The sequence below is a fragment of the Oryctolagus cuniculus genome, chromosome 2 (assembly GCF_964237555.1).
Source record: "Oryctolagus cuniculus chromosome 2, mOryCun1.1, whole genome shotgun sequence".
Taxonomy (NCBI): Eukaryota; Metazoa; Chordata; class Mammalia; order Lagomorpha; family Leporidae; genus Oryctolagus; species Oryctolagus cuniculus.
In genome coordinates, this window is record NC_091433.1 from 27,757,130 (window position 1) to 27,829,218 (window position 72,089).

Here is a 72,089-nt window from a genome sequence, read left to right on the forward strand (position 1 = left end):
GATGATAGCTCTCTGTCTCTTCCTCTGTTTCTGTCTCATATTTTCTTTTATAAAAGAAAGGCATTTATTAATGTTTTCTTTTTATTAAATATTTATTTACTTAATTGAAGGCAGAGAGAGAGAGAGAGAGAGAGAGAGAGAGAGAGAGAAAGGTCTTCAATCCACTGGTTCATTCCACAGATGGCCACAAGGGCTGGAACTACACAGATCTGAAGCCAGGGGCCAGGAGCTCCTTCTAGATCTTCATGTGGGTGCAGGGGCCCAAGGACTACCTGCTACACCACGGCACCAGCCACAATATTTTCTTTAGTTTAAAGTTTACATGGACAGTTCATTTTTTTTTTTTCATACGAATAAGGTAGTTCTGTAGGAGTAAGGAGAGAATAAGGGATAGAGGTGTGTCTTGAGACCCATAGTGTTTGTAGATCCTCCCTTGGTATTTTTGAATAATCTTATATTCTTTATGCAGCAGTACCATGTATTCTACTAAAAACCTTGTGAAAAACAAAGCAGCATTATATTAAACTATAAAATATATTACTTTGATTCATTTGTCATGATCTCACTATTTTCTATTATCTGACTAGGATTTATAAAGCATTCTTTTAGTTTGGAAAGATCTCTACTTTTTATGTGAAAGAATTTCAAGGAGTTTAACGTGTGTGTGTGTGTGAGAGAGAGAGACTTACAATGCACAATTTAAAAGCAGAACATTTTAACTTCAATATGTTATAATTTAGTATAATTTGTGATGCCCCCAAAGCATTGCAAAAACTTAATAAAGAATAAGTCTTTGACTCACTTCAATTGAATGTGTCTAAGCAGGCAAAAATGAGAGATCATTATATGCACTGGCAGAAGCATATTTTTAAGCTGCAGTTTTGCTGAATTCTTGTCACCTTCCTCATGACAGCTATAACAAATAAAGAAACTGAGGATGAATTCATAGGGATAATTAAGCAGTGTTGATCTTAGGACAGTTGTCTTTTCAATGAAACGCTGATTGCATTGTTCCCAACAAAACTATCTCTGCGTGACAGAACTAATTAGTGACCATCTGAACTTACTTAGCCAAACGAAAAAGGCAATTAAAAACACCATCTTCACTGGATCTGCCATTGAACAGCTGGTTTTATTGATAAGCAATCCAGCAAGTTAAAGCTACTTTAAAACACAACGGAACATAATCTGCTTCCTGAGTAGTAATTAGAGAATAATAAGAGAATATGGGATTACTGTTGAGAAACTGTAATTGTGATGCAAACAACTTTTAAATTACATTTTTCCTCCTGAATTCACATGAAAATAACGAGTGAAAGGATTTCATATTTTCTGAAACATTTTATCCTTTTATGGGATACACATATCATATTGCAGAATTTATCAAATATTAGCAATCTTTCTGGAAAAGGATAAATTTGTGTGATTTTGCAGTTGATTTGGGAGAGCAGAGATGATGTCTTATAGGAAACATTGTGATATCGTTGTAAACACGTGGGGGCAGTAGTAAGGGCACCTATTGTAGAATGGAAGAGATAGAAGCTCTGGTGTAGTGTGTGCATGAGGTCTTTGGTTGCTGCTTCTAATTATATGTTGTTAAATGTACATAAATAAGGGAAGATTTTTGTTTGTTCTTCTTTAGTTAAGTGAGAAATAAGACCACTTTCTTGTCAATCATATGAGAGTACTTTAATGGCAAAAATTAGAAGATAAGTTTTTTTGGTTCATAAATCTCTTAAATCAATGATTTTTTTTTTATTAAAAGACAAATCCATGAATTTTTGAAGACCTCCCCATATAAGTGATCTCAAAATGTTTTTGAACCAAATAAACTTATCTTTTAATTCCAATTCCACAACTTTTATGAAGTATGCTCATATTTGGTGCATACCATATATAAAAATTCAATTGAAAAGTTAATCTCAGAGCCAACATTGTAGCATAGCAGGGAAAGCTGTCGCCTGTGGTGCTGGCATTCCATATGGGCGCCAGTTCAAGTCCCGGTTGTTCCACTTCTGATCCAGCTCTCTGCTATGGCCTGGGAAAACAGTAGAAAATGGCCCAAGTCTTTGGGCCCCTGTACCCACATGGGAGACCTGGAAGGAGCTCCTGGCTCCTGGCTTCAGATCAACACAGCTCAGACCCTTGTGGCCAACAGGAGAGTGAACCAGCAGATGGAAGACTTCTTGCTCTCTCTCTCTGCCTCTCCTCTCTCTGTGTAACTTTGACTTTCAAATAAATAAATAAATCCTTAAAAAAAAGTTAATATCTCAGTCTCAACTAATCTATTTGCCACTGACTATTGCATGTTTGGAACTAAACTTGTCATACTCAAGTTGTTTGAGCCTTTATGTTTTAAGTCACATAACTAGAACACACTTTCACTCAGAGAAGAGATGTTAATACAATATTTAAGCATAAGATAATTAATTTAAGTTTCAAATCTTAGGTTATATATCTGAAGAATGGGTAAAATGAGAGATTAACAACTTTGGATGATTGCTGACATAAATTATATGAAGAGACATGGATAAATAATGGTCACTCAAAGCTAAAAATTTGTCAGGTATTTATCTTTGAAAACTATAAAAGTGTTAATTTATAAGAAAAATTTCATTGACAATGTCATATTTTTTTGACAGGCAAAGTTAGACAGTGAGAGAGAGTCAGAGAGAAAGGTCTTCCTTTTTCCATTTATTCACCCCGCAAGTGGCCACTATGGCCAGTGTGTTGCGGCTGGCGCACTGCGCCAATACGAAGCTAGGAGCCAGGTACTTCCTCCTGGTCTCCCATGGGGTGCAGGGCCCAATGACCTGGGCCATCCTACACTGCCTTCCCGGGCCACAGCAGAGAGCTGGACTGGAAGAGGAGCAACAGAGACAGAATTCGGCTCCCCAACAGGGACTAGAACCCTGGGTGCCAGCGCTGCAGGTGGAGGATTAGCCTAGTGAGCCACGGCGCTGGCCCATTGACAATGTTATTAAGGAGTCTTTCTCAAACATTTTGGTTTTATTTTGTCTGCTTTGTGTGATTTTTTACTTACTTCATTGTAAATACGTTTAAAATCCAAGATATATTTGAAAACCACTGCAAAGAAAAATGAGTGGTAGAACAAAAATTCTTAAACTACAAACAGTACCTTTATGGCATCTATAATCAAGGATATAATATTAGTTCTTCACCACTGACTTACCACAAGCAATTAAGTTCCTTTCTAAGGTAGATACATTTATTGAGCACTATTTTTGCAGAGCTACCAATCTAAGCATTTCATGCATTGATTTATTTAACTCAGATTAAATATGGCAGATTATTCTGATAGTGCCATGTTACAGACAAGGTAATGGAAGTTAAAAAAAAGTGAAATAACTTGTTCAAGGTCATAGAGGAGTAAGTGAAACAGCTAAGATTCTAATAGCACCTCTCTTGCAGATTAATGCAGAAGAATTGCCTATTTATTCCTTCAACAAAAACACATTGAGCAAATTTTAGGTATATTGTAGTTAATGGGAATATAGTAGTCAATACTATTGACAAATACTAGCCCTCATAAAGTTTATTTTTATTTGTTTAAACCAGGGATTGGAAACCTTATGTAGAAAAATATTTCAGTTTCGCAGAAATATTTTACGCTTTGCAGGCCGTGTAGCCCCTGTCACAGCTACTCATCCTGGCCATTAGAAAGAAAAAGAAGACAAGACAATTTACAAATGAATGTATATGCTGTTTTCCAGTAAAAAATGTACAAAAACAGATGGAGGGCCAGATTGGGTCTGTAGGACGCAGATTTCCCACCCCTGGCACTGAAGACTCCTACACCAGATAAATGAGTGCAGGTAAAATATAAGTCATTTTAGAGCATGTGTTATGGCGAAAAACAGAGGCAAAAAATGAGAGTACATGAGTGAGTTTGTAACATTAATATAGGGTGGTCAAGGAAGATTTCTCTGTGAAAGCTGAAGCTCAGTCAAGATCTGAACAAGTAGAGGAAACAGATACATGGGTGTCTGGAGCTGGTGCAGGGGAGAACATTTGCAAAATTCTGAGGTGGGAGTATGTGGGTTTGAGAGTGGAAGAGGGAGGTGGGTTCGTCTGGGAGCCTGTGGTGCAGAGGGAGGTCAGAGATAACAGGACAGCAGATCCATAAGGCCATAGGAAGTGCCAGGCTGTAAGTCAGGTGGGAAGTACTGGAGTACTGGAGAGTGTGTAGCAGGGCAGTGATGATTTGGCCTCTTGTAGATTCTAGTATGGTCACTCAATCTGTTGGGTCAAGAAATGAGGGCCAATATGGACAGATAGGAAGACCAGTAAGATCTCTTGAAATTTCTTGAAGAAGTTAAATTTTAATGAATCATTTTAACAAAGATCTTCTCATTCATTGCCCAAAAAAGTAAGCACATTTCACCATATACAGCACTTCTATATGCCAGAAATCACACTAAGTACTGTTGTTACCGTAAAAAAGATAGTATTTCTCCCTCCATATCGGTTGTTGACTAAGCACAGATGCTCCTTGACTTCTGATAGGGTACATTCTGAGAAACCCTGAAACTCTTGTAAGTAAAAAATGCTTTTAATTCACCTAAACTATTGAAGGTCTTGGCATAGTATAGCCTACATTAAATATGCTCAGAACAATTCCTTTAGCCTGCAGGTGGGCAAAATCATCCCACACAAAGACCCTTTTTTAATGAACAAAGTGCTGAATATCCCATGTAATTTAAGGAATATTGTGATGAAAGTGAGAAACAAAATGATTGAATGGATATACCTCCAAACAGTTGTAAAGTGGAAACAGCCTAAGTGTCACCATTGTAAGCCAGGGACTCTCTACATTTGATCATCTACCTCTCATAGTAAAAGTAGATCCTCTTTTTTATTTAACAAAAACAATTTCAAGGATTTGTCATTTCAGGAAAAAAAAGGATTATTATTCATCAACGAGACACTAGGACTACAGGAGTGCATCCGGGAGCATCGTATCCTCCTCTGACTTCGCTCATGCCACAAACTATACATCTACGGTGATCTAGTGGTTGTCATTCACAGGGGAAAAATAAAGGAGTAAAGAAGATGGTATTCTGTGGGTGGAGTGCCAGAGCTTCATAGTGATTTATTCTTGGCAGACTTCACAGTCTCTGCATCCGGGTGGATTTACGGTTGCAGCTTGACGGCAGGCCCTTACTCATGAAGGCCCATCTTGTGGTCAGCATGAGAAAAAAGCTTCTTCAGTCGTTAGTAAGCAGAAGGGGTTAGTGAGATCAGCTTTTGTCTGAACTTCAAAAAGATCATCATCATCACTGACTGGCGTCCTCAGCTGATAAAAGAAGCAAGGTTTTGTGTTGCCAACCAATGGAACATTTAGGAGAGAAATGATGATAACACTTTTATCTGTTTCTGAAGATGTTTTTCTATCATTCTGAATTAAAAACCAGCGGCCTGTGCTGTGGCATAGCAGGGAAGACGGCCACCTGCAGTGCCGACATGCTATATGGGCGCCTGTTAAAGTCCTGGCTGCCCTCTTCCAATCCAGCTCCCTGCTATGGCCTGGGAAAGCAGTGGAAGATGGCCCAAGTCCTTGGGCTCCTGCACCCACATGGGAGACCCAGAAGAAGCTCCTGACTCCTGGCTTCGGATCAGCACAGCTCTAGCAGTTGTGGCCTTCTGAGGAGTGAACCAGTGGATGGAAGACCTCTTTGACTGTTCCTCTGCCTCTCTGTAACTCTACTTTTCAAATAAATAAATACATCTTTAAAAAAATAGAAATAGAAAAAACCAAGGACATTACCCTTATAAATTGGGACTGATTATATCATGCAGGGAAATCTCCTGGAAACACTGAGGTTTCATAGGGCTTGAAATGGCCCCTTGGGGCCAGTGCTGTGGTGTGTAGATTAAGTCTTCACCTGCTGTGCAGGCATCCCAGATGGGTGCCAGTTCAGGACTGGCTCCTCCTCTTCAATCCAACTCTCTGCTTATGGCCTAGGAAAGCAGAAGAAGATGCAAGGGCTTGGGTCCCAGCACCCACATGGGAGACCTGGAAGAAGCTCTTGGCTTCTGGGTTCGAATGGGCACACTCTAACCTTGGAGGCCATTTGGGGAGTGAACCAGCAATGGAAGACCTCTCTCTGTCTCTTCTTCTCTCTCTCTGTGACTCTTCCTCTCAAATAAATAAATAAATCTTTAAAACAAAAAATAAATTGATCTTTTAATGACTTTTCTATGCATACATTTATTGTCTAATAATAATATTGCTCTTCTGTTGTCTGTACTAAAAAGTCAAATATGAAGGAACATTGAAAAGGTCAGAGAAAATAGAACTAAGTGGCAGCCTTAACATAAAACTCATAAAAATTATGAAACAGTAGGTTATATATTTTAAAATACATACAAAACACATAAAAATTTGAAATAGAATTTATAGAATAAATTATAAATAAAAAATAATAAAATGAGACTTTTCAATTATACCATAATTAAAATTTCTGAAGGAATTTTAGCTCATAAATGCATATTTTACATGCATATATACAGCTCTGTGTTCTCTATTAGTTCTTGAGAGTCTTATGTATTTTATAAAGACCCTGATTATTATGCATCACTACCACAATATAGAGTGTTATATTTAAATCTTAGGAATCAAAAAGGTTTGTGTCACAACATCACACCACCAAGTATAATATAGTATAATAGTATATTATTCTTAATTCTAAAATAAAACTTTCTTTTCCTATAATAATTTGGTAAATACAATGATTTGGATTTTTTGTTTGCTTTTTTATCTAATTGAATATTTTTAACTTGCCAGATTTGTAGAATTTAATCAGCATTATTTTACTACTTGACATTCAGATCATAATTTTCCTCATTAAAATGTTTGTGTGCATGTATGTATAACCAATGTACATTTATGAATATTAATGCTCTGCTCTTTTGATTTTATTACATTCTACTCCTAGTGAGTAAGTTACCTTTCTATTTTGCCTTCACGGTTTCAAACTTTATCAACTTACTGATTTCTATTTTTTGTTTTTCTCTTTTGTTTCTTCCCTGAATCCTCACCTACATACAGACATGTCAGAAACTTTGAGCTATCCCTAGGCTTCAAGACAGGCATATTGTGATCTAACAAATAAAGCAAAATAATAATAATAATAATAATAGGAAAGTTGTAGGTTACCTAAAATTTCATCTACAATTTTAAGGGAAAATGTTTTAGATTTCCTTTTACTAGTCCAGCATGTGAAAACTTGAAAGTTATCACTTCTATCCACATAAAAGGAAAAAGATGAACAAACATGAAATCAGCAACTATTATGAGATCCATCAGAGAACTGAGGTCACAGGGTAAAGTGCTGTTCCTACAATTAGAGGGGTGGATACAGAGAATAGAGCAACCATGTACAGAACCCCAGGAGCAGAATTCTGCCAGAACCCACACCAAAGAAAAATTGACAAACTGACACCACTGACAAATTGGTGGAGGCTCAGTGTGGACAAAATGACCATTTAAACAAAACTCCAGTGGGGCCAATTTGGAGGTTGGGGGGGGGGTCCCAAAATTTTGTGAGTTTTGTTTCCAAAGGCTCTACCAGGGCAGACAATGCAGATGGGACAAAAACCCTGTGTTCCAGCAGGTAGTGGGGAATAGTAGCTATTTTGAAATAAGCTCAAAGCATTCTGTTCTCCCTAACAAGGTCTACCTTAAAGATAAACTATTTCATCAATGTTTAAAGAAACAGGGTTTTCAAACAACAGCTTATCAAGTTGAGGGAAAGGAAATACTCAGCTCCAGGCTCTTCTAGACTTTCTGTCTTGCCTAAGATCAGAAAAAGAAAAGATAAAAGCAAAGTTGAGAAGCATTTGTGAAGTCCAGGTTCACCAGATCACCGAACGATTAAAAACTGATAATGGGACAGTGGAACTCTTTGTCTCACAATACACTCACTAATAAGACAACTGTATACCAAGGAATACAACTGACAGAGCTGCATGCTTTGGACATTTTTTTGTATTTATTTGACAGGTAGAGTTACGGACAGTGAGAGAAAGAGACAGAGAGAAGACCTTTCATCAGGTGCCTCACCCCCGAAATGGCCACAATGGCCGGAGCTACGCCAATCTGAAGCCAGGAGCCAGGTGCCTCTTCCTGGTCTCCCATGCGGATGCAGGGCCCAAGCAATTGGGCCATCCTCCATTGTACTCCTGGGCCACAGCAGAGAGCTGGACTGGAAGAGGAGCAACTGGAACTAGAACCTGGTGCCCATATAGGACGCCGGTGCCGCAGGTGGAGGATTGACCAAGTGAGCCACGGCGCCAGCCCCTGTTTTGGACATTATTTAAACAGAAATCTCTGGGGTAACTCAATGATAAGAGGGACAAAAATAAGGACACCGGAGGAAATGTTTGCCTGTGACATCTACAGCTACATCCAACAGTAAACACAGATTCTCTTCAGAAACCCAGTAAGCACAGAGTGAAGTGAAATATTTAACATACTGAAACAAAAATCAACTCAGAATTCTATATTGAGTGAAATGATCCTTCAAACGTGAAGAAGAAATAGGACTTTCTCAGTCAAACAATAATTGAGGCAATTTTTCTCTTGCAAAAAGAAATTATTTTGGAAAGGAAAATGATATGGTCTAAAACTGAGATGTACATGAAAGAGAACAGTGTTAGAGAAAGAATACAGAAAAAATAAAATATTTTATTTTTGCTTATTCCTAATTGGTCAACAGAGAAAATAATTTACTCAAAAAATGGTAATAATTTTTTGATTGTAGTTTATGGACAAGTGACATGAACAATTACAATGTTAGAAGGGACAGGAGTGAACAGCTGGGAGTACTCTGTTGTAAGGTAGCTGCACTACCAATGAAGGGACATAGCTTTATTTGAAAGAGGACTTGCATTAGTCACTACTATGCTTTTGACTGCAAATTTTTTTCACTGAAAAATTTCTAAGAAAGGAAAAAAAGTGGAATCATAAAAAAGGCCAGCTAAAGGCAGTGAAAACAACAACAACAAAAAAGATTGGAACATAAAAAAGACACTAAGAACAAGGGATAAACATACAAAATAGTAATAAATAAGACACAAATTATTGAGATAATATCAATAACTATTTTTAAAATGTTTTATTTATTTTCATTTTATCTGAAAGGCAAGGAAAATAGAGAGACACATGGAGACTGAGAGAGGGAAAGAGAGAGAGAGAAAGAGATCACCCTTCTGTTGGTTAACTCCCACATGCTACAACAATCCAAAATCAGGATCCTGGATCTCAGTCGGGATTTCCTGTGTGGGTGACGGGGACCCAAGTGCTTGAGCCATCTGCTGCCTCACAGGATATACTTTAGCAGAAAGCCATGAAGACAGAGCTGGGGCTGTAACCCAGGTGCTCAAGTAATATGGGATGTGGGCATCTGGACCACTGTGCCAGATTCCCAACTCCAACAGTTAAGTGGTATAAATATACCATTTAAATTTCAGAGATTGAGTAGGAAAGAAAATGATTACTGAACTATGCAATATCCTTGAAAAAGCAAAAATACAGACAGTAGGAAAAAAAATCACTAGTTTCTAGGGGGTGACCGTGAGGAAAGATTGAATGGATAGAATAATGGGCATTTTAAGGAATTATAAACTGGTCTGTATGATAGTTTAAAGTTAAATATATATTCTATATTTGTCAAAACACATAGGTTGTATAACTCTAAGAGTGAGTCCTAATGTAAACTGTTAAGCTTTAGTTAATAATAACCAATCAGTACTTGCTCATCAATTGTAATAAACATAACACATTAATTCATGATAATAAGAAAGAAAATAGGAGGCCCTGATAAAGTATATCTGAGAACTCTCTGTACTTCCCACTCATGATTTGGTCAGCCAAATATTGCTTTTAAAGTCTTGTGATTAAAAAGATTACTGAAGTCTGTTTTGTTTTTAGCACTTGAAGAACCTCTAAAGAGTTCAAAATTTGCTTTTTCTTCCTATCCCCACAGTCCTGCCATCTGAGTTTCCTTAATTCAAAGAGTTGGTTACAATAGCTGTAGGGAAGTGCACACTTATTCCACTGCATAGAGAAATATAAGTTCAAGACAACGGAATTCAGATCTTTGCACTGAAGAGATAGAGTTGTTCCAGTACAGAAAAGGAAATGTTCATTAAGGGAAGAGAAAAAAAATTATAGAATTACATGGCTTGGAGCATACTTATTCCAATTTGTCACAAAGGCCGGAGCAGTACCAATCCAAAGCCAGGAGACAGGAGCTTCTTCCGGGTCTCCCACTTGGGTGTAGGGGCCCAAGGACTTGGGCCATCTTCTCCTGCTTTTCCCAGGCCATAGCAGAGAGCTGGATCAGAAGTGGAGCAGCCGGGACTTGAACTGGTGCCCATATGGGATGCCAGCACTGCAGGTGGTGGTTTACCTGCTACGCCATAGAGTTGACCCGTTTTTTTTTTTTTTTAATGATTAAATTAAATTATTATACCTGAATATAAATTAAAGATTGATTATGTAGTTCAAATTCTGATCCTCCAAACAAATTTTCTGATTAACACCTGTCATACCAATGTCTTCCCTTTCTCCCAGTAGTGATTAAAGTCTGTCTTGTATATATTGGCATTTGTCTGATTCTGGTTTGGGACTCATTATTTTTATCTTCCTTGACACAATATTTATATATATTTATGAGGTATAATGCGTTTTGATGTATGTACAAATTGAACATTAACAAGATAGTTAACATATCATCACCTTAAATTTTTATCATTTTGTTATGATGAATGTAATCGAAACCCTCTCCTAAATATTTTGAGGTGGATAACACACTATTTTTAATTCTATTCAACTCCTATGTCACAGAAAACCAAATGTATTCATCCTATCCAATTGTAACATCATAGCATTTGACTAATCTGTCCCCGTTTCCCTACTCTTTTCAGTCTATCATAACCACTGTTTTATCAACTTCCATGAGACTGCATATATAAAATTTCATTTGTAAGTGAGGTCACATCATTTGTGTAATGTGTACTTCTGATCATATTTTTCACTGAATTTTAAATCCAAATTTTATGTCTCATTACTCTCTATGTGGAAGTTCTTTTCATTTCCATTGTACTTAACAATGTTGATAAGGCACTTGATTTTGAAAAAAAAATATTAACTTTAGACCTTGTCTTGCCAAACTTTTAACACCAGAAATTCAATATTCTATCACATACAAATACTCCAAGTTTTAGTTGTGTGACCTTGAGGAATTTATTTGTTTACTTATTTGTTTATTCACCATGGTATTTTCACATTTACCAAATGACATGGACACCCAATTCGATTGTTTTTGTGAGAAGTAAATGTGATAAAATATGCAAAAATGTCATTTTCTTTTAGGATAAATCTAATATTTACCATTTTAATAAATGTTTTATTTTGTGTGTTGACATGTAATATTATCAGGACAGCATAAATATTATATAGGATAAGGTGATTTATCTTGTTAATTTTGTTTTTTTATTAGCACATAAAATAGAAATTATAAAATGATTTCAAGGTTATCTACTTCAAACATTTTACCTAGTGCAAACTTCTCTAAGCTTTTGAGAAATCTGTACCAGAAAGCTCTGCATGGTTATTGTTGTGACTTGAAACTCCTGACTTATCAATGCATCCCATCCCATTGTTTGTCAGTCCAAATTATGAGATGTTTCTTAGTTTGACCTAACAGAAGTGTTTTCTCCCCATTTCCTTTTAACAGTAACTTTTTATGCTCCTTCCTTAGGACACATTAAACTTATCTGTGTACAATTCCAAATGGCAGACTGATGTGAAAATACAAGAGAACATTATGTCAGGTTGTTCAACTAGGAAAGAATACATCTAATTGCTCTCATCAACCCATTTTCTTCAAATATTTCAAATCTGATATCTTAAAATGAAGGTTGATAGATTAAGATTGGAGATTTTATCTAATTAGGGCTTCTGGTAAACGGGGCTGGTTTGAGGTCTTTATGTCTCTAGGAAATTACTCTTGGAGGGCAGTCTTCATGAGAGGTTTGATTACTTTTTGAGTTCATGTTCACCTTAGGTTTTCTGCTTCCTTGTTTCCTGTCTCATCATTTGATCTCACCTCCACATTTACCATGAATAGCCTCCACAGATGTCAGAGTTTTGAGCTACCTGATCCTGAACTCTAACCTCCAATCTATGAGCTAAAATAAGCATGTTCTTGCCCAAGAAGCTCCTCTCCAGTATTTTAGTTAAACTAACAAAAAGAGGACTAATGCAATCTTTCAGCTAACAAAAAAATTACAAATTAAAATGAGTTTAGTTTGACTCATTTATTTTTTGAAAATACAAGTTGGATTCTCATATTATTTTCACATTCAGTATTGTTACTACTTCCTATATCAAAGAACATTGACAATTCTGAGATCACTTTGTAAAATTGTAGCAATACAAAAGGTGGGTAATTCAATTTAACCAAGCCAAGATAACTACTTTACCCATCTTGAGCTATCATTTATCTTCTTTAATATTCCTTTATCTGTTTTCAGCTCAGTTTTAATTTTCAGTTCCAGTTGGAATACTGATACTTATGTCTGAATACTTACAACTTATTTTTTTTGTAATTTATACTGGAATTATGAGACTATTGACTCACACTTCTTTAATGGGAACAATCACAATGGCTGCAGGAAAGAACAGGTCATCAAAGAAGGAGGTACCTTTCTCTGAAGGGAGGAGAGAACCTCCACTTTGACTATGACCTTGTCTAAAGAAGATAAGAGTCGGAGAACTCAAGGGGCTTCCATAGCCTTGGAAACCCATGACTGGTGCATAGGGAGATTACTGATGCCATAACCAGGAGTGTCAATTTGTAAAGTCAACAACAGGAGTCACTGTGCACTTACTCCTCATGTAGGATCTCTGTCCTTAATGTGCTGTACATTGAGACTTAATGCTATAATGAGTACTCAAACAGTATATTTCGCTTTGTGTTTCTATGGGGGTACAAACTGTTGAAATCTTTACTTAATGTATACTAAACTGATCTTCTGTTAAAAAAAAAAAAAAGAAGGAATTATCAATTCCCAACTTGACTCTCACTGGGATTAAATATGACAATAGGTCTGATCTGATTTCATCATCATTTAAAAAATCATCTATTATTTTTCACTTTATGTTTGTGTGGGAGCAAACTGTTGAAATCTTAACATATGCTAAACTGATCTTCTGTATATAAAGAGAATCGAAAATGAATCTTGATGTGAATGGAAGGGGAGAGGGAGTGGGAAAGGGGAGGGATGCGGGTGGGAGAGACGATATGGGGGGGAAGCCATTGTAATCCATAAGCCGTACTTTGGAAATTTATAATCATTAAATAAAAGTTAAAAAAATGTAAAAAAAATCTGTTTTCCTTTGTGTATGATTTTATATTAAGGTAAGGGAGTAATTTATATGTATGACCAAAATTTTTGAGCCATATCCTTTATTTTTCCACTTCAGGTACAGAGTCAGAAATTTATCCTAAAATATCTGTTTTCTTGTTCTAGTTCAAATAAAACTCAAGTGATGTATTATAGAACATATGGCTTAAAATTAAAATGTTTCTAAAACAAATTTTTATTCTATCTCTCAATTACCAATAAACTTGTATAATTTCACATTTGTAATCAGACTTCTTATATCTGCTAAAACATAGATATAGTTCACATTGCTGATGCTTATGACATGGTATTTGCACTGAAATGATACTTGATGTAGCATGTTCAATAAATATTTCAGGCACTGCAAAGCTTGATTGAGCTTATTGTAACATACTTCATCAATAAAATAAAAAATCAGGTAAATTTACTCCATTAAAACATTTCCTCTGTTTCTGCGACTGTGGTAGGCATTATTGGCTATATTTCACACTTCAAGATATGATTTGTTCCTTTTTTCTCAAGCACTTACTATGAACTGTAAAACTACATTAGACAAACTTTTCTTGTTGGTCTACTACCCTGGCAATTAGATATCATACATAAACAAGAACATGCAGTACGATTTTGAATGATGGTTCCTTGGCCATTGTACTTTCTTACATGTTTATATTTCTTTCTAAAATATTGCCCAAACCTATTATAGCTGCCTGAAACCCTATATTCATGTCATTTCTTCAAGTAAATCCTTCATCCCCAATAACTAATGTTAATGTCTCTTGTTATACATGTTCATAATACTCTGCACTCAATGTGATTTCCACAATTTAGGTACCTGTACCTTATTATATAATATCTGTCTTGTCTTCTACTGTATATGCTACCAGAACACAAGGTCCATTCTTGTCTAATACACTTCCATATTCTTCATTGTTTAGTAGAATGTCTGACTCCATAATAGATGATTGAACAAATGTAGAATTGGGTAAGACACATAGCATACTATTTTTGTGAACACTTTTTTTGAGATAATTGGAAGTTAAGAGTTGTAGTGTATCCTATTCTGATTCACTAATTACTGATATTTTCTCACATTTGTCTTTTTTATCTTTCCCTCTCCTTCTCTGTTGTATAAGTAATTCTAGCATATATCTCCAAGGAAAAAGGGGATACGTATCCTCCCAGTAAACCATAATATAATGATCTCTTCAAAACAGCATTACCTTTCTATAATTCATATTTGAATTTTCTACATGTGTTCTTGTAATCCTCCTGTTTTTCTGACTCCAGGATCTACACCAGTATCATAGAGGCTTAGTCAAACTATATTTACTATAGTTATTATTACATAAATAACTAATATTTTATTTTACTCTTGAAATAATACTGACTTAGAGCTTACTTTTCCTCTGAAAAATATAGCTTACTCAAAACTTTTGAACTATTTTGGGTTCTCTAATACATAAATTACCAAATAAATGAGCAACCTGAGGGCAAAATTTACATATGTCTTTATTTATCGTGCTGGAGTAGGAATATTTTAAACCCAGGCTTTCAAAAAGTCATCACTAATGGTACAGCACACTGATATTAAAATATGATTTCTCAAAACAAGACTTTCAAAGCTGACTGAACATTCACATAGTCCTAAGGAACAGATTAGAAAATTTTCACATCTATAATTTTCTCCTTGAATTACCTTCTTGAATCTAAGTTTACCCTCAGGGCCTTATGGAAAGTTAAAAAAAATGACAAAAAATCATGCAATGTAAAAAAAAGTATCACTTTTTATTTCCATTTTTGATACTGTAGAGCTTTCTCAGAGACATCAATGTCAAGAAGAGATATAACAGGAACTGTCCAAAGAACTTGCGCTGTTTTAACTCAGCACCAGCTTTTTAAAAACTGCAAGAATAAATATTGTTGCATTGAAGAAGCATTTGTAAGAAGTGAGAATAGATGTTTCAATCTGGCCCATTTCACATTCACTGTGAACAGTTGGATATTATTGAACAGGCTTTGCCCTTTACTAGTAAATCCTGCAGCTAATCTTATTAAGAACCAGTGGAAACGGAAGTTATATAGAAATCAGAAGTCAGCTCCACAGTGGAAGGTTATAAGTGGTTTTCTTTTTTGTTAAATGCTTTCTCTGTGCTTGATTATGGAATTTATCTTGTTGAATTAATTATATTTCAAAAATTGAAAAATGTAATCACATGGGTTACACACTACAGATCCAGCTAACAGAGAACCAGTTTGTCAAACACAGACCAATTTGCCTGAAACGTGCTTTACATAATATTGTGGCACATTGAAGATTCTTTTATGTGCACAAAGCATTTTCCTTTTAACATTTTTATGTATATATTATTTACTTGAGAGACAGAAGCAAAAGGTAGAAAGTGGTCCAATCCAGTGGTGTATTCCCCAAAGGGCTACAATAGCTGGGGCTGGTCAGGGGATGAAACCCAGGAATAAAAATCCCCATTTGGATCTCCCAAATGGGCCGCAGGAAATCAATTTCTTTAGGTATCACCCTGCATTCCTGAGTGTGCATTAGCAGGAAACTGGATTCAGAAACCAAAGTTGGGCATTAAACTCATGTACTGTGAAGTATGACACAGGCATCTGAACCCTCTATGGCAAACACCTACCCCAATAGATTCTCTTAATATGCCCAGGCTTGTTTAGAGGTTAGGGGTAGACAAGAATGATTCAGTAAATTCTAAGGTGCAGGCAAGTCACTCTTTTGTTCATGACCCTTCGAAGTCTCACATTTCACAGAAAATGAAATAAAATGCTCCTAAAACAGTTCTCAGAGTCCTCTGTTATCTGTCCCTATTTATTTGTTTAAGTTCACCTGCATCTAATGCCCACTTCTTGCTACTCTTGGTTTTAGCTTTGTATTCTTCTTAGCTTACTCAAATATCCCCTGCTCCCTGAAGCTAACCAATGCCAGTAGCCATGTTTAAAATTAAGTCTCTGTCATTTGCTGTATCTTTTACCCCATAGCATTCATTGTGATTATGACACATGACAAAGAGTAAGTTAGGCTGAAAGTGAGCAATGTATCTTGTTAATTAGGTTAATGAACATTTTAATACCTGATTTTTAGAGCATCACACCTAATCAAGACAATAAGGAAATTAATCATTTGATCATCAAAGGGATAACAAATTTATAAAAGGACTGCCACCTGATAAAAAGGCAGCTTATCTAACTGAGTATGGTGCAGAAAAACATAATTTTCAATAAATGCAGCCTAATTAGGGTTTAACATTAGAATGGTAGGTGAGTTATGAACTGTGCTTCAAAAACACATATGCATGTCACTAAAATTCTACTGAAATTAACATGGAACAAAATTTTATCAGCAAATTGTATGTGATTAAACATAAAGCTGCCTTTGTGTTTAGCATTGGATGAAGTGCTTTCCTTATTAAAAAAAAGTAGTTATTCAAACCTGAAGATCCTAATAATTCCTTCATCATACTAACTTATGAAATAAATGGACTCACAGGTAAATGTTTTTCAAAGATTTAATTATTTATATGAAAGGAAGAGTTACAGAGAGATAGAGAGAGACAGAGAGACAGAGAGCTTAAGATCTTCCATTTGCTGGTTCATTCCCCCAACAGGCTGTGACTGCCCGAGCTGGGTCAGCCTAAGACAGGAACCAGGAACTTCTGGGTCTCCCAAGAGGGCACAGGGGCCCAAGGACTTGGGCCGTCTTTAGCTGCTTTTCTAGTAGTGTTAGCCAGGAACTAGGTCTGACTTAGAGCAGCTGCAAAACTCAGCTTTACCTGCTATACCACAGCACAGGCTCCTCACAGATGAATTTCTTAGTGAAGTTATAAAAATGAAGATGGACAATCAGAGAAAGGATTTCCTTAGTATTATAGAATAGTCCCTGTGGATGGCAGGGTTGAAAGAAGAATAATTAGTGTAATGATAAACACAATCATTGAAAACATGAAAATTAAAGGGAAACATATGGTCTAAATTTCTTCCAAATATGATTTATTTGTCACTGTAAAGTGAGCTAAAATTTTTAAAAGATATATTCAACATTTTTTTAAAATATGGAAGGTGGAAGTCTTTACTCTGATACTTTTTTTGAAAAAATGAAATATGATGAATCTATAAAACCCAGAATGCTCTTGGCTTTAGAGGTAGGAGTAAAGAATTAATAATTTAAATTTATATAAGGAGTTCAAGAAACTCAAAAACAACAAAACACTCAAGTTAAGAAATGTACAAAGGACATAAACAGGCATTTTTTTGAAGGATAGAATACAAATGGCCAAAAAAATGTTCAGGATCACTGGTCATCAAGGAGATGCAACTAAAAACAGCACTGAGGTTTTACCACGCCTCGTTTAGAATGGCCATCATTCAAAAATTAAAAAATAACAAATGCTGGTGAGGAGATGTAGAAAAAGGTACCCTAATATACCGTTAGTGGAAATGTAAACAAGTACAAACATTATGAAAGACAGTATGGAGGATCCTCAGAAATCTGAATATCGATCCACAATATGATCCTGCCATCCCATTCCTGGGAATTTATATAAAGGAAATGAAATCAGTATATGATTACAAAAATAATGTAATATATATGAATGAAATTGATATCTTGAAAATTGATTATTTTTAATCTTCTTTGTCTATCCTCCTGCTGAATGGTGGTCTTTCTACTTTACACTTGCTGAATTCTTTATTTAGTAGAGGATATGTCTTCGATTATAAATTGAAATATGCAGGGACAGAAGTGAGTAATATCATGTGCTTAAACTATATAGACTATATTTAAAATATATTCTCTTTATATTAATTAAACTACATTTATTGGCTAAATTCAAAAACATTGAAAAAACTTGCACAGCCTCTACGTTTAGATAGGGACAAAATATGAAATGTAATTTCATTCATTATTAATTTCTACCATATTTGTGAATGGAAGGTCCATAAATCTCAATTGAAACGAAGAAATAAGGGATTGTTTTTGAGTGTATGTGTGTGTAAATTTGAAATGAAGAGAGGATGCAACAATATGGCAAGATTGACATTTGCTGTGGCACAGCTGGTAAGGCTGCCACCTGTAGTGCCAGCATCCCATATGGGTGCCAATTCAAATCCTGACTGCTCCACTTCCAGTCCAACTCTCTGCTATGCCTGGGAAAGCAGTAGAAGATGGCCCAAGTCCTTGGGCCCCTGCAGCCACGTGGGAGACCCGGAAGAAGCTCCTGTCTCCTGGCTTCTGATTGGCACGTCTCTGGCTGTTACGGCCATTTAGGGAGTGAACCAGTGGCTGGAAGACCTCTCTCTCTCTCTACCTCTCCTTCTTTCTCTGTGTAACTCTGACTTTCAAGTAAATAAATAAATCTTTAAAAAAAAAAGATTGACATTTGCTAACCAAAAGATACGTACATTATGCTATAAACACAAGTAAAGTCAAATATACAATAAAAGTGAAGTCTAAGCATGTACATTGAAAAAACAAAAAGAAACTATTAATACTTGTTATATGTCTATTCATAAAATATTGTTATTTTAGATAAAAATTATAATGTTTTTTGTTAAACTTTATGTCCGAATAATAATAATGCATTTTTTTCTGCCCTTATATGCCTACTCAGGAGCTTAGCTACAACACAGAGATACCTCTGCCAACACACACACAGACACACAGTCATTCACACAATCAACACTCACTGGCCACAGTTTCTGAGATTTTTCTTAAAGGGCCTCAGGTGATTAGTATTGCTTATTTTCTGTCACAATTTCCTACCAAAATGTATCATCAAACTGCCATAATGTCATGATCCTGAGCCTTGAATAACAAAGAACCACCTCCAGGTTTTCACAAGACTTCACAGAAGTTAAAGATACTAAAGGCAAGAGTATTTGTACACCTCTTCATACAAAGGGTATGTATTCAAGTCTTGCCTCAGCAAAGTTTTACTTGCCTTATCAAACTTTGCATTAATATTCAATCCCTCTCCCACATCAAAAGTGTTCTGAGATGGGGCAGGCATTTGGCACATCAGTTAAGATGTCATTTGGGACAGATGAGTCTACTGTCAGAATAGCAGGGTTTGACTCCAGTTCAGCTTCTAATTCCAGCGTTCTGAGACCATGCACTCTGGTAGGCTGCAGATGATGATGGCTCAAGTGCTTGGGTCCCCAGCACCCACACTGCAGACAGGAATTGACTTCCAGGCTCCCAGCATCCATGTTGCCCAGCCACAGCTGTTGTGGGGATTTGGAACATGAACCAGTGAGTGGAAGAGCTCCATCTTTCTGCTTTTGAAGAAAAAAAAAAAAAAAAGAAAGAAATGGGAAGCGAGATACTCAGCAGACTCATAGAATGGCAGATGTCCTAAACAGCACTCTGGCCTCAGAATCAGCCCTAAAGGCATTCGGATCTGGCTGAAAAGCCCATGAGAGTATTTCAGGCATGGAAAGCCAAGACACTCTGGCAAAAAAAAAAAAAAAAAAAAAAAAACAACAAAAAAAAAACAAACAACAACAACAACAACTAAATGAAAGATCTCTGTGAGTGAGATCCCAGTGGAAAGAACAGGTCTTCAAAGAAGGAGGTACCTTTCTCTAAAGGGAGGAGAGTACCTCCACTTTGACTATGACCTTGTCTAAACAAGATAAGAGTCGGAGAACTCAAGGGGCTTCCATAGCCTTGGAAACTCATGACTGGTGCATAGGGAGATTACTGATGCCATAAACAGGAGTGTCAATTTGTAAAGTCAACAACAGGAGTCACTGTGCACTTACTCCTCATGTAGGATCTCTGTCCTTAATGTGCTGTACATTGAGACTTAATGCTATAATGAGTACTCAAACAGTATATTTCGCTTTGTGTTTCTATGGGGGTACAAACTGTTGAAATCTTTACTTAATGTATACTAAACTGATCTTCTGTTAAAAAAAAAAAAAAGAAGGAATTATCAATTCCCAACTTGACTCTCACTGGGATTAAATATGACAATAGGTCTGATCTGATTTCATCATCATTTAAAAAATCATCTATTATTTTTCACTTTATGTTTCTGTGTGGGAGCAAACTGTTGAAATCTTTACTTAATGTATGCTAAATTGATCTTCTGTATATAAAGAGAATCGAAAATGAATCCTCATGTGAATGGAAGGGGAGAGGGAATGGATAGGGGGAGGGATGCAGGTGGAAGGGACGTTATGGGAGGGAAGGCATTGTAATCCATAAGCTGTACTTTGGAAATTTATATTCATTAAATAAAAGTTAAAAAAAAAGTTTGCAAAAAAAAAAAATGCTCTGAGCACATCTATTCGTGTGTGCTCAGCTTTGACTGTCCTTGAAAAACAAGAGAATATTTCCCCCACTGGCCTCATTTTAAGTAATTATCTTCATCCTCATTTTCTTCCTCAAAATAAGACTCTTTGAAGATATTCAACTGCTTAAATAGCAAATCCCTTCATGGAATATTGAATCCCTATGACAAGGTTCAATATTATCTCAGGTTAGGTCAATTATATCACAACATGCTCTCAACAGAGTTCTTAAATGCTGTTTCTTCTAGGCCAGTGAGTGGCCAGTTCATATGGATATGTGCTGTATATAAGCTTCACTGGAGGTTAAGATGTAACCTAAAATGCCTGTGGTATCTGCAGCTTCATCACTCAATCTCTATTTTAATTCACCTCCTGTGAGCAGCAATTTAAATAAGAAAACATGGACACTGACAAGAATACACCATATTTACAGCTTAGAAAATATTGGAAGCACAGCCAGGAAATAGTTTCTTTGCTTTTTTACTTTGTTGTTATAAAAAGATTCAACTGCACCTCTTTTGCAAGAAAACTGAATTAATTATGTGATCAAACTATAGCTTAGCTTCTCCACCAAAACCATCTCTTGATTACTTATTAATTTCAGTCTTGAAAAAAATGGTGTTTATATTTGTGGAAATAGTCTTTATTTGGAATTTTTGAATAAAATATAATGTCTCCAAAGAAAAAGACAATCTTGTAAAAACTGAAAACAAAGTTTCTGATGCAATATTTACATTTTCAAAAATCTTGTGTATAGGTGTATGTATCATATTTCTTTAGCCATGCACTCGTTGATAAACACTTAAATTGATTCTGTGTCTTGCCTATTGTGAGTACTGCTTCAATAAACATAAAAGTGCAGAAATCTAAAAAAAAAAAAAAATGTTAGGATGCATTTGTTGATTCTTATACTGATTATGTTACTGTTGACTTGAAAAAAAATCTCTTATATTTTCTAGTCCTTCATATTGTTAATTTATCTTTTTTTTTTTTTTTGACAGGCAGAGTGGACAGTGAGAGAGAGAGACAGAGAGAAAGGTCTTCCTTTGCCGTTGGTTCACCCTCCAATGGCCACTGCGGCCGGCGCACCGCGTTGATCCGATGGCAGGAGCCAGGTACTTATCCTAGTCTCCCATGGGGTGCAGGGCCCAAGCACTTGGGCCATCCTCCACCGCACTCCCCGGCCACAGCGGAGAGCTGGCCTGGAAGAGGGGCATCCGGGACAGAATCTGGCGCCCCGACCGGGACTAGAACTCGGTGTGCCGCCGCCGCCGCAAGGCGGAGGATTAGCCTAGTGAGCCGTGGTGCCGGCCTGTTACTTTATCTTATATTCAATTATTGTACAAGAATAATTAACTCTGGTTAAACATATGTGCCTGTATGAATCAATGAAGAAGAATTTGTGTATGTATATGAAAGAATGTGAGAACTCAAATTCTCATCAATAAGACATAAGATTAACATTTTAATGATTTCATCTCTAATTCTTTTTATCATAATATGTACATTTGCTTTTATATGAATAACTATAACAATAGACATAAATTGAAAATTTTATAATCTGTTTTTTTACTTGGATACTGAGATTTGTTAATATTAGATGATAAACAATACTCACATATGTCCTTTATATTTCATTTGAAATATTTATAATATTTTGTAGCTTTTATTTTATTCACTATGAAATTTTTAAACTTTATTTAATTAATTGAAAGAGCAACAGAAAAGAGAGAGAAAGAGAGAGAGAGAGAAGATTTATCTGCTGGCTCACTTCCCAAATGGCCACATAGCTGGGATTCCATCTTGGAAGACAGTGTCTCAAGTATGTCAGCCGCCATCTGCTGCCTCCAAGGTATGTATTATCAGGAAGCTGGACTGAAAGGAGAGGTGAGATTCAATCCCACTTCTCTATTTGGGATGTGGTCATCCCAAGTAATGGGTTAACCTGCTCTGCCATAATACCCAGCTCAGGTTCCTCTTAGGTATTTTATTTATGCATAAAGCTTTATGTAAATTATCTTAATTTCCTTTAGTTAAGTTCCTTGTCAAGAATTAGCTGAATTAAAGGATACAAATAAAATTAACATTTTAGCTCCTTTAACTGTGTGTGCAATTAACTAAGAGTGTAAGAATTTGATAAGATTGGGGCACTGAATCAGGGGCAGAAACTTGAATTAATTCACTCACTGTAGGTTGTTTTTTTGAAGATAGTCCAAGAAAACTTGCCTTGTAACATAGTATTTACAGGGGGGTAGGACCACCAAGGACAAGGAAAACTTCAGAAGAGTCTGAGTTGTGTTGTGAAGGAAGAAAAACATCTGTTGTTTGAATACAGACTCCCCTTTTTTCCCCTTTTCTCTATTCCTGACCTTCCCCTAACCATCATTATAAAAGTTCTGGAAACTGTTTTTTGGGGTGGTAGTTTCAATAGGGATCAACACTTTCCACTGTCTTTTTTACTTGTCACCAATAAATAAAGCTTTCCTTTGAGCAGCTCCCGGTTAAGATTGATTATTTAGCAACACCCCAAGAGAAGAGAACCTTGTGCCTGCTAGCAGTTCCATTGGCAGAACATAACAATATGTGTTTCCCAATTTTTAATATTTATGTGCTGAATTGACTGGTTATATTTGTATTATAACATAAGACCATAATTTTAAAAAATACAAGGTTTTTTATTAATGTACTAAACCTTACACTAGTTCTATGTGAAAATCCACTCATAAAGGAAGCAGTCTTCCCCTCTCTCTTCTCCTATTTATTGGTCTTCTCCAGACAATGAAAGCATATGTACACATGCACACATTGATGTGAACTAAATAGATTCCACTCTAGTAAACAACCGAAAATTGAGAAACCTGGAAAACTCCCTGATATTCTAACTAGGAAGAATTACACATTCTTCATTTTTGTTTTTTCTGTCTGTTAAAAAATATTATCATAAAAGGTTTCTATTAAGCCTGTATATAATAGAAAGTGATAATTTACTATTTATTCTTTACTGCACTTGAAGTCTTGATTATTTATTTAATTGAAAGACAGAGAGACAGAGATGGTCAAACTGCACATTTAAATTTGGCTATAGAGATAACATTCCATTAGCTATAAATTTAAGGCAATTAACAGTTTTCAAACAATCATATACAAAAATATTTTAATCCTCTAAATAAAATACTCTGCCTGAAATATTTTCAAGTATGCTTTCTGTTTTTAATACTTCTCCTTGGATACCCAATGAGCAGGATTCTATTACTAGCAAAGAAGGGATTCAGGAAAACTTTGTATGAATCTCATTCTCCAAGACTTTCTCCATATTTTCCTTCTGTGTGGTTCTGTTTCTATACCTGAACACACTATGGAGACTTTCTTTCTCTCACCTCTTTGTTTGATACCAAATAAGCAACAGCCAAATGATATTAGAAATCAAGATTCCTGATTTCCACAATCAAGAAGGGATTTTTTGGAAGATTTATTCATCAAATCTATGAAGGTACTTCAGAAAATTCATGGAAGACATGGATTAGAAAAAAAACTATGCATGCATGTCAAAATTTGCAACAAAATAAACATTCTTTTTAATTCCATTTTCCATGAATTTTTTGGAATACTTTGTACTTTATAGGAAACATACTAATGGTTTTTGATGGAACAAGGACATAAATATCAGAGCCATTTGAGTTCCTTCTTGAAAGCAGGTGCAATCTCCCGAGGTCTCCCTAGTCCCTGCACTCTTTCTCAACCAGCTCAATCCCATGCCCTCTATTCTCCACCTTGCCCTCTGCACTTTTTTTCAGCTAACTGACCTACAGAGAGGAAGCTAGCCATGCTATCCTCCTTCATGACCCTTATCCGGTTTATACTGTATAATCTCAGCCTGTAACTAAATTTGTGCCCTCTGTACATTAGCCATTTCTTTTATTTCCCTTGAAGAAATTAATTTTGGTTGTGTTTGTATCCTATCTCCTCTCTGTTCTGTCTTATTTCCTTCCAGTTTTAAGTGATTGATATTTCATTTCCCTCTTATCAGTTGGAGAACAAGTCCTTCGATGGTGTTGTTGAATTAGCCAGTGTTTGAAGAACAGCTGTTGAGTCCTTCAATCCAAAGATATAGTTAGTCTTTCCATTTTGTTCAAGTTTCTTTTTGAGTTAGTAGCTTTTCAAATTATTGTTATTGTACCTTTATATTTAAAAATGTATATTTTGGAGTGCCTGGAGTAGCAGTTCAAACGAAGTTAGACATGCCACATCCCCTTTTCAAATGCCTGAGTCTGATTCCTGTTTCCTTTCCAGATTCTAGCGTCCAGCTAGTGTGCTTACTAGGAGGCAGCAGGTCATGGTTGAGAGTTGGGTCCCTGAAACCCCATATGGGAGACCTGAATTGAGTTTTATATTCTTTAGTTCACTATTTTTATATCAATTGCGAAGTCTAAAAATTACATTTAACTTCATACTTAGGAGAACATAGCTGTGGGAGAGTAGCCTCAAATTAGACTACCTGGAATATCAATAAATACACCATCTGACACAGAATAAACCCCATTCCATAAAAGTAGATATTTCTATCTTGAAAGACTGGATGCCTATTTAATACTGTGTTAAATTGTAACTAAAGACATTAACTTCTCTCAGTACATGGTGATCAAATATTCTCATAGTTCATTACCAATTGTAAGATCCTGGAGACCAGTATAAATTGCAACTTAGATCTATTGGCTGTTTGTTGATAAGCTTTAATTTAGTTGAATTTCTTTTCATTTAGTGAATTTTGCTTCCTACTACAGACTTTAAGTTTCTGTAAAGATGTCACAATGAATTTATCACACAGCACCAACTTCTACTAAAAAATAAATTTGAGGAGCAGATGGAGTCTGTAGCACACCTGCTCTTTGCGCATGGATGAGAGTTCAGGCTGAAAGAGAAAACAAAGTATGGGTGACCATGAATTCCTGCTGTAATTTTGACTTCTTGTTATCTGTGGTAAGTCCACTAACCTCATGAGGAGCCTGAAGTATCGACATCAAGATGCAATGTTATGGGTTTTCTCTCTCTTGGAGGCAAGGGTTGAAATAATAATTGAGGGTTTCAAATGGAAACAGGAAGGGGTTGTTTCTTTATAAATAAATAAAGCACATGTTAGTGAATCTGGAATATTAATCAAGCCTATAGGAATTAAAGCCTTCTGTTTCTTTTCAAAGCATGTACAGCTCTCTCTTGTTGCAATTAAGAAAAAAGTATAAATTGCCTATATAAGAATAAAAACTTCAGCTTTTGTTTTAAAGTTAAAAATAGAGGAAACTTCAGAGTCTCGTTTTCTAATCTTTTTTTGTTCAATAACCCCATTTCTAATGCACAATTTCCATTGGAAATTAACATTTAATTATACAAAATAAGAGTTGCTTTATTTTTTGGGAACATGGGTAAAGCCACTGTTCACTTTATCTTTTGATCTCTGACTATGTAGAGGCACAAAAAAGCTTTTGGAAAATTGGAGTTAAATTATAAAATTTTAAAAATATAAGCTTTGTGTCTCAACATAATTTCCAACAAGTCCAAGGCATTTTTGTAAGTGATGATACAAATTACTTAATTCATTTCTAAAGAAGGAAAGGTTCTGGGAATCTCGCTGTATCAATGGAATCTTTTCTTGATTATTAACTGACGAGAAATGGGTAACATTTAAACATTTTTAAGCTTAGGAAAGAGTAAAAGATCAGAATCAGCCCAAGCAATATTTTTAGGTGGATTTCTAATGATTTTCTATTGACACACATACATTATTGCCCCGGTTTTTTGAGAGAAATGGACAGGAACATTGGCATGGTAGAGAAAAACTCTCTTGATGAAGATTTCCTGTATATATTTAAGTTGAAGTTCTGGCTTTCTCAAAATAGTCTCATAATAAGCAGGTGTTCCTCTTTTTGGGCTTCCAGAAAGTCAATAAGCCAAATACGTTGAACGTCCCCCAAAACTTTCCATGACCTGTGCTCTTAAGTGAATCACTGATGTTACTTGATAGATGTTGCTTTGATTGTGCTTTATCTTTAGGATCACACTGGTAAAAATATTTTTCATCTCCTTTTACAATTTTATTTTTTTTTAGGAAATGGTCTAGGATCTTGATTCTCCTTGTTAAAAATTTCCCTTGAAATATTTGCTCTTGTCTGCAACTGATCTGGACTCCATAGTTCTGTCACATAAGAACAGAAAATTTCTTTCATTTTATCTTTTTTAGTCAACACTATGAAAGCCATGAGATGTCTGTGGTGTTGGCTGTTGTTTCTGCTCCTTTTTGTATGTCCTTTTCAATTAGGGCACAAAGAAGATTAGTTGTTTCTTGGAAAAATGGTGTGGATTAATTCCATATTGAACGTCATCTGAGCCCTTCTCAAAATGAGAGCCTTACAACAAGGATGTGAGTGATTGGGGCATTTCAATCCTTACACCAGAGGGAGAGGAAGCAAGAGAGGAGAGAGATGGGGTGATATTCGATACCTTTCAAATATGGTCTTCGTGGCTCACTGACTATTGTGCTTTTAAATGTGATCTAGAGCATTTTTGAATAGCAGTTTTCCTTTTACTCACAAGTGGCCCTTTTGCAAGTTAAAGAACAAAAATGGAAAAGCCATGTAATAAAAACCCTTAGGACAAATCCAAGATAATCTTAAAAGTAATGCTGCCAACTCAAAAGCAAAATATTTTTTCCAGTAAATCAAATGGTATGAGGATTTTGGATCAAACATAATCCTGTCTGTAACTCCTAAATATACCAATTATCATAACATTTGTAATCTATTAATCAATAAGACAATAAAAATAAGGAGGCATAGGCAAATCAAAATTTAGGAATCTCAAACATGAGGAGACTGTAGCTTAATAATCTCCATATTATGAAACTGAAAGAAACCATCTTGTCAAAATTCATTTTATGCAATTCATGCCACACAATCAGATTATGTGGAATAATACATGAGGATATTTTAGAGTTCATGTGAAAATGGAGTTAAAAGTTAGTGTATTTTAGTGCAAAAAAAGTAGAATCTATGTATTTTTTTGCATAAAATACTTATTTCATGAACTTTTTGATGTCCCCTCATACATGAAATAATTAAAGTATACCTGAAACCCTTACTGAAGGATAACATAGAGCCAAGTATTGCACTACCATAGTTACTTTAATAAGAATTAGATTTTTTGCTTAATGAGTTTTGAAATTTATGTTATGAGATTTTATTGCATTTATTATTGAACATTAAAATAAAAAGATACTAGTATTTCTATATAGACAATTGTATAGGATAATTTATAGGCACATCATTAAAGTTTATATTTCTAAAGTTTTATACTTTATACTGTTACATATTTATTCTTACATTGTTGTACTCTTGGCATTCATTTTGAAGATTAATGTTTATGATTTTAAAATTTGTTGCATTTTATGAATTGGTTCATATACTAAATCATAGTAAAAATGCCTGCTTTCTGAGCCTTGAAAGCTTGTTCCAGTTTATAGAACAAAGCTGTTTTCATGCCTCTAGAACACTGTATTACTTTGCATTTTTATGCAGTGTTTAGAATTTTAACCAAACTTTTAAGAGGATGACTTTAAAGTGTCTCATCGCATAGTTATTCCTCATATGACATAACTGGATATATGAAAGCTGAGTGTGTGTTCTTATAAATTAAAAATTACTATTAAACATAGTACAAGTGAAATTGATTTGGATAGATTACAAGCACAGGAATCATAAAAAGAGGCAAACAGTTTTTTCATACCGGAAAGTAGTCTAGTATTTGTGCTATGTAACCAATGATCTGTTCTGCTTGTTTCACTTATTGTTATCTAAATTCCTCATTATATTATTGCAAAATATATACCTATTCATTTGTCAAAAAATATGGGTAATATGTGGTTAAAATATTTCCTGTTCTTCGATATTTCATATACATATACATATATACATATAAATTTTTTAATTGTTTTACAAATTATTTTAAAATATACTCTTTTGCATAAATTCTCTTTGCACTAATGAGAAGGATTTGAGAATTCATAGATGCCTTAGCCATGGTTCCTTCTGAAAAAAAGAAAATCTGCTGCACTACTAACATGCTAATGCTTTAATTGAATGTTTAATCCCTGAGTAGCAAGGATGGGAAACTGGAAGTGATGCAGAATAAAAGTGTAGGTAAATAAGAAGTGGTATATTGCTTCATATTAAAAGGTATCTAGTGTCTTAGACATACATGATATTCCATAGAGGCCACGTGGAAGCACTGGACGGTGAAATAGTCCGACAGAAAGAAACGGGAGAAGAATGTTTCTGCCAGTTCTTCCCTCCCTGTGTTTCTCCTTGGACAACATTTGTCATATTAGATGTTAATGTCTCTATTGTTCCAGGATTTATCAGCTAGTCCCTCTGACAAATGCTAGGAATCCAGATCACATGTTATCTGGGATTATTCCATTTGAATTGAATAGTAGTACATGCCAGCACTCCAGGGACTGCCCATTGCCTGTTCAATGGCTTCTATCATGGTGGGCAAAAGAGAACCCACGAGGAGAATCTAGCACCCAGTAAGGGTGGCTACAATGGCCAAGGATATGAGATGAGGAAGAAGTCAAAATGGTCAACAGCCTTGGAGATCAATAAGTTTGACTGAATACACTGAACTTTCTGATTTAGTCTGATAAGAGGTATGGAAATTCTATTGCCTTTTAATACAACATTATTTTCAAAATATACTTTTCTAAACATGCAGAAGTACCTAATAAATATTGCATATTTTTGTTAACTCAACCAATTTCTCTCTGAATCAAACCAATACCAAATAGCATTTTAATTAAATTTGCAGTTTTAGTATGAGAACAGATTAAAGTTATTCATGTTTATTCATCTAGGCCTGCAACTACTTATATTTGTATAAATATCTCCCCAAATTATCTAAACCTACTTTTCTTATAAGCATAAAAATGTAAAATCTGAACCAAAAGAAATAAACTCACATACACAGAAATTTTTGTGAATCAACTTTGGATCAAATTTCTCTAAGGAGCTTTATGTCAATAACAAATACAGTAACAATAAGATGATTAAAGATTACATGACAAGGAGGAATTCAATTTTATTTATTTTTATTATATATATATATACATATATATATATATATATATTTGAAAGGCAAAGAGAGAGACAGAGAACTACTATCTATTTGTTTACTCCCCAAATGCCTGCAAAAACCAGAACTAGATCTGGTTGAAGCCAAGAGCCTCAAATTCAATCCAAATTTCCCACTTTGTGTGACAGGTACCCAGCTACTTGAACAATAACTTGCTGCCTTCCAGGATGCACATCAGCAGGAAGCTGGAATTGTGAGAGGAATCAAACTCAGGCACTCCTATATGGGATGTAGGCATCCCAAGCTTTGTCTTAATTGCTACTTCAGATACTCACTCTAAAACATACTTTCTATTAAACTGTACATTATTTCAAAACTTACTACTAAATCATTCAAAAGAAAGTTGAAAAAATAGAAAAATCCAAGTATGTTCTTGGATGGAAGACTTGACAAAATAAAAACAGAAACATTTTTCAAAGTATTCTATAAATTTTATCTAACTCAACAATACAAGAGAGATTGTTCAAAGTTAATAAGATATATAAACAAGAAAAAATGAGCACATATAATCAGGAACTGTACTGTTGTGTAGTCAATTACCATCAAAACTCTATGGATCCCGAAAATCAAAATTTATTCATATTTGTGGATCTATAGGTTTGTTGAGCTTTGGTTATCTTGTCAAGTAGGGTGGCCTCAAATCAAAATCAGATCCAAGGATATTCATCCCATCCTTAGTGAAGAAGCCACACTACCTAAAATTGGGTTTCACAGAAGATCAAGAGGGGCTTCTAAAGACATGGAATCAGAACATACTTTTTTACTGCCATGGACATCACAATTGATGAGATCAAGTTACACAGACAGGCTTACAGATGTGAGGGTATTAAACCACTCCAAGTGAGCAATGTCAAGGACTAAAAGGGAAAGAATTCTGTATTACACATAACTTTTATTTATTATTTATTTATTTTTTAAACTTTTATTTAATGAATATAAATTTCCAAAGTACAGCTTATGGATTATAATGGCTTCCCCCCCATAACATCCTTCCCACCCGCAACCCTCCCCATTCCCACTCCCTCTCCCTTCCATTCATATCAAGATTCATTTTTGATTCTCTTTATACACAAAAGATCAGTTTAGCATACATTAAGTAAAGATTTCAACAGTTTGCTCCCACACAGAAACATAAAGTGAAAAATACTGTTTGAGTACTAGTTATAGCATTACATCTCAATGTACAGCACACTAAGGACAAAGATCCTAGATGAGGAGTAAGTGCACAGTGACTCCTGTTGTTGACTTAACAAATTGACACTCTTGTTTATGGCATCAGTAATCACCCTAGGCTCTTGTCATGAGCTGCCAAGGCTAGGGAAGCCCCCTGAGTTCACTGACTCTGATAATTTTTAGACAAGGCCATGGTCAAAGTGGAAGTTCTCTCCTCCCTCCAGAGAAAGGTACCTCCTTCTTTGATGACCCATTCTTTCCACTGGGATCTCACTCGTGGAGATCTTTCATTTAGGTTTTTTTTTTTTTTTTTTTTTTTTTTTTTTTTTTTTTTCCAGAGTGTCTTGGCTTTCCAAGCCTGAAATATTCTCATGGGCTTTTCAGCCAGATTGGAATGCCTTAAGGGCTGATTCTGAGGCCAGAGTGCTGTTTAGGACATCTGCCATTCTATGGGTCTGCTGTGTATCTCACTTCCCATGTTGATCATTCTCTCCCTTTTTGATTCTATCAGCTAGGATTTGCAGACACTAGTCTTGTTTATGTGATCCCTTTGGTTCTTAGTCCTATCATTATGATCAATTGTGAACAGAAATTGATCACTGGGACTAGTGAGATGGCATTGGTACATGCCACCTTGATGGGATTGAATTGGAATCCCCTGGTATGTTTCTAACTCTACCATTTGAGGTAAGTCAGCTTGAGCATGTCCCGAATTGCACATCTCTTCCCTCTCTTAGTCCCACTCTTATATTTAACAGCGATCACTTTTCAGTTAAGTTTCAGCACTTAACAAGAATTGTGTATTGATTACAGTATTCAACCAAACGTATTAAGTAGAACAAACAAAAATACTAAGAGGGATTACATATTAAGCTGCTCATCAACAGTCAGGGTGAGGGCAGATCAAGTCACCGTTTCTCATAGTGTTCATTTCACTTTAACAGGTTTCCTTTTTGGTGCTCAGTTAGTTGTCACCTATCAGGGAGAACATGTGGTATTTGTCCCTTTGGGATTGGCTTATTTCACTCAGCATAATGTTTTCCAAATTCCTAACAGGGATCACTTTTCAGTTAAAATTTAAACCCCTAAGAATAATTGTGTGTTAATTACAGAGTTCAACCAATGGTACTAGAACAAAAAAAATACTAAAATGGATAAAGTATTAGATTGTACATCAACCGTCAGGACAAGAGCTGATCAAGTCACTGTTTCTCATAGTGTCCATTTCACTTCAAAAGTTTCCCCTTTGGTGCTCAGTTAGTTGTCGCTGATCAGGAAGAACATATGATATTTGTCCCTTTGGGACTTTTATTTATTATTTATACAAAATTCATGTATGTCACAAATACAAAAATCAAGAACATAGTGATTCTCCCCACCCTACCCAACCTCCCACGTACACTCCCATCCTTCTTCCTCCTTCTTCTTCTATTTCCATTCTTATGTTTTACTAACATCTATTTTCAATTAACTTTATACACATAAGATTAACTCTATACTAAGTAGATTTCAACAAATAGTATGAAAAAAAATGTTCCTCACAGTCAAAACAAAGGCTTTTCAAAATCATTGTATCTCAAAGTGTCAATTTCACTTCTATAGACTACATTTTAGTTGCTTTATTAGTTATCACAGATCAGGGAGAATATATGGTATCTGTCCTTGGTGGACTCGCTTGTTTCAATAAGAATGATGTTTTAAAATTGCATCCATTTTGTTGCAAATGACAGGATTTCATTTTTTACTGCTGTGTAGTATTCCATGATGTACACATTCTATTATTTTTTCCAGTCGTCAGTTGATTAACATTTGAGTTGATTCCATATCTTATATATTGTGAATTGTGTACAATAAATGTAGATGTACAGATAACACTTTCATATACTGCTTTCATTTCCCTTGGGTAATCTCCCTGGAGTGGGATGGCTGGGTCATATGTTGAGATTCCATATTGAGATTTCTGAGGTATCACCATTGTGTTTTCCACAGTGATTGTAACAGTTTACATTCCAAATAACAGTGAATAGGGTTCCTTTTCCCCCACATCCTGGACAGCATTTGTTGTTTGTTGATTTCTGTATGAAATTCATTCTAACAGGTTGAGGTGAAACCTCAGTGTGATTTTGTTTTGCATTTCCCTGACAGTTGGTGATCCTGAGACTTTTTCATTTGTCTCCCAGCCAATTGGATTTACTCTTAGAAAAATACTTGTTCAAGTCCTATACCCATTTCTTAACTAGCTTGTTTGTTTTGTTGTCATAGATTTTGTTAAGCTCTTTATACACTGGTTATTAATTCTTTATCAGTTATATAGTTTGCAAATAATTTCTCCCATTCTGTCAGTTGTCTCTTCAGTTTGCTGAGTGTTTCTTATGCAGTGCAGAAGCTTCTCAGTTTTTCGATTTTGGTTTTGATTGCCTGTGACTATGTGGTCTTTTCCAAAACTCTTTGCCTATGCCAGTTTTGCAGGGTTTCATAATTTAGTAATTATTCATTTAATATTATAACTATCGCTAGAACGTTACATGAAAGCAGTTTTGTTTATCATTTTCATCCCTATATCCCCAGAAACCACTTCAAAAATTTATTACAAAATGAGTACTCTGTGCCTATTCTAAAAAAACCTCTATTGAAATAATGTATATGCTTTCTTTGAGAGATTGTCATTTTCAAAACAATTTTTCTACTATTTATCACTTCTACTGTACTATTTATTCATCAAATATATGCTTTATTATCCCTTCCTAAAATGCATATTTTATAAAGAGTTATTCATTTATTTGAAAGATTTTTTTTTATTTGACAGGTAGAATTATAGACAGTGAGAGGGAGAGACAGAGAGAAAGGTCTTCTTTCTGTTGGTTCACTCCCCACATGGCCGCTATGGCCGGTGCTGCACCAATCCGAAGCCAGGAGCCAGGTGCTTCTTCCTGGTCTCCCATGCGGGTGCAGGTCCCAAGGACTTAGGTCATCCTCCACTGCCCTCCTGGGCCACAGCAGAGAGTTGAACTGGAAGAGGAGCAACCGGGACTAGAACCCAACGCCCCTATGGGATGCCAGCACTGCAGGTGGAGGATTAACCAAGTGAGTCATGGAGCCGGCCCCTATTTGAAAGATTTATAGAGAGAGAGAGACACACACAAAGAGTGAGAGAGATCTTCCATTATTGTGTCCAGCATGGCAGGGTGTTAGGTCAACCTAATTGAGGAATAGTATCCCATAAAATACGGAAGCAGACTCAGATGAAAGGTTTTAGTGTAAGGAAACCAGGGAGGGAGCACTCCATCCATGATTGGGAGCCCCAATGTCGGATTATTTCATGTTTTTATTATTAACAGTCATATAATTAATCATATGAAATGGCAATTTCATGAAAATAGGATCTTGTGATAATGAAGTTTAAACATAATAAACAAGGGAACAATAGAGAGTTTCAATGTTTCCAAGAAATATGTGTTTGCTTAGAAACTAGGACTAAGAGAACAATATGTTGAAGAACCTTAAGGGAGACTAATTATTCACTGTGGTGAAATAGTCCACTTGCTGCTTACTGGAGCCCACAGCATTTCCTTAGGTTCTCCAGAATACATGCCACATGACCTTTGCCATTTTTGCGTAACTTTACCAGTTACCTTTGCAATTCAGCTTAGCATGTCTTCATCAGAATTCAGGCCATGTAGTCGTCCCCAACATTTGATCTTCTTAAGACTATGCATACTTGAATCCTCACTTATCTATTAGCAGGAATGTCCCTCTGCCTTCCCCAGAGTAGCACAGTCTTACCAACTTCACAAACAGCAGAACACATGCTTTGATTTGTGGGTAAACTCGGTGCCCAAAATCAGCAAAAAATGCCCTGAGTTGTACTTTTAGCTAAATTCCTATTGTAAAAATTTCAATCATGGCTGACTTCAAGCTATGCAAAAGATGTCAATGAATACACAATTAAGAACACGTGCACAATAAATTCTCATAAGCAGTATAAGCTGAATCCAGCATACCAGTGAAAAAAAAAATCCATGCACACCCTATGTTTACTTTAGTTACTATAAAAGGTATGAGACATTCTAGTCATTTATTGTCTTTCAAACTCTGACTTCCATTACATTAATCCCCTGGTCTCTGTTTCCCCAGGGCTTTCCTCTCTCCTAATCTGATTTCTCCCAACTTTACCAACTCTTTAAGCTCTTTCAGTCTGTGTTCTGCAAAACTACAAAAATTATCAGCAAAATTTCCCAACTCCTCAACCTTGTCTATGACTGATTATTTCACTTTTCCCTATAACTAAAATCTGGTCAGAAAATTGTTTCTCCTGAAGTCTTTGACATTGTGTCTTTTTTTTTTTCTATTTCCATGTCAAATAGTATAATAAAACTCAATCTTTCTCCTCATTTACAACTCTTGCCTTCTTTAAAATATTTATTTTTATTTATTTGAAATGCAGATTTACAGAGAGGCAGAGGCAGAGAGAGAAAGACAGAGAGAGAAGGCTTCCATCCAATGGTTCACTTCCCAGATGGCCACAATGGCTGGAGCTGCACTGATCTGAAGCCAGGAGCCAGGAGCCTCTTCCAGGTCTCCCATGTGGGGGCAGGTGCCTTCTAAAAACCCCTCTACTTCCTTTCCAGGCTATGGCATAGAGCTGGATTGGAAGTGGAGCATCTGGGTCTTGAACCAGCACCCATATAGGATGCTAGCACTGCAGGCGGCGGCTTTACCCACTACGTCAAAAGAGCCAGCCCCTGTCTATTGCCTTTTATAACTTCTTCCTTTTAACAGTATCTTGGAATTCCTATACCATGGCCACATCTTTTCTCTTTATCTCAGTCACTTATTCCCATAGTGTAAACAAATCAGCAGCATCCAATAAAATGTCTGAAACAAAACATTTTTTCCAAATCTGTTGTCCAAGAATGTGAACAGGAACTACTTATGGCTGCTGAGAATTTGAAATATTGATAATGTTCCTGAGACTCAGTTTTCTTCAGTTTTCATTTAACTGGCTACAGGGTGCTTGTGGCTACCATATGAAATACCACAGCCTTACTTAGATCAGATCATTTGGAGCTTGCATCACTTTCAGATACGCACAGGAGAACACCATGCGGTTATAAATAAATTAATCGGATTGTTGATATAGATGCCAAAGAAGACTTCCAGCAGACCACCAGATGCAGGTAGGCGAGACTGACACAGACTATTGCTCATTGCCTCAGAAGAATCAACTCTGCACAATAATTTTGATTACTGTGGCCTCTATCAATACAACACACACTCATTTCTACTTCAGTTTTTTTTTTTTTTTTTTTTGACAGGCAGAGTGGACAGTGAGAGAGAGAGAGACAGAGAGAAAGGTCTTCCTTTGCTGTTGTTTCACCCTCCAATGGCCGCTGCGGCCGGCGCACTGTGCTGATCCGTCGGCAGAAGCCAGGTGCTTCTCCTGGTCTCCCATGGGGTGCAGGGCCCAAGGACTTGGGCCATCCTCCACTGCACTCCCTGGCCACAGCAGAGAGCTGGCCTGGAAGAGGGGCAACCGGGAAAGAATCTGGCGCCCCGACCGGGACTAGAACCCGGTGTGCTAGTGCCGCAAGGCAGAGGATTAGCTTAGTGAGCCACGGCGCCAGCCTCTACTTCAGTTTTCTATACCTAAATCCATTGTCTCCTCACAGTTGCTTCAGAATACTCTTTTTACATTAAATTTTGTTTGAAAATAATTATTTTCTGAGTCATTACCACCAATCTATTTCCCCATAATCAACTTCAGAGCATTCTTTAGTGACAAATGCCCTGACATTTTTTATCAAAGACTTTTAAGTCTGGAAGCACTTTTATGATCATAAAAGGTACAAAAAATCATATTGGATGTTTTGAAAGGATCATCTTTGCTGAATATACATATATATATATATATATAAATTTTAATGATTTATTTATAAGTCAGAATTACAGAAAGAGAGACAGAGTCCACTTGTTGGTTCACTCCCCAAATGACTACAATGGCCAGGGCTGGGTCATGTCAAAGCCAGGAGCCAGGAGCTTCTCCTGGGTCTCCTATGTGGATTCAGGGGCCCAAGCACTTGGGTCATTCTCTTCTGTTTTTCTAGGCAAAGTCTAAGTGAGCTGGATCAGAAATGGAGCAATTGGAAATTGAACTGGTGCCCATATGGGATGTAGTCACTGCAGACAGGAGTTTAACCCATTAGGCCATAGTGCTGACCTCTAGTCTATGTTTTTATAGTTAATATTGTAACATTTTATAAAATACCTTCTGAGTTAGTATAACTAATTAGACATACAAGAATTATATTTTTATAGAAAATTATCTCCTAATTGAAAGGACACAAGGAAAATATACAATATGTTAAAGAAAATTATTAACTACTTCTTGTTGTCTATGTAGGTGTTGTGTCATGAGTAAACCAAAGAAATTGCTGATTTTCCTAATTGCTTAGTTGTATTCTAAAACAATGTGTGGTTTAACTTTCTTTTTCATTTCCCTTCAAACCTATACCAAAGTATAGGTGCTTTTTCAAAGGTGGTTCTGAAAGGTAGTTAGAGAATAGATATAGCATTCAGATAGTGGATAGGATTCTGTAAATTAATAAAAACATAAAACAATAATAATATATAAAAACAAGACACTACAGGAAAAAAATCTCAAAATGCACAGCAAGCATTTTAAAGATACAACTAATTTATCATTTGTCTACAGTATTACACAATACAAATAGTATCTGTAGAAAGAATCAAGTCTCCACACTGTGCTAAGGAAAATAATCTTGCTTTAGGGAAAAAAAAAAGAAGAGTTAAAACAACAATAACATCAATAACAACAGCAGCAAAAGAAACAAAGCTTCCCATACAAATAAGATATACTTGTCACACAGGATGGTCTAGTTACAGCAATTGCGGTGGAAGGCTTATACAGCTACCCAACCGAACACTTATTTACTTGGCACCCATTTCCTAGTGGAGCAGGCTCACCAACTTGTAAACAGGCAACCTGCCATCTGAACAGATGGTGGTGAATATTTGCAGCCAAAAGACCATGAATGAACATCAAATGTGTTTGCTGAGGGCAGGAGTCCCAATCAAAAACGCCCAAACAGCTGTCTGTCCTAAGGTTATGAACCCAGAGTTGAAGGCATCTGCCACTCCTAATCTATCTCTTGGTGAAATTTAGTTCTTGCCAGCCCCCAAGTTGTCTTCTTCCTTTCATAGCAAATAACCCATAGGAGATATTCTTTGTGTGCTGGACTGTATGTGTATGTGCTTATTCACGTTTAGAGTAGTTTTTTGACTTGTAAATATGCTCATAACAGTCAACATCTTGGATGTATGCCCACAGGAAATAGCACATATGCACTCAAATCTCATATTGGTTGATATGTGTTACTATTGCTGTCATGATTATTATTTATAGTCTCAAATCTATCTATGACCCTAAAAGACCTCTAATGTAAGCTGGCTTATTGGACAGTCAATACCTCTACTTTCCTGAGTTGGCAGAAAGAAAAACAATCTGTTTTGTCTACATCCATTTATACTTAGCTTTTAGGAAAGGTGACAAAATTAGAGGGTGATAATTTTATTATTTATCAGAATCTGTTCCTTTATTGTACTTTTCATATTTTCTCCAAAAATAACCTTTAGAAAAAAAAGACAGTTCCTTTTATTTTTGGTCTGCTATACAATTGCACTGCTATAGCCATCTAAGAGACAACTGAAAAAACATTTTAAGTCTTTTAAAGAATTTCCAAGATATTTGTCATGTTATTTATATTTGAAAATGTTATTCCAAAGAAAGTTAAGAAAGTTGTCAATAAAGATAGCAAACATGTTAATATACTAAGCCCCAATAAAATTTGATCTGTATATAAATATATGCAATGTAGATGAATTATACAACCTTTTAAAAATAATATGTTTAACAAAATCTTCATTTTCTTTAAAATTAGTAAGTTATTTGGCAAGGGAACTCTGAAGCCAGAATTTACCTCAAGCCTCAATAGTAATATATTAAAACATATTAAAAGTATTCCTATACAAAAAGCAAGAAAAATACAAGATACTTAAGTAAGCTTAAGAACACATTAGGTTTCATATTGTTCTATCTTTGCACATTATAATTAACAATGAGAATACACAGAACACTTTGAAAACTGGCATATTATTATGAATAAATAGCTTCATATTGTTATTGTAAAACATTATGCATGTCATAACCTAACACATCACCCACTCACTACAATGGCAGTAGCCTTCTATTTCTTGTGATTTATGATACATCTTTGAATTTATTATTTTAAACTCAAGAAAATCATGTAAATTTACTAATAAGGAGTATAATGCCATACAATTTATTACATTTACATGTAAAACTAATTTCTATCTTATAATAAGATAATTACCAATTATAAATATAAAACTAAGTATACATCTGAATATTAAAATTTTTATTAAATATTTACAAAAATATTTACATGGTTATTTGAAAGGCAGAGTGAAAGAGAGAGAAAATGGGAAAGACAGATAAAGAGAAAGATCTTCTATCTGTTGCTCTTTTTCCTAAATGCAAGCAACATCCAGGCCTAAGCCAAGTAGAAGCTAGGAGTCAAGAACTCTATCCAGGTCTACTATGTGGGTGGAAGAATCCCAACTGCTTGGGTCATCAGCTGTCGCCTTCTTGGGCATATTAGCAGGGAGGTGGATCAGAAAGTGCAGGAGAGGGGACAATAACTGGCCTTCTGAAATGGTTTGCAGGAATCCCAAGCAGCTGCTGAACTCACTGCACCATGATGAGTACCCTATGAACATTAAAATTTATTAGCCTATTATAAGTCAAAAGAAATGTGCTTAAACATGTTAACAGATTTAAAAACAATTAAATCAATAGAGATGGAACAGTCTCAACTTTAAGATGTCAGTTCTTTGAAATTTAATCCGAATATAAAGAAACAACTAGAATAGAATTGTTTATTAATGTATAATATAATTTAATTAAAATATAATATCTGAAAATAAAAATATGTTAATATCTTGAAAAATTGGAACAGAATAATAAGGGAAGATACAAACTATCAAATATTCAAATGATATAAAATCAGCTTAATTTAAAATAGACTCTGTTGGTACAGGATTGGATCTTCAATCAATAAAGGAGATGTGTAGTAAAATAAGCAGAGCAACATATGAAGGGTCTTTAGAAAGTTAATACAAACTTTTATTATGCAAACATTGTGCAGGGCCATCACTGTGGCACAATTGGGTTAAGCTGGTGCATGGGACACCAGCATCCATTATGAGTGCTCCTTAGAGTCCTGGCTGCCCATTTCCATACTAATGTGTCATTGAAAGTAATGGAAGATGATCCAAATGCCTGGGTTCCTGCCACCCATGTGGAAGACCAGGAAGGAGCTCCTGCATCCTGGTTTGCCTGGCCTAGCCCTGGCTGTTGTGGCCATTTGGGGAGTGAACCAGTGAATGGAAGAACTCCCTCTCTATCATCTTCTCTCTGTACCACTGACTTTCAAATAAAATAAATAAATAAATTTTTAAAAGATATATTGTGCATGGATTTCAAAATTAGTTTTTTACCGAAATATATTGTATTTTTTAATTCCATTTTTCAAGGACATTTTGAAGTACTGTTTCAAAACTAATTCAGGTTTTGATAAAGAAGATATCTCAAATCAAGGAGGAAAAAAGTTTTATTTGCTGAAAGAGATAACTGGATAAAATGAAATAGAAGAAAAATATAGTAATTTTAGTTCTTTTATTTATTTATTTATTTTTGACAGGCAGAGTTAGACAGTAAGAGAGAGAGAGACAGAGAGAAAGGCCTTCTTTTTTCTGTTGGTGTACCCCCCAAGTGGCCGCTAAGGCCGGCACACTGCGCTGATTGGAAGCCAGGAGCCAGGTGCTTCCTCCTGGTCTCCCATGGGGTGCAGGGCCCAAGGACCTGGGCCATCCTCCACTGCACTCCCGGGCCACAGCAGAGAGCTTGCCTGGAAGAGGAGCAACCAGGAAAATCCAGCGCCCCAACCAGGACTAGAACCCGGGGTGCGGGTGCTGCAGGCGGAGGATTAGCCTAGTGAGCCACAGCGCTGGCCTAATTTTACTTATTTTAAAACTACACAAGACAGATTCCGTGTGGATTAAATATTGAAATGCAAAGTTTGAGAGCTTAGAGTGTTCAAAAAGGTGTTCTAATTTAGGGATGGGGAAATGATTTTTTAAGTGACATGGAAACCGCCATGAACCATAACTGGAATGGAAATAAATGAAACTTTAAAATCTTTTAACTAGTTAGGTAATAATAGCTTTTTAAAATAACAACCAATCTCATGCCACATGGCTACATTTCAGATAATGATGAACCACATATACAATAATGGACCCCTAAGTTTATAATGGAGCTGAAAAATTCCTACCAAAAAGTAATGTCATAGCCTAACATATCACCATGTATTTGGGGAAATGTTGGTTTAAACAAACCCACTGTGGTGCCAGTTGTATAAAAGTACAAGGTATTTAATTATACATGATATAAATACTTGATCACTATAATAAATGGCTATGTTACTGGCTTAATTTTCCCCTGTATTTTAATAGTTATTTTACAGGGTACTCCATTAAAAATAGGAAGAATACATGTTACTCTGGCAGCAGTCTCCTACCACTCATGCTTACATCTCTTGGTTCATCAAGAGGCTACATCTACTCACTTGGGCCATCTAGGTTTGTGGGAGTACCCTGGGATGTTCACACAGGATAGGATCATCTAATGACATGTTTCTCAGCAGAAATCCATGAGATCAAACAACACTATTCACTGACTTCACAGAATAAAAAGCTTATTGTTAACTTTGTGTGTGGGCTACTATGTTGTGATTCCAGGTTTTGGAATTCTCTCATCTCTTTCCTAACTAGTTTTTTTTTTTTTTTTCTTAGCCATAATAATACTCAGTATTAAACTGGGAGTTAAGAAATAGAGTGGCAAAGGATCATCTATTTGTTAAACATTCAGTTCTGTTAAGGACCTATGTCAATTCTACTTGCATTCTCTTGGGAAGTCAGTAGATAATGGTCCACTTACATGCTCCCCTGCCAACGATATGGAAGACCCAGCATGAACTTCTGGGCTCCTGGCTTTGTCCTGGTCAAGATCTAGCTTCTGTGACCATTTTGGAAGGATGCCAATGAATGGAAGATCTCTCTCTCTCTCTCTCTCTCTCTCTGTGTGTGTGTGTGTGTGTGAGTGAGTGTGTGTGTCCCTCTCTGTCACAATGCCTTTCAAATACACAATTGAATAAATAAATCTTTTTTAAAAATCTTGCAAAACACAAATTAACCATTATAAATCTGATCAATACATATGATATATGGCTAAAAAAAGAGAAAAATAATTAGGAAAACAGAGAAAGTACTTAAAATAGGTAGTAAAAGGAAGAATTATGTATGATCAATAAATACATGAAATTTTTCATCTAGTCAAGTATGTTTAACTAAAGGGAGAAAAGTGAAGGTTTTGGGTGATTCATGTTTTATTGTCCAGGTTGATAAAGAGTACACATCTTAGTGATTCACAACTAAGGGACAGTTTTCACCACTTTTCATAAGAACATGTATACTTGCACATATATGCTGAGAAAAAGAGAAGCAGATGGATGTGCTCCACATATCTGTCAGGGTTTATCTAAACAGTAATGGGAAAACACAAGGGACTGCTTAGGTTGATATCTTTCTGCATTTTTACAATTGTTGGACTGCTTTTTGTAGCATGCATGTTTTGATATTGTAATTCACAAGTTGTGCTTTCTACATAAATAAAAATGCAATAATCTGCACAAAATTATGAAAACATATTAAAACTTTGAACACATGAATAAATTTACATTTAGTTAAGGCTTAATGCAATGTTTCTCAAAGTTCAGTTTATAAAGCAATGATTTATAGAATATAGTCAAATAAAGACTACCTAGTTCCATTCCCGGGGTTAGAATCAAAATATCTAGGGATCAATCCCTGAATATTATTATTAAAATGTGCTCCAGATAATTCTTATGCCAGTGATCATTGTGGAATGTGCTTTAAGGAATATTGTCTTGGTAAATAAAAATAAAATTACATAAATAAAACTGGTGTCTACAGTAATTTTATTTTGTTATATTTATGTACACACTCATTACTTTCGAAACAAACACACTCCACAGTAATTATTTCTCTTAATGACAAATTCCTAAATTATTATGTAGAGAATCTGGGCTCATATGCAGTATATTCATAGCATAAAGATTGCGTTAAAAATAAATCACCCCTTCATAACAACTGTTTTTCCTAAACTTACCTCTGTCTGTATCACTAACTTTGAACTCTATGAATGCACATAGGACAAATCTCACTCATTTACTGATGCACCCTCAATGTTCTGCTGAGATCTGGCACATAACAAATGCTGAAAATTATTTGTTGGATATGAGTTGAGCTGGAATTATCACTAAACAAATGAATTCATACCTCTTACAATGATATCGCTTCGTTTTACCTATGCATTCTATTTCTTCAACTACTTCAGCATTTTGAGATATTTTTTCCTTTGTAAACTACATTAAATACAAATGCACACAAATATTATTTTAAAGATTAGAAAGAACAGCAAATTACCAAATGTTCTCTTGACTTTTTTTATTTTTTGCTCTTACAATATAGAATTATTTAAGAGAGAGAAGTTTGAATTTGACTTCATGGATCTGGATTCTAGACTCAAAAACTCCTAGACTTCATGTGCCTCTATTTTCTTATCTATAAAATGGGAATGACAATGATATGTATGTAACAGTCATTGGAAACCATGCCTACCATTTATTAGGCACTGGGAAAATGATCTCTAAATACATTCTGGGTGATATCAATGAAGGTTCTTTTGTATTCATTATCATAATATATGTTTACAAAATATAAAAAATTTCATCAGTTTGGATTCTGAGATTTAATAGACCATTATAATATTACCATATGTCCAATGAAATTCCTGCTTTTAGCCAACGAAGCTGTTAGTGGGTACGTTTTTCTGATCCACTAATGTCCAAGCTTGCTTTTTTTCATTGGCGATTCAAACACTTTTATCCTAAGTAAATTCCTTCACAGACTTTAAGGTTCTTATGTGTGGTGAGAAAATGCAAGTAAATAAATGATTGTACAAACATAATATTCATTTATATTGACAGATGACATGAGTTCTTTCTGTAAAAAATCCATCGATCAAATTCTAAATTTCTATTTAAAATGTATGCTTTGTGTGTGTGTATTTATGTATGTCTACATGTGTCAGCTGGCTCTTTGTAATCATCTCCCTTATTTCATTTCTATTGAGAATAAAGGTTGAAGGCAATGGCCAAAAACAACATGTCTTTGTTAGCAGCAAAAAATTAAAATTGATAACTAGGATACTGAAGAATAGAACACCGATGCCAAACAAGATCAAATGCATATTCAATCCTCACGACAATAATAGAAGAAAGATCACTCAAAATCTTGATAAAATATGTGTTTTAAAACTGTGCAGAAAGATAAGCTCATTTTCCTCTGTGCCTCTGGAAGTTCTGCAATTTCTCACCTTCAGCATTGAGTCACCGCTTCTACGCCAGCTCAGCTGTTTTCTACATGGCTAAGACTCAGTGCTTTCGCTTCTGCCTGAAATGGGTCAGGAACCATGAGTTTATTGCCAGAGAAGGACGGTGAAAGTGGTGGGGGAAATGATGACAGTCCCTGACACAAAGGCAAGTTTCTCTTGAAGTTAAGTAACTTCATTGGCTTAGTCATTTTGTGGCAATAATTGAGTGTTACCCATAGTGCCAAGACAAGGTAAGGAATAATGCAGAAAGAAACAATAGAAAAAATACTCAAATGATTGTTTTTAATGCCTGAGACATACATTAGAAATGTATGCTTTGTAGAGCTTAATGACACAGTAGCACTAGTCAGCATAGGACTCCTCACTAGAGCAGGGCGATCCCACCCCCAAGTTCCAAGGACACAGTCAGCAGGAGACCAATGTTGGAAACTCAATCAGGTGTGCACTGGTGCTACTTGAAACAAAAGACACCCCTGCGGTCTTTTGTTCAACATTGTACAATTTAGAATTCTGTCCAACACTAATTTATTTTGCCTTGAGTTTTACTACCAAGTGAGACTGTGGACCCCATATTCCTGAACTCAAAAAAGCCAAGGATCTGTGAGCCCTGCTGCTCTCCTAAGACTTCTATTCCCTTCTGATGGGCACACTTTACATTGCTCCTGTGACCACTCTCTAGATAGCATTCTGTGTGGATTCCCACTCTGCTGTTCTCCATGGTAGAGTGAAAGATTTAGGCACTACATTGAATTGGTAAAGGAAAAGCATTCTCTTAAGAGTTATAACTGTATGTAAACATTGCATAATGCTACAATATAAAATGCACATTGTAGGACATTTTCTAAAAAAAATGATTTCTACTGACCATTTCATTTGTTCCAATGAGAAACTCAAGTGGGATCAAAAGTTTTTCTCTCAATGTTCGACTATTGCCTTTACTTCATGCAGAGTATTAAATGTTAGCAAGTTTTCACACATTAAATAGTAATATTTTGTAAAGCATCTCTTGTAAGTGTGGCTATCATGTAGTTTTCAAACTGGAATTGTATATGACTACTTCTGACGTTGTTTGGGTCCCCTTTTATCCCTTAGAAATACCTGAAGGTATGTATGTGTGCAGAAAAGAGCAATTGTGATGCAGCGACTTAAGCTGGTACCTGCAATACCTTCATCCCATATGGAAGCAAATTCAAATCCCAGCTGCTCCACCTCTGATCCAACTCTCTGCTAATGTGCCTAGGAAAGCAGAAGAATGTGCCACAAGTGATTGGGCCCCTGTATCCACGTGGGAGACCCGGAAGAAGCTCTTAGCTTTGGACTGGCCCAGTTCCAGCCATTGTGGCCATTTGCAAAGTGAACCAGAGGGTGGAAGACCTCTTTCTCTCTCTCTCTCTCTCTTTCTCTCTCTCTCTCTCAACTTTTCTTTCAAACACATAAATCTTTAAAAAAGCAAAGAGAAAAAAATCAAATGATCTCAAAGAAAAATATATTCAATTTCTTTTAAATATAACTCTGTGATCAGTTTATTATTCACTTAGTTAACTACTTGATGGTTAGTCTGTATATCTTTGCTTTGTTATCAGTCAAAATTATGTTCTGTTAATTCAAGTTAATTCTGATTATTTTCTTCATTTCTACTTTTTTTTGTTTCAAATTTAGTTACTTTCAAGCTAAATATGCAGTATCTTAGCTTGAAACCAGTGGGATAAATTTTCAGACTTTCTGTATTCCATTATACAAAGAAAAACCCACACATTCTTGTTCAATAGAGCTCAATAAATGTGTATTTTTTCAGGATTTATTTATTTGAAAGCCAGTTACGGGGGCAGGGGGAGACAGAAAGGGATAGAGATGAAAGTGAGAGAGATAGAGAGAGAGAGATAGAGAGATTTTCGATCTGCTGGTTCACTCTCCAAATGGCCACTAGGGCCTAGGCTGGGCCTAGGCTGGGCCAGGCTGAAGTCAGGAGCCAGGAGCTCCTTCCAGATCTCAAATGTGGGAGCTGGGAACCAAATACCTGAATCATCTGCTGCTTCCCTAAACCATCATCAGGGAGCTGGATCAGAAGCAGGGCAGCCCAGATTAGAACTGGCACCCATATGGGATGTAGCAGTTGCAGGCAGTTGCTTAGTGCTCTATACCACAATGCCAACCCCAAGAAATGTGTTTTTAAACCCACTTTTAGTTTATTAATTGCATAAATATATATGGCATTATTTCTTTTTTTAAGCTTTTATTTAGCAAATATAAATTTCCAAAGTACAGTTTAGGGATTACAATGGCTTCCCCCCTCCCATAACTTCCCTTCCACCCACACCCCTCCATCTCCTGCTCCCTCTCCCATTCCATTCACATCAAGATTCATTTTCAATTATCTTTGTATACAGAAGATCGATTTAGTATATATTAAATAAAGATTTTATCAGTTTGCACACACACAGAGACACAAAGTGAAAAATACTCTTTTAGTACTAGTTACAGCATTGCTTCACATTGAACAACACATTAAGGACAGAGCTCCTATATGAGGAAGTAAGTACACAGTGATTCCTGTTGTTGACTTAACAATTTGACACTCTTGTTTATGGTGTCAGTAATCTACCTGGGCTCTAGTCATGAGTTGCCAAGGCTATGGAAACCTTTTGAGTTCTCCGACTTCAATCTTATTTAGACAAGGTCATAGTCAAAGTAGAAGTTCTCTCCTCCCTTCAGAGAAAGGTACCTCCTTCTTTGATGGCCCATTCTTTCTACCGGAATCTCACTCACAGAGATCTTTCATTTAGGATGTTTTTTTTGTTTTGTTTTTTGTTTGTTTTTGTTTGTTTGTTTGTTTTGCCAGAGTGTCTTGGCTTTCCATGCCTAAAATACTCTCATGGGCTCTTCAGCCAGATCCGAATGCCTGAAGGGCTGATTCTGAGGCCAGGGTGCTGTTTAGGACCTCTGCCATTCTATGAGTCTGCTGTGTATCCCGCTTCCCATGTTGGATCGTTCTCTCCCTTTTTTATTCTATCAGTAAGTATTAGCAGACACTAGTCTTGTTTGTGTGATCCCTTTGGCTCTTAGACCTATCAGTGTGATCAATTGTGAACTGAAACTGATCACCTTGACTAGTGAGATGGCATTGGTACATGCAACCTTGATGGGATTGTATTGGAATCCCCTGGCACATTTCTAACTCCATCATTTGGGGCAAGTCCGATTGAGCATGTCCCAAATTGTACATCTCCTCCCTCTCTTATTTCCACTTTTATATTTAACAGGAATCACTATTTCTTATGTATTAATTCTCTTGTAGTGTCTCTTGGTTGAAAATTCTTGCATTAGTTTCAACAAAAGTTTTGTAGAATGTGGTGTCTTTGAGGCTGAATGTTACTAGAAGATACTTCTTTGATTCTTTTCTCTCCTTGAAATCATGAGTCAAATGCATCTTTTATCTGTAGTAAATAATACTGGTTTAGCTTTCCATCAGAATCATCATGAGAACCCATTTTTGTTCAATTGGCAGATGTGCTGTTTTATTTATCTGTATTTATCTGTATATGAAAAATTGTGATTAATAGGAAGATATCACTACCTGGAGATAAGATAACAACTGGAGGCCAGAGTCTGAGCAAGAAACTGGCATATAAATGTTTGTGCATGATAACAAGTGTTTTGTTAATAACCAGTGATTCTAATAATCATACTTATTTGTCACCTTTAAGTGTGTCAGCATTAGAAAAGAAGGCTTTTTTTAATCTCTACTAATAATATTTAAGCTGATTTTCTCAATCATTGAATGCTTACAATTTACCAGGTTTTGTTCAATATGATGTGTATGTCTGTAAATGTGTGTGTCAACCAATCCTCATGCTCAAATTATGAATTTGATAATATTATTATCTCTACTTTATGGATTATTATTCTGAGTAGCAATCCTAGATTTCAGAACCATCAAGTAGTGAAGTAAGTTTGCAATTCATGTATCAGAATCTATATGCCACCCAATGAAACAGAATTCAGCACAGAAATTCCTAATGTATTAAACAACTTCTATCTTTCAAAACAGTTCAATAATTCTTACTATGCAACTTGACAAATAAAAATCGATGGACTATTTTGACAATTCCTAGGAAAGATGAGAGTAGAATTCCCTGGTTAACTAATCATGAAACAGTTTACAAAACCATAGCAACAGAATAACATATTAGCTGGACATTTTATATATTCTTGGGAGGAGAAGAAGGTTTGCACAGTGAAATGTAAATTAAGGGTACAGAATTTATGATATTAAAAGAAGGGTAATATTTGAATGTTAAATATTTTAAGGCCTTACATTTATATTTAATTCAAGAAGAAAAATGACTATCAAGATTAATTTCACTAGAAAATGGTAACTCCTTATTTCGATATTAAACTAGTAATAAAATACTACATATTATTATTCTCTAATTATTTTTAATCCCCACTGTATATTAGTAATTATTTAGAATTATGTTTTTTCAACTGTTAACAGGAGTGAGAATACTCCTTCATCAGTGGATTTTCATTTTATTTGGGAATAAAGCACAGACAGTAAAACCATAGGGATGCTACTCTATTAGGTAAGTTTTATTGGCTACTTATCACATCACAGATGATTTTCTGTATTATTTCCAAGTATTTCCTCCATGTGATTTTCACAATCATACTTTTAGGTGGAAATGTTCTTATTCAAAATTTTTGATGAGGTACCTGACATACATACATAATAAGTAGTGGGATCCTTTCAGGTAATTATCTTTAATGATCAGACTTTGGTTATCTTTAGATTCACACAAATTGAGTGGATAGTAAAGAGAATTTCTATATTCTCTTAATGCTTTCTCACAGTTTCTCCTATCATTAGCATCTGGTTTTAGTGTGGTTTATTTCTTTGAATCGAAACAGTTTTGTCTGTTATTATTAACTGCATATTGTAAATTGAAATCTATAGTTCACGTTAGAATTCACTCATGCGTTGTCCATTGTTGTAGGTTTTAACATGTTGAATGCCATGTATCCACTCTTTAAATATCACAGAATAATTTCCCTTCTCTAAATATCCTCTGTTCCATCTATTCATTTCTCCTGTCTTCCCTCTGGAAACCATTGATCTTACCAGACCTGTAGTTTTACCTTTCCTGGATGGTAGTCCACATAATAAATAGTGGTTAATACAGTATATAATCATGGCACTGGCTTTTTCACTAAACAATGTGCATATAAGGTTCCTCCATATCTTTTCATAGTTTGAAGCCTTATTATTTATTGATAAATAAATAATCCCTTGCAAGTATATATCACAGTTTGTTAATTCATTTACTTTTTGAAGGACTTTGTGGTTGTTTTAGTTAATTCCTTTACTTTTTGAAGGACTTTGTGGTTGTTTTCAGTTTTTGTCAATTATGAATATGCTGATATAAATAGTCATTTACAGGGTCGTCTTCCACTGATTTGAATAAATGCTAAGCAGCACAATTGCTGGATTATATGATAAGACTTCATTTAGTTATTCAGGGAATTTCCAGACTGACTTCCACAGTTGCTTTCTCATTTTGCAGTTCTACCAGTAGTGAATTAGGATTCTTGTTGCTCCATTTCCTTGTAGCATTTGGTGTTGTCATGTGTGCGTGTGTGTGTGTGTGTGTGTGTGTGTGATTTTAATCAATCTAATAGGAATATTTTTGTGACTCATCAGATTTGTTTGCAATTGGCTAAAGACACATGATGAATTTAATTGTGACCAATGTTATAGACTATGAGCCTGTCCCTTTTCTGATTTGGCAAAGATGGAACTGGGACCAAACTAGGAACACGATACATAAGGAATTGGTACTGGTATTCGTATCACTTAGTTGCTTCCTAAAACTGGCTGGAGTTTTTGCACTGGCTCCTAGTGTAATTTATTTTTCTTTTACACTTATCTTTTGCTTTGCATCTGGGATAAAAATTAGAGAGTGTATTTCTGACTGATAAAAGCAAGGTCATATGTTTATAAACAGAAAAAAGAAGCCTGGGAGGTGAGCCAATGAATTGCCATTTTAAGCTGTTTTAACACAGATAAGGAAATATATTCTTCAAACTTTGAAAGTTCAGATGTTTACTGCCCTAAAAGAGTAAAAAATTTATAAAGTATGGTATAATTCAAATTCATTTTCCTAAAAGTATTTTATATCACACTTTTTATTACTGTTATCTTAGAATTTTTATTATTGTAAATCAAAGGAAATGCCCATAAATTTCTTGCCATTAGGAGATTATCCCTTTGTAATTTTGTAGTGTAATTCACTGATCAAGAGTTTATTTCTTCATTCATAACTATGAGCTTGAGCGTGTTGTTTGCTTTGCACAATAGACTCTTAGCAAATACTGTAAGCAGAGGTGACACAATAGCTCGTGCACTAGGGTTCGCTCTCGATGATCTTGGAAACTTGTTCTAAATATAATGTGAAGGATGCTGGAGGAACTGCCACAGAATAAGTGCTATACATTCCAGCCATTCCATTTCACTACCAGAGATGGGGAAATGCATTAGTGAGATGAGATTGTGACACTGGAGTAACTAAGGGCTAACCCAAATTGTTAAAACACACACACAAAAAAATAAATAAAAGTCTTTTGTCTTAATCTATCAAAATTTAGGATACTTTGTTGTATAAATGGTATCTAGTAATTTAGTGTTTACTTTTTCCAAATATATCAAAGTAACTTTTCTCTCTCATTTAAATTTATGCTTATCTGATACATTTAAGGTAAATAAGTAAAAGACCATTGATTATTATTTTAACTATACATGACATATAATGCACATGGATTATAAATTATCTATGTTGAATAAAATATATTTTTCAAGATGAAATATTTAAAATATTTCATTTTTTAAAAAGATGAAACTTTATTGAGGTGGCATGTACCAATGCCATCTCACTAGTCCCAGTGATCAATTTCTGTTCACAATTGATCGTAATGATAGGACTAAGAACCAAAGGGATCACATAAACAAGAATAGTGTCTGCAAATACTAGCTGATAGAATAAAAAAAGAGAGAGAATGATCCAACATGGGAAGTGAGATACACAGCAGACCCATAGAATGGCAAATGTCCTAACAGCACTCTGGCCTCAGAATCAGCCCTTAAGGCATGCGGATCCGGCTGAAATGCCCATGAGAGTATTTCAGGCATGGAAAGCCAAGACACTCTGGGGGAAAAAAAAAAAAAAAACCTAAATGAAAGATCTCCGCGAGTGAGATCCCAGTGGAAAGAATGGCTCATCAAAGAAGGAGGTACCTTTCTCTGAAGGGAGGAGAGAACTTCCACTTTGACCATGGCCTTGTCTAAATATGATCAGAGTCGGTGAACTCAGGGGGCTTCCATAGCCTTGGCAGCTCATGACAAGAGCCTAGGGTGATTACTGATGCCATAAACAAGAGTGTCAATTTGTTAATTCAACAACAGGAGTCACTGTGCACTTACTCCTCATGTAGGATCTTTGTCCTTAGTGTGCTGTACATTGTAATTTAATGCTATAACTAGTACTCAAACAGTATTTTTCACTTTATGTTTCTGTGTGGGAGCAAACTGTTGAAATCTTTACTTAATGTATGCTAAACTGATCTTCTGTATATAAAGAGAATCAAAAATGAATCTTGATATGAATGGAAGGGGAGAGGGAGTGGATAAGGGGAGGGTTGCAGGTTGGAGGGACGTTATGGGGGGGAAGCCATTGTAATCCATATTCTGTACTTTGGAAATTTATATTCATTAAATAAAAGCTAAAAAAAATAAAAAACAAAAAAAGATGAAAATTTATTACATTTAACACTTTACACAGATAACTGTGTGAAAAATTCTATGTATGCTTTGTTATTCACATTTAAATTAATTTCAGAAGTCAAAGTTCAGAAAATAAATGACAATTTTTGCTCAGAAGCAAGTGATCATTTCTAATAGAGAAATGAAAAAAATGACATTGACCCTAAAGGCTTGTTAAATCAGTCATTCAAAGCTTTCACAGAATCTACTGACCATGGGGATTTCAGTATGTATAGCTCTGCAGGCAGTGTGTCCTACACATTCTTCAGAAAACACTGGCAAAGCAACTTGCTATCACATTAATACTCCTTAAACTATACTGAAAATTCCTGTGAATAAGTTTCTATATTGAGTTTATTAATTAATTGTAAATTACCTGCTCAATTCTATTGATAAGGAAGACTAAAATATCTTCCCAAAATACTTTTCTCCCAAATTGTGCATATTGAGTAAGACTACTAATCATTATGCAAAAGTTCAGTAAACTATTTTAATACATATAAAGTCATTTTATTGGATAAAAATCATTAAACTCTGTTTCTTAATTTTCTAGGCTATAGTTACAGTAATTATAGATAAGAAGTAAGATTTTTGTGTTTTTCTCTATCATATTGTTGATATTATATCATAATATGCATATTTATATTACTTCAATCAAGTCATATAGCAGAATTAAAATTTAATAGATTGTGAAAATTTGTTTAGCATATATAAGCTGTAAACACAAATCAACATGAATAACAGAAAGTAAATTTTATAGATACAAAATTTTTTTTTTATTTTTATTTTTTTAACTTTTATTTAATGAATATAAATTTCCAAAGTACAGCTTATGGATTACAATGGCTTCCCCCCCATAACATCCCTCCCACCCACATCCCTCCCTTTTCCCACTCCCTCTCCCCTTCCATTCATATGAGGATTCACTTTTGATTCTCTTTATATACAGAAGATCAGTTTAGCATACATTAAGTAAAGATTTCAACAGTTTGCTCCCACACAAACATAAAGTGAAAAATAATAGATGATTTTTTAAATGAAGATGAAATCAGATCAGACCTATTGTCATGTTTAATCCCAGTGAGAGTCAAGTTGGGAATTGATAATTTCTTCTTTTTTTTTTTTTTTTCAGAAGATCAGTTTAGTATACATTAAGTAAAGATTTCAACAGTTTGCACCCCTATAGAAACACAAAGTGAAATATACTGTTTGAGTACTCGTTATAGCATTAAGTCTCAATGTATAGCACATTAAGGACAGAGATCCTACATGAGGAGTAAGTGCACCGTGACTCCTGTTGTTGACTTTACAAATTGACACTCCTGTTTATGGCATCAGTAATCTCCCTATGCACCAGTCATGAGTTTCCAAGGCTATGGAAGCCCCTTGAGTTCTCCGACTCTTATCTTCTTTAGACAAGGTCATAGTCAAAGTGGAGGTTCTCTCCTCCCTTCAGAGAAAGGTACCTTCTTCTTTGAAGACCTGTTCTTTCCACTGGGATCTCACTCACAGAGATCTTTCATTTAGGTTTTTTTTTTTTTTTTTTTTTTTTTTTCCCCAAGGACCTCAATAGACATTTTTCAAAAGAGGAAATCCAAATGGCCAACAGGCACATGAAAAAATGTTCAAGGTCATTAGCAATCAGGGAAATGCAAATCAAAAGCACAGTGAGGTTTCACCTCACCCCGGTTAGAATGGCTCACATGCAGAAATCTACCAACAACAGATGCTGGTGAGGATGTGGGGAAAAAGGGACACTAACCCACTGTTGGTGGGAATGCAAACTGGTCAAGCCACTATGGAAGTCAGTCTGGAGATTCCTCAGAAACCTGAAGATAGCCCTACCGTTCGACCCAGCCATCCCACTCCTTGGGATTTACCCAAAGGAATTTAAATTGGCAAACAAAAAAGCGGTCTGCACCCTAATGTTTATTGCAGCACAATTCACAATAGCCAAGACCTGGAACCAACCTAAATGCCCATCAACGGTAGACTGGATAAAGAAATTATGGGATATGTACTCTTTAGAATACTATACCGCAGTAAGAAACAACGAAATCCAGTCATTTGCAACAAGATGCAGGAATCTGGAACACATCATGCTGAGTGAAATAAGCCAGTCCCAAAGGGACAAATACCATATGTTCTCCCTGATTGGTGACAACTGACTGAACACCAAAAAGGAAACCTGTTGAAGTGAAATGGACACTATGAGAAACGGTGACTTGATACAAAATTTTTGTCAATAAAATTTGGTATATAGCAAATGTGGAATGACTCAAATTTGTACAAATTTTAAAAAGATTATATTCAGCCAAATGAATCCAAAGTAAAAACTTAAGTTATTATCTGGTACAAATATTTTAACACTATGATTTGAAATATTTCATTATTTCTGCCTGTCTAGGTAGCAGCAAAGCATAAAAAGTAAACAAATCCTATGCTTGGAGAGAAAAATCAAAATAATACTTACTCAAGAAATGTTGAAGGGGCCGGCACTGTGGCATAGTAGGCTAAGCCATGCATATGGCGCCAGCATCCCATATGGGCCCCAGTTCGAGTCCTGGCATCTCCTCTTCTAATCCAGCTCTCTGCTATGGCCTAGGAAAGCAAAAGAAGGTGGTCCAAGAGCTTGGGACTCTGCACCAATGTGAGAGACCTGGAAGAAACTCCTGGCTCCTGGCTTCAGATTAGCTCCAGCCATTGTGGACATGCAGGGAGTGACTCAGTGGATGGAAGACATTTCATTCCATCTCACCCTCTCTCTGTCTGTAACTCTACCTCTCTAATAAATACATAAAATATTTTTAAAAAAAGAAATGCTGAAATGTCCCAAATTATACATCTCCTCCCTCTCTTATTCCCACTCTTATATTTAACAGGGATCACATTTCAGTTAAATTTAAACACCTAAGAATAATTGTGTGTTAATTACAGAGTTCAACAAATAGTACTAGAACAAAAAAAAAAACTAAAAGATATAAAGTATTAAATTGTACATCAACCGTCAGGACAGGAGCTTATCAAGTCACTGTTTCTCATAGTGACCATTAAACTTCAACAGGTTTCCCCTTTGGTGCTCAGTTAGTTGTCACCGACCAGCGAGAACATATGATATTTGTCCTTTTGGGACTGGCTTAATTCACTCAGCGTAATGTTTTCCAGATTCCACCATTTTGTTGCAAATGACCGGATTTCATTGTTTTTGACTGCTGTATAGTATTCTATAGAGTACATGTCCCATAATTTCTTTATCCAGTCTACTGTTGATGGGCATTTAGGTTGGTTCCATGTCTTAGCTGTTGTGAATTGAGCTGCAATGAACATTAAGGTGCAGACTGCTTTTTTTGTTTGCCAATGTTAAATATAAGAGTGGAAAAGTGGGAATAAGAGAGGGAGGAGATGTACAATTTGGGACATGCTCAATCGGACTTGCCCCAAATGGTGGAGTTAGAAATGTGCCAGGGGATTCCAATACCATCCCATAAAGGTTGCATGTACCAATGCCATTGCACTAGTCCAAGTGAACAATTTCAGTTCACAATTGATCACACTGATAGGTCTAAGAGCCAAAGGGATCACACAAACAAGACTAGTGTCTGCTAATTCTAACTGATAGAATCAAAAAGGGAGAGAAAGATCCAACATGGGAAGCAGGATACACAGAAGACTCGTAGAATGGCAGATGTCCTAAATAGCACTCTGGCCTCAGAATCAGCCCTAAAGGCATTCGGATCTGGCTGAAGAGTCCATGAGAGAATTTTAGGCATGGAAAGCCAAGACACTCTGGCAAAAAACAACAACAACAACAACAACAAACCCTAAAAGAAAGATCTCCGTGAGTGAGATCCAAGTGGAAAGAATGGGGCCATCAAAGAAGGAGGTACCTTTCTCTGAAGGGAGGAGAGAACTTCCACTTTGACTATGACCTTGTCTGAATAGGATCGAAGTCCACAAAATTGAAAGGCTTCCATAGCCTTGGCAACTCATGACTAGAGCCTAGGGAGATTACTGACGCCATAAACAAGAGTGTCAAATTGTTAAGTCAACAACCGGAGTCACTGTGTACTTACTCCTCATGTGGGATCTGTCCTTAATGTGTTGTCCAATGTGAAGTAATGCTATAACTAGTACTGAAACAGTATTTTACACTTTCTGTTTCTGTGTGTGTGCAAACTGATGAAATCTTTATTTAATATATACTAAATCAATCTTCTGTACATAAAGATAATTGAAAATGAATCTTGCCGGCACCATGGCTCAACAGGCTAATCCTCCGCCTAGCGGCGCCAGCACACTGGGTTCTAGTCCCAGTCGGGGTGCCGGATTCTTTCCAGGTTGCCCCTCTTCCAGGCCAGCTCTCTGCTATGGCCTGGGAGTGCAGTGGAGGATGGCCCAAGTGCTTGGGCCCTGCACCCGCATGGGAGACCAGGAAAAGCACCTGCCTCCTGGCTCCTGCCTTCAAGTCAGCACAGTGCGCCCGCCTCAGCGCGCCAACCACGGCGGCCATTGGAGGATGAACCAACAGCAAAGGAAGACCTTTCTTTCTGCTCTCTCTCTCTCTCACTGTCCACTCTGCCTATCAAACAAAAAAAAAAAAAAAAAAAAAAGAAAGAAAGAAAATGAGTCTTGATGTGAATGGAATGGGAAAGGGAGCAGGAGATGGGAGGGGTGTGGGTGGAAGGGAAATTATGGGAGGGGGCATTGTAATCCATAAACTGTACTTTGGAAATTTATATTTACTAAATAAAAGTTAAAAAAAGAAATGCTAAAATGATAAATTGGGATTTTGAAAGAAGTGTTGATACAGAGAAACTCAAACGACAATGTAATGAATATGCCCTAAATCAAATAAACTGAATATTATCACTATTATTTGTAAATCAAAATTAAAAGTTTATGGAAAATGAAGTATAATTGTATTTTGATGCAAACATTTTTTGAAATTTATGCAGTTTTTTCATAGCATATATTTTCAACAAGTGTTCTGAGAATGTTTCCTGCACTATTACTAGGATATTAATCATTTGGTTCACTTAGAATAATGATCACTTAACCACACTTAATCTTCAAGTATACTTTACAAAAACTCAATATTTATATATAAATCCTTTCTATTTTAATTTAAATCTACTCTTAAAATATTTTATATCAAAGACAAAGTGACAGAGAGAGTACAGAGAGAGAAAGAGAAGCATTCTATGCACTTGTTCATTTACGAAGTGCCTGCAGGAGTAAATGCTGGGCCATGTGGAAGGCAGGAGCCAAAGACTCTCCCTGGATCTCATACATGGGTGGCAAGAATCCAAGTATATTGGATATTATCCTCTAACTCCTGAATTGCATTAGCTGGAATGTGGTATGGAGACATGCAGCCCAGTCTTGAGTATAGGCACTCCTATACAGGATACAGATATTAGCCTGCATCTTAGTGGCTAGGCCAAATGCCCACACCCCTTTCATATTTTGTTCTTTAATTTTAAATATCTAGTAACAGATAGTACTTCATATAATTGTGTATGCTAAGATGACTCAAAATACATAAATAACTACATGATTTGTGAAATTTGTCAGTGATGAGCTTATCAATATCATTATGTTCTAAGTGGATAGACAGCCAATAATCTAATATAATACATATAGGTGAAACAATTGATATCCAGAATTATCAAGATGCTTATCAAGTTGAGGACCTTAAGTTATAATACACATCTTTTGATCAAATTGGTTTAATTTTTTCCTTCCATTTTTCATCCCCATAAAGATAACAGACTTCACATATTTCATGGAAAGAATTCTAAAAATATATTGATAATTCCTTCCATCCCTCTTTTTTTAAATTTTTATTATAACATAAATTGAATTTACTTTATACACGTAGGCTTAATGTTCCACTAAATATAGTATTCAACAAATGTAAAGCAGAAAGACTACTGTTCCATAGGAATATGGACAAGGACTATAACAATAATAAAATCATAAAATGTCAATTTCATTCAGATACATTTTTTTCTTTTATGTATTAGCTACTACAAATAAAACAAAATATATGATATTTGTCTTTTGGGTCTGGCTTATTTCGCTAAGCATAATAGTGTCTAGTTGCATACAATTTATTGCAGCAGACAAGATTTCATTCTTTTCTATGGCAGGTAGTATTCCATTGTGGACACATATCACATTTTCTTTATCCAGTCATCATTTGATGGACATCTGGGTTGATTTCAGTTCTTGGATATTGTGAATTCAATTGTTATAAACATGGGGTACATAAGTAATAATTTTCTCTGTTACTTTTTTCCATAAATATTCCTATCTTTTACTTAGGATTTTATTTGTTCTTTTACTGGGCGATTTTCTTCCTTTACCTTCTTCTGTAGTGATGATCATGTTCCCACGTTTCCATGTGCAGCACATCCTGAAGCATCTTTTGCAAGGCTGGACGGGTGGTGACAAATTCTTTCAATTTCTGTTTGTTATGGAAGGTCTTTATTTCACCTCCATTCATAAATGAGAGCTCCGCAAGGCACAGTATTCTGTATTGACAGTTATTTTTTTCTCTTAGATTTGCAATATATCTCGCCATCCTCTCCTTTCCTAAGGGTTTTTTGATGAGAAGCCCACTGGGAGTCTAGTTGGAGATTGTCTGAACATAATATGGTATTTCTCTCATGCATATTTTAGAATCTTTTCTTTATGTTTTACTATGGAGAGTTTGATTACAATGTGTCATGATGAAGATCTTTTCTGGTCACGTCTATTAGGAGTTCTATATGATTCCTGTACTTAGATGTCCCTTTCTCCAAATTAGAGAGGTTTTCTGTTATTATTTCATTAAAACGGCCTTCTAGAATTCCTTTTCCCTTTTCATGACTTCAAGAACACCTAGAACTTATATATTAGGTCCTTTTATAGTTTCCTTTATATTCCCAACAGTATATTTTAGTTTTATGATCTCTTCTTGTATTTTGTCTGACTGTATAATTTCCTGTGATTTTTCTTCTAAGTCGGATATTCTTTCTCCTGCTTCACCGATTCTGCTGTTAAGGCATTTTCTATTTGTTTTATTGAATTCTTCATTTTCAAGAATTTATTTTCCTTTCTCCTTAAGATCTCAATTTCATGGGAGAAGTTCTCTTTCATGTCATGCTCAGATTTTATTAGTTCATGCATTTGCTTCTGATTACTTCTATGTAAACTTATGATAGATTTTTAGTTCCATTTCTTGCATTTCTTCAAACTCTTCATTATCACAATCTAGTATTGAAGTGTTATATTCTTTTGGGAGTGTTATGTTGTGTTCCTTACTCTTGTTTTTCGTTTCTGAAGATACTCATTGGTTTCTCTGTTTTTTTGTTTTGTTTTGTTTTGTTTTGCATTGTATTTCTTTTTGTTTTTGCTGTGGATGCTTTTATCTTTGGGCTATATGAGGATTGATGGAGTTTCTGCCTTCAGGGAATACCTAGAGGTATGCAGTTTGTATGGCCAGGGAATTCTGTTCAGTGCTCCAAGGTAAATGGAGTGTTAAGGTGACAATCAGGTTAGGCGTAGTCAATTTCTCTCTCTCTCTCTCTCTATCTCTCTCTCTTTTTAATAAGAGGGGACAGTTTTCTTCTGTTGGCACAGACTCAGCTCATTTCCTCTCCTCAAAGGAGACCTGTGCCTGGGCACTAACCCCAGAGGGTATAATATTCATCCACACTTCTGCAAGGACCACGCAAAAGATCCGTGAAGTCCTTGATGTAAACAGATTCCCCAGCAATGACCCTCACCAGTGAACCAGGGAGACCTGAGCACATGGAGCCTCCCACAGTGACTGCCCAACGTCCCAACCACACCCTTAGCCTTCCCTTGCAGCCTCACTGTTTTCAAAGCCCTGCAGTCTCAGTGTTTTCACAGTCCTGGCACACATGCCTCCCACAGCCACAAGCACTCATGCCCCTGTCAGTTCTCCCTGCGAGAATCAGGAGTTTCAACTTGGCTGGTTGCTGGACATGGACATGAGCTGGCAGAGCTGTTACATATGTCCAAAATGGTGCCCACTCTGTATCAGCTTGTTACAGGATGCCATTGCAGGGTGATAGGGGAGAGAGAAATGTGAGCCCCTCCAAGCCAGATTCCCTGCAGGCTTTTCCTGCAGCTTTATTGCCATGGCTTGGGCTGCTGCAGTCTGGTCTCACCTTTCTCCAAAGCTGGAGTGGAAGCTCTCGGCTGCTGGGGTCCTAATTTGTGTGTGTCCATACCCTCCATGTATGTCTGCTGTGTCAGTCTTATTTGCATGGAGTTTCTTCCCTCGTTTTCTCCCTAACTCTGCCCTGAGACTGCACTCTCCATTTTTTTAAACTATCTTCTCCTAGACTAGAGCAGTAAGCTCCCTCCCTCTCTTGCTATCTTAATCCTCCTGTGACTCTCCTTATTGACAGAATGGCCCACCATATCCCCAGGACCAGCCACCTTCTCAACAGAGGTCAGCTCATACTCTGCCTCAACCAGCTGAAGATGGCACTTTGGTGGGTGGTAGGGAGGGAGGCTACTTACCCACCATTCACAGAGCTTAGTGGGTTCCCTGTCCCACACCAACTCTCCAGGTTTCACTGAAAGTCATAGAGAACAGAGTTCTCCCTCAGATAAAATCCAGTAGTGGCACACGGCTGCAGCAGCCTTCACTAGCCTTGTTTTGGAAAAAAAAAAAAAAAAAACCTCCCTTCCCTCACTGGCTGCTGGGTACTTTAGTGTATGGAGGAGAGGAAAGCAATGTGTTCTCACTTCACAGATCAATACGCTGCTAATAAGTGGCAGCCTACTTCCAGCTGCTGCACGTTGGTGCAGTCCTAGCTGTTCCACAGGCTTTCTTCTGTTCTACAGGCTTTCCACGGAACACTTCTCTCCTACTGTCCTTGAGAATGCAATCCATCCTCTATTCTTCTGGTGTCTCTGTGTTCAAAGACCAGCATGTCCTTCCCCTATTCAGCCGCCTTATATTCGCCCTTATTTTTCTAACGAGATCATATGGCCTTGTGTAGCATAGGTTGTATTGTGCTAAAATGATTAAATTTAAAAACATAGGTATGGGTGATGATATTAAAAAAATGAAGAATCCTATTGAAGTTATCCTGCTATGATGAATCATAGCCATAAATAACCATTTTGATGCTAAAAATATGCCCAAAGGAAATATGCCTTTCTAGTCATAAAGTGGCTCCTGGAAAGGTAGGTAGAACTAATGTAAAATTGCATTAAAACAGAATGAAGCAAAGGATGACAAAGAAGTTGTTGGGCCTAGCTAATGCACAGTACACTCTAACATGGTTTCCCATTACAGAGTGCAGACAAGATTCTCAAAAAATTAAATATAAATGGCCTATTTAGTTTTTTTGTCCCATCATCCTCTTAAAAATCTGTACTACTATCAAGAGAACAGATTTCATGTATTTCTTAAGTAATAATTATAAGAAATATTATAATAATTAAAATACTTATAAGAAATTTAAATAATTATCAAAAATAATAAAACTCCCCTTGCTCTCTTACCCTTCTTAATCCCCCTCCATCCTTCATTTTTGCTTAATTTTTGCAAAAACATAATTCCAGCATATTCTGTGATAAAAATCTTGTTTTTAAAATGCTGACAACACAATAAAGTCAATCTAGATAATTAATAGTTTCTTTGTATTTAGTGACTATCGTGCACGCTAAATACATTACAGCACACTAACAACCTTAAAGAGTGACTAGGAGTAAAGTAAAATGGGGGAAAAGGGTATGTTGCACTGTTTGTACCCAATTATTGCTTAGCAGCTTCTTCAGCGTTACTAATGGATTTGTTAGGACATTATCTAAGGTGTGTATAAGACGCATCCAAAAGTGTGCTTCCTTCTGTTTCTTACACTGAAATTTTATGACATTTATATTTTCTCTGGGAACTTTGACAATTATCACCAGAACTGGCATATTTAATATACTCATTTTGCATACTAACAGGAAATTATATTTAGCCAAATTGTAAGTAACCGCAGGTCACTGCTAACAAAACATTTTCACTCAAAAGAAGACTAATCTAAAAGATATTAAAAAGTATGACACAGAAACTGAGACAGAAAAATCATGCAGTGCTAAGTGAGACATTAAAAACTCAAGAAATCATTGGTTTATTATAGCAAAGAATAGTAGCTCCAAATGAACCAAAATAGTGAATTATCCAGGATATTCCATTTCTCAGAAACTTGAGTGATACATTAAGCTTTATGAAACAAATGTAATAGGCTATGTTTCTCTTGGGGAATTTACATGTCATTTTAAGTTATTCTAATATAAATAATTTTATAAGATTATCATGAAGATAATTAACTGGATTTCTGTTCTCTTTTCTATCATCCAGATTATTACCTAGAATTTCACAACTGTAATGTGACTACATTCTAGGCAAGCACAAAATGATTTTGTAAGGCGTGATTCATATTTATGATCTATCTGTCTAGAATGCAAGAGTGACAAGAATTTAACACTTGAACTTCCAAAAATAATTTCCAAGATTCATATCAAGTGTTAAAGTGTTACAATTATTTTTCCAACGTTTTAAAAATAATCTTGAGAAATTCAATCCACTAAAATTCCACTTGAGTCAGTTTAGTTGCCTTTGATTTGGTTACATTAGTGGAGGATTCTATTTGGGATTGGGGGTTATGCTTGGATAACACTCCAGTTAATCATTTAGATAGTTAAATGTTGTTAACTCGAGGATTTCTGACCGTCATTTAAAGAGCTTTTTAAATTCTTCAATTCATTGATTCTACAAGACTTGAATACAATGAGAGTTTTTTCTGCACAGTTTTTTGCTTTGTCAAAAACATGCGATCTTTGGGGGCAATTTTCATTTATAAAAGTTGATTTAAGTCTATATACTACATGGATTTAAGTACCTATATTTTTCTGCTTAAGGTCCAAAGGTTCTAATCACAGATCTACAGTTGTTCTCAACCTTCATTAACAAAAATCATATTAGACTGGTGGAAGCTCTGCTTAATCAGGCTTTGCTAAAATTACTTAGATAGGTTATCAGAATGAAAGAGCAAAGAAGCTAGAAGGTGCTTGAGGGAGCATGTGGCCTAATGATATCATTTTTCTGACATTAAATTTAGGTAGCATGGGCAGTACTTTGGAATGTGAAAGCTGAGGTTTACTATTCAATTTTAAGCATTACGGGTTGAGGATTTCAATTATTGAAAATAATGAAATTGCCATAAGTCAATTTCAGCAAGGATGTCCTATTTATTTAAATATATATAGTCTTGCTTTCCAGTATTTAAAATGTCTAAAGTTATTTAGATTTATGCATATTATTTTTGTGGTATTAATGTCATGAAAAAGAGATATATGAAATCTAATAGAGTTCTTATAAAACAGATCACATTATTAATATTTAAATACAAACATTAACTCTCAATACATATTATCTTCATGCAGTTATGATTTAGTCTCTCTAAATATTAGAAGCAAAATAAGACACCACCAAAATTCAAGCACTGTACATTTTATCAAACATAAACAAAGAAATACACACACACATACACACACACACTAAAACTTCAGAAGTTTGTGAAACATGGAATTCAAAGACAAGCTGAAGGCCAGTGTTGTGACGTAGTGGGGAAAGCCACAGCCTGCGACACCGTCATCCCATATGGGTGCCGGTTCATGTCCCAGTTGCTCCATTTCCAATCAAGCTCCCTATAAATTGTATAGAAGCCGCAGAAGATGACCGAATATTATGCCCCTGCCACTCACGTGGTAAACTCTAATGAAGCTCCTAGCTCCTGGCTTCAGCCTGATGCCATTCCTGCATGTTGCAGCCCTCTGGGGAGTGAACCGATGGATGGAAGATGCTCGCTCACTCTCCACACTCTCTCTTTGTAATCCTTTCAAATAACTAAATAAATCTTTTTTTTAAAATAAAAGCTTATTTGTCCCCTATATTTTTGAAATATATGAATAATTTTTTAATATGAAGTTTCCATAGTTTTCTTGAGGTACCCTCATTTTTACATACATGCTTATGTTTTCCCTTGATTAAGTAAAATAATGTATGCATGTGTAGGTTTTATATGTTTGCATATATGTGCAACTATTGCACAAATAAATATTCATGTTAAACATTAATTTCATTATGATTATACATAAGGCATTAAGAGAATTTCTGATAGGCTTTAAAATATTAAGACTAAAGTTTTTTTAATTGGTTCCTTTCTGAACACCTGTACATATTAGTATGAAAGCCAGCAGAAAAGGATGTACTGTTCTAGTGAATTAAATGTTACAGAATTCAGGAAAGTAAGTTGTAATTGCTAAGGATCCATAAAATTTTAGATAATTCCTCATGAAAGTGGTAATGTTTAATATTAAATACCATCTCTCTCTTTAATTCTATTTCAACTAACTAAATAAATAAAAATTTAAATTGTTTGAGTGTAATGTATGATGTTAGTTTGTCATCAACACATTGATCATTTTATCCTTACCAATTAGCCGTATAAAAGTCACACAGCATCTGAAACTAATACCTTTAAATAATCACATAGAAAGTGCTAGTGCAGTTCGTAGGAAAATATTCCTTGTCACAAAGTTGAATGTGCAAGCATAAGTTTGATGTGGTGTCAATGTGTCAAAATAACACATTTCATGCTGTGTGATAAAATTTTCACTACTATCAAACTCAGAAAAATAATATCTTAACAGGTTTATGAGAAAGCAAAACATGCTTCATTATCACTTTGAATATTTTATGGGATCAAAGGAAGCATGCTTTTTTTTCCAGGGATGAATCTGTTTCATAACTGAAAAAGTTGTTTAAGTTTGAAAAGGTCAACATTTCTGATATAAATGTTGTATTTTTCCTTAAAAAATAAGAATTTCCAAATTTTCTTAGGGTGAAATCCGATAATTTAGCAGTCACAATAAAATGGTATTTTTAGATATTCCATTTTGTAACAGTATTTTAAAAGGAAGCATTACACATGTTTAAACACAGGTTAAAAAACCAATACTATTAAATAAAATGAAATTTAGCATCTCAAGTATATGTGGTTTTGAATCTACAGGAGTATAAAATATTTTGATCTGAATCCAACATTTGCCCATCATTGTGATGAACTAATTTTTCTAGATCCTTGCATTAATTTGATAGGAAGGCCAAAATCACATACCACTGGTTGGGTGACCTCAACAGTAGAAATTCATTTTTTCCTCAATTTTGAATACAAAAGTTCCCCTAATTAGGTACTGGTAGTGTTCAGTTTCCACAGAGATCTCTCTGGCTGACCTGATGGTGGTCTTCCCTGCATGTATGCATTCATGATTTAACTTTGTCTTTCCCTATCTCCTCTTCTTATCAAGACATAAGTCAAATCAGATTGAGGCCCACTTTAACGGCCCCATTTTAACATAACTATCCTTTCAAGGCCCTATCTCCAAATATAATCACATTTTGACATACTAGATGTTAGAATTTTGTATATGAAGTTTGAGAAAACATAATTCAATTCATTACAACTCTAAATTTTCAGAATAAAAAGAAGCAAAATAGTTATTTTAAAAAATTACATTGATCCGGGCCAGCACTGTGGCACAGTGGGTTAATAACATTGCCCTGAAGTGCTGGCATCCCTTATGGGCGATGGTTCGAGACCCGGCTGCTCCACTTCTGATCCAGTTCTCTGCTGTGGCCTGGGAAATCAGTAGAAGATGGCCCAGGTCCTTGGGCCCCTGCACCTGTGTGGGAGACCCAGAAGAAGCTCCTGGCTCCTGGCTTCAGATTGGCGAAGCTCCGGCCATTGCAGCCAACTGGGGAGTGAACCAGTGGATGGAAGACCTCTCTCTCTCTCTCTCTCTCTTTCTCCCTCTCCCCCTCTCTCTCTCTCTCCCTCTCCTCTCTCTGTGTAACTCTGACTTTCAAATAAATAAATAAATCTTTAAAACAATTACATTGATATGAATAGAAAACAGATATACATTTAACTCCCAATCCAACTTGAAACTTATTATAATTATTTTAACTTAATTATGAAGAAAATTTTCTGAGATGTTTTGAGCAATGAAAAATTTGTTTGTATTATAATGCTCATAAAATGATTACTTAACTCTAAAATACTTTCAAAAGAATTTATAGCAATATAATATTATATTGAAACAAAGTTTCAACATCAATTAAGAGCCAAATTAACATGGTAAATATTATAGATCCTTACCATGATATACCTCCAATTGTTTCCCAGTTGATTGACACTTGATTGATTCCTTACTTTATTTGAATTCTATCTCTCAAACCACATTTTGCTAGCAACATATATACCACTTTGGAGAAGGCTAGTCTGAAATAAATAAAATATTAGTGACAGTCAAATATCTCTTAAAAGTCTGATACGGTATGAAATAAAAAGAGAAAGATGAAATAAGATGGATACCTATTTAGAATATTGAAGACAATCCATTGTAAACTGGTTATTACTAAATTACTAAATGGTCACTTCACACAAGCACTCATGTCCAATGTTACTGATACTCTTTAAAATTTTCCAGGTCAGACTCTTCTATAAATTAACAACAACAGCAACAAAGACGGTATAGCTATCTAACAAGCATTAGAAATTGTCATACTTGAGGATGATACTTTTTTTAACATGTAGTACTAAGAGAAGTAAGAGGATATATAATGTAATTTTTAAAATTTGAATAAATGAACTATTATTACTGTAGGTAAAAAATGTAATAACCTTACTAAGAATGTTCATTTTATTTTACATGCCTGCAGTTCATTTTAAACATATTTTCTTAAGAAATAAAATATCCTGGCTGGCGCCTTGGCTCAGTATGCTAATCCTCCACCTGGGGCGCCAGCACCCTGGGGTTCTAGTCCCTGTCCAGGCATCAGATTCTGTCCGGGTTGCCCCTCTTCCAGGCCAGCTTTCTGCTGTGGCCAGGGAGTGCAGTGGAGGATGGCCCAAGTGCTTGGGCCCTGCACCCCATGGGAGACCAGGAGAAGCACCTGGCTCCTGGCTTCGGATAAGTCCGGACTGCAGCAGCCATTGGAGGGTGAACCAACGGCAAAGAAGACCTTTCTCTTTGTCTCTCTCTTTCACTGTCCACTCTGCCTGTCAAAGAAAAAAAGAAAAGAAAAGAAATAAAATATCCCTGACAAATATTGGAGATAATGCTGCATTTTTTGTGACTGTTGGATATTGTAAACATGATACATTCATTCAAACATGTGACAATAATTTTCATTCATACAGTGAAAATAATTTTTAAATATGAATTTTAAAAACATTACAAATGCAGTGCAACATTTAAAAAATTTAATTGAAAACATCAACAGGTGATATAGCTAAAAAAATTAAGGAGAGAGGCAGTCAGAGAAAGAACTGGTCACAACAGGGAATAAGGTTTATATTAAGATTTCAATTGCTAGCCAATTTTAGTCTTGTTTCCAGACAAAAGAAACGATTTATGTCCCAAAATGGATACCTAAATATGCATGATTTAACATATGACAATGAAGACTAAACCAATAATTGGAAATAATAGATTGTTAAACATATAGTCCTTGAGTGACTATGAAAATATTCATATCTCAGTTTATATAATAAAACAAATTTCATTATAAAATATCAAAGAAGGAAATATAAGTGACAACTCATTTTGTTTCTGGATAGAAAAGGACTTTAATAGAAAAAAATGTAAAGGAAGAAATTGAAAAATTTTGTTTTTTTCTTCCTGACATTCTCATGTTTAAACAAATCCTTTTTACTTTATTTCCAAAACACGTGTATTACTTACCTAAAATTTCTTCTCCATCTTTCCTACAACTGCCAAAGAGATGTCTACAGCTGAACTATCACAACAGTCTCCTAAGTGATTTTCAGTTTCCTGAAAGCTTACCCCATTGGTCTTGCTATAGCCAATTGACACTCTAAAACATAATAGTTATTTCTTGACATTTAACACTCACTATGGGCTACGTGCATTTTTTTTTTATTTTATTGTTTATTTTTTTTATAGTAGTACCTTGATCTTTTATTTTTAAAGATGTATTAGTTTATTTGAAAGTCAGAGTTTTAGAGAGCATGGGCAATAGAGAGACAGAGGCAGAGACAGAGACAGAGAGAGACAGAGAGGTTTTCCATCTGCTGGTTCACTCCTCAAATGGCCACAACACTAGTTATGGGTCAGGCTGCAGCCAGGAGTTTGGAACTTCATCCAGGACTCCATGAGGGCAGCAAGGATATAAGCCCTTGAGCCTTCTGCTACTGTTTTGCCAAGCACATTAGCAGAGAGTTGGATAGGAAGTGGAATCGCTGGGACTTCAACTAGCACCCATATGGGGTCCGCTGCGCCACAATGCTGACCCCTCTAATCGTACATGGATCTTAAGTTATGGATCTTATTCCCAAATTAATAAACTTAAAGTTAAGTAATGTATTAGTTTATTTAAAATGTGCTAATTTAACAAAGTCTTAAAGTTGGAGAGTGAAAAGGCAAGATTTACAACCAGGCAGTTACATGCACAACCTATAGTCTAACCTCGGTACTGTACTATCTCTTAGAAGCAACTTTATGATTTTAGCCAGAATGTATAATTCAGGTTTGCACAGCCTATCAAGCTCTACATGAGGTGACTGCTTGCCTTACTCTAGCTCATTTTCTAGAACCTCCTACCCATTCATTCATCCACCTTCAAAAGTACCATCCTTCCACTGGTTTCCTTGCACTTGCCACACTTGTTCTCACTAAGTATCCTCTGCTCTTCCAATGCTGTTTCCTATCCCTTAAGTATTAATTCCTTCTAAATAAATTATCCTATATAAAGTAACTCCTACTCTATATACAAGGGGTTATTACAACAACCTGTTTATTCTTCATAGTACTCATCGGCATAATTTTCTTTTCCTATTTGTTAATAAGTTTACTTTTTGTCCTCCCAAATTAGAATGTAAACTTTGTGAAGTCAGGTGTTTTGCTGTTCCTGATTAATTAGTCTGTGACCAAGAACAACTTTTTAACAGATATTAAATTAATGAAGGTGTTAATGAGTGAGACATCGAATAAACATGTAAAATTGTTGTATGCTAAAGAAAATGCCATTAGGACTCTCAAACTCCTCTCAATTATTCTGTAAACTCAAAATAATGTTTATTAATTAAAATATAAAATAATATTAAAAATTATTTTCAACTTTACACTATAAAGAAATAAATTCTTTGTGAATTTTTAGAATTAATTTACATATGAAGCATCAATACTCTTATTTATCCATTTATTTATTTATATTTTTAAATTTAAGAGTCAGTGTGACAGCGAGAAAGAGGGAGGAAAGGAGAAATGGAGAGAGACTGAAAAGTCAACTACCATCCACTGGTTCACTCCCCCAAATGATTATAATGGATATGGCTAGGCCAGGCTGAAATCAGACACTAAAAACACAATCCAGGTTCTCCATGTGGGTAAAAAGGGACTCAATCAAGTGACCAGTCACCGGCAGCTTCCCATGATTTACATTAGCAGGAAGCTGGAGTCAGGAGATGTAATTGGCATCAATCCCAGACACTTCTACAGGAAATGCAGGTGTTTTAACTAACATTTTAAATGACAGACTAAATGCCTGTCCCAATACTCCTGGCTTAATAATGTGTAAAATGATACTAAAGATTTATGTATTGCGTGTATGTTGAATAAGGGTATGAAATAATTTAAATTGCAAGTATCTTCCCCTTAAAAATTGATGTTGTCCTGATTGAGATGACAGAAAATACAAATAAATAAATGTATCCCAATATAAAATAAATCCCAATAAATAAAATGTATCCCAATATAATAAATGTATCCCAATATATAAATAAAAATAGTCCAAGTAATAAGAAATGATAAGGAGAAAATAAAGTAAGAATATAGAATGCATAGATGTTTATCAGAATAATTGTTAATATTTGCTAAGTATATACTCCTAAAAGCATGTATTGAAGTTTTTATAAAAATTATTTCATTGAATTCACACAAAACCTATGAAGCAATTTATAGAATCTTAGTATTTCACACATTGAATCTGAGTAATTCTCCACCAAAATATGGCCTGGATGCTCCATTCTTAAAAAGCAACTGACTACATCAGTGTACATATATATATTAATATATATATATATTATAATATATATTATACATAATGAATGAGTAAATAATTAATTGAATATTTTCTATTTGGCTGAAGTCATCAAGTTATATTCAAAATTACTGTTGTGTTCAAATTTATTTTTTATAAACACAATAAAATCATTCATATGAATTAATTCTTAAGTTACTCTTTAGAATATGAAAAGTTATATCTTATTTGCTCTATTGAGCATTTAGAAATGAGGTATTTATTTTAATGTATTCAATTATTTTAACACTGTTATGATGAAAGTATAATATTCTATGTTCAAAATTACCACACAAAACATGAAAGTAAACATTTTCACTCTTGGAAGATTGTACTTATAATTCATAACTAGGTAAAACAAAGTCATCTAGAATACTCTATTCCTTCAGGTTTTACTAATTTACTCTGTCCATTGCTCATTGTGAAAACAACTGCAGGGTGGGCATTGACAGAGCCATTAAGACCCCCTTGAAATGCCTGTGTCCCATGATCCTGGCCATCCTTGGTTGTTGCAGGCCTTCGGTGAGTGAGCCATCTGAGGGAAGATCATTATTCCTTTCTCTCCTCTTCCCTTCCTTTCCCATCCTCTCCCTTCCCTCCCCGGCCTTCCCTTCCCATTTCTTTCCCTTGCTTTTTTTTTTCTCTCTCTCTCTCTCCAAAATGAAAGTAAAATTAAAAGTGTACATTTCAAAATAAATGAAGCTATGATATTTGTTTTTAGCCCTTGTTTATACTCTTGTGGAATGGTGCTCTTCCTAGTTTTTATTTGTTGAATATTATGGTTAATGGTGAATTAAGCCTGTTATTATGGAGTGATTGAAAGTATGCTTTGCAAAATTTAAAGAAAATAAAAAAGGAAGGAAGGGAAGGAGGGAGGATTGGAAGGAGGGAGGAAAGGAAATATGGTTATTTTCTAAGAACTGTACCTATGAAATACATGAAATATGTTATCTTAATATTAAAAAAGAAAACTATAACATTGAAGCTTACTCTGAAGGTAATAGCCATTTTCTTAAGTTTGTCTTGTAATCCAAATCAGAATCGTTCACAGGTAATCAATGGGAACAAAAAAGAAAAGGAAGAAAATAGACATACAAATACTGATAGAAGACAGAACAGCATTTTTTTTTCTCAAACATTGTTTTTTTTATCTCAAAATAGGACTGTTCCACCACTAAATTTAGAAATATCTATTTCTGGGAAATAAATTTAGAAAAACATGTATTACATATGTTTGTGTTGCAAATGAATAAACCATGTATTTCACTGAATGAGTAAATACGTAGCTAAAGTAATAGGATAGAGTTATCCTGCCTGTCTACGAAAACTGGACAAATAAATATAAA